At 36.2% G+C, this 71152-nt stretch overlaps 7 protein-coding genes and 3 pseudogenes across 7 annotated transcripts; 5 read left to right on the top strand and 5 right to left on the bottom strand.

Annotated features, from left to right (window-relative positions):
* The first annotated feature begins 2646 nt into the window (after positions 1–2646).
* LOC125209082 (B3 domain-containing protein REM16-like) lies at positions 2647–3938 on the top strand. Its single transcript, XM_048108682.1, has 3 exons — positions 2647–2751; positions 3080–3253; positions 3392–3938. Exons 1-3 carry the CDS (start codon positions 2731–2733, stop codon positions 3707–3709), a joined length of 513 nt encoding a protein of 170 aa, XP_047964639.1. The 5' UTR covers positions 2647–2730; the 3' UTR covers positions 3710–3938.
* A 7546-nt stretch (positions 3939–11484) lies between these two features.
* Positions 11485–18214, top strand: LOC125214603 (mechanosensitive ion channel protein 2, chloroplastic-like). The gene is made up of 13 exons (XM_048115694.1): positions 11485–11636; positions 11723–11788; positions 12140–12297; positions 12618–12741; positions 12891–12988; positions 13064–13177; positions 13859–13919; positions 15365–15514; positions 15633–15743; positions 16009–16176; positions 16276–16389; positions 16656–16712; positions 17012–18214. The coding sequence occupies exons 1-13, from the start codon at positions 11559–11561 to the stop codon at positions 17918–17920; spliced, it is 2208 nt and encodes a 735-aa protein (XP_047971651.1). The 5' UTR covers positions 11485–11558; the 3' UTR covers positions 17921–18214.
* A 10707-nt stretch (positions 18215–28921) lies between these two features.
* LOC125211120 (transcription factor bHLH30-like) lies at positions 28922–30284 on the top strand. Its single transcript, XM_048110817.1, has 2 exons — positions 28922–29122; positions 29693–30284. The coding sequence occupies exons 1-2, from the start codon at positions 28922–28924 to the stop codon at positions 30095–30097; spliced, it is 606 nt and encodes a 201-aa protein (XP_047966774.1). The 3' UTR covers positions 30098–30284.
* Positions 30285–31873: 1589 nt separating this feature from the next.
* Positions 31874–34249, bottom strand: LOC125210495. Its single transcript, XM_048110043.1, has 5 exons — positions 34043–34249; positions 33527–33966; positions 33226–33460; positions 32322–32531; positions 31874–31939 (listed from the first exon to the last, which is right to left on the bottom strand). The coding sequence occupies exons 1-5, from the start codon at positions 34247–34249 to the stop codon at positions 31874–31876; spliced, it is 1158 nt and encodes a 385-aa protein (XP_047966000.1).
* Positions 34250–35400: 1151 nt separating this feature from the next.
* Positions 35401–36191, bottom strand: LOC125209091 (glycine-rich protein DOT1-like). Its single transcript, XM_048108692.1, has 2 exons — positions 36101–36191; positions 35401–35832 (listed from the first exon to the last, which is right to left on the bottom strand). The coding sequence occupies exons 1-2, from the start codon at positions 36165–36167 to the stop codon at positions 35483–35485; spliced, it is 417 nt and encodes a 138-aa protein (XP_047964649.1). The 5' UTR covers positions 36168–36191; the 3' UTR covers positions 35401–35482.
* Positions 36192–40170: 3979 nt separating this feature from the next.
* On the bottom strand, positions 40171–40681 carry LOC125210594 (annotated as a pseudogene).
* Positions 40682–42902: 2221 nt separating this feature from the next.
* Positions 42903–49674, bottom strand: LOC125213226 (ubiquitin carboxyl-terminal hydrolase 17). The gene is made up of 12 exons (XM_048113644.1): positions 49149–49674; positions 46744–47917; positions 46560–46648; positions 46168–46253; positions 45930–46074; positions 45733–45847; positions 45425–45582; positions 44396–44480; positions 44088–44300; positions 43832–43893; positions 43387–43749; positions 42903–43328 (listed from the first exon to the last, which is right to left on the bottom strand). Exons 1-12 carry the CDS (start codon positions 49430–49432, stop codon positions 43310–43312), a joined length of 2793 nt encoding a protein of 930 aa, XP_047969601.1. The 5' UTR covers positions 49433–49674; the 3' UTR covers positions 42903–43309.
* Positions 49675–56617: 6943 nt separating this feature from the next.
* Positions 56618–57136, top strand: LOC125210493 (annotated as a pseudogene).
* A 3546-nt stretch (positions 57137–60682) lies between these two features.
* On the bottom strand, positions 60683–61777 carry LOC125212793 (annotated as a pseudogene).
* Positions 61778–68415: 6638 nt separating this feature from the next.
* On the top strand, positions 68416–69583 carry LOC125211627 (mitochondrial uncoupling protein 5-like). The gene has a single exon (XM_048111503.1). The coding sequence runs from the start codon at positions 68508–68510 to the stop codon at positions 69420–69422; it is 915 nt and encodes a 304-aa protein (XP_047967460.1). The 5' UTR covers positions 68416–68507; the 3' UTR covers positions 69423–69583.
* Positions 69584–71152: the final 1569 nt, after the last annotated feature.

The raw sequence follows: 71152 nt of genomic DNA, 5'->3' as shown, positions 1-71152 counted from the left end.
GCATCCGCAATGGTTAATAGGCCAGCCATAGGCCAACCATTCTCTCCCCTGCCACGTCAGCAACACTCAAAAAACCACCTGCCACATCATATTTAGGCCAGCCGCAATAAAAATAATTCAAAATACACTACATTTACGGAATTAAAATACGGAATTAAATTTACGACACATATACGGGAAAATTCATTAAATGCATTTAAAAAAAGTTACATAGATTAAAAAAAAAATTACAAAAATAATAAAGAAAAAAAACTATCGCCGAGTCCTCCGTGCCCACAACTCTTCAATTATATCCTTTTGGAGTTGAATATGAGCTTCAACTTGGCGCATGTTGGCAAATTCTCCCAACCACTACCACCACCACCACCACCGCTACTACCCGCGTTACTCATCGCTCGATAATGCTCTTGTACAGAAAGTTAGAGAAAGAGAAAACTCGTTAAAACAAGTGGTGCAAATGAAAATGAAACGAAAATCGCGTTTATATAGGTTTTAAAAAAAAAAAAAAAAAAACGGAAATTGCACGCTGGCCGATCGGTAACCCGATCGGGCGCATGCAATGGCGGCTAGCTTGATCGGCCAACGCATCGGCTAGCGACGAGCGATCGGCCAGCCCACGCCGATGCGCTCGCCGATTTGCCGCTGGCCGACTGCAATGTTTCGGCTAGCCGGTCGCTAGCCGACCATTGCGGATGCTCTAATGTTTTGTTTTTAGCCAAATATAAAAATGATTCTATTACGTTGGAACGTCCTGAAAAAGAATACGACTCTATTAACATGGAATAGAGGGAGTATTAACTGTATTCAGTTTTTTTTCATGGCTTATAAAATCTTTAAGAAATTTTAAAATACACGAAAATTGCAAAAAAGGACATACATTTGTACGTATATATTAATCACATTAAATAGTGAATAAATTTATATTTTTATATCAATTAATTTCCATGTCAAATTGGAATGACCTTTTTTAGCATTTCACTTATCAAAATTTATTTATTGGACATACCAACTTTGGTATATATGAGTAGTGATAAAATGCAAACTTATATATTATACAAATTCAAAACTCGTCAACACAACTTCATCACAGTTTCAATACAATATCAAAATAGTGTAAAATTTCAAGATTTTAATGTTAACACAGTATCAACACAATATCAACACAACATCAATCATTGACTACCGTTGAAATTCTGTTGATGTATTTTTGTAATCTGTTGACATTTTTTAATGGTCCAGATCATAATTTTAAGTTTGTACAATATTTATAGTTTTCATTTGATCACATCCCTAATATATACAATATAGGGAATTTTTCTTTTGTTATTTTAGTTGAGACTAAGAATAGGTTCCCTTTGAACAGGGGATGATTGATGAGATACACAAATAATGTTTCTACAATTTAGAAAGTAAATAGTACTCCTTCTGTTCCATAATAAATATTACACTTTCTTTTTTAGTTTATCTTACAAAAGATTATTTTTTAGTTTATCCACAAAAGATGTCATATTTACTTTTTTTTGGAAAAAGTTCATTCTCACATTAATAAAAACATACAACTACTCCCTCCGTTCCATAAAAGTTGAGACAAAACTTTTAGGTACGGAGGTTAAGAATTTATATTAAATAAATAGGAGAGGTGAAAAAAGTAGAAAAGATAAGAGAGATTAAAGTAAATGATGGAATAAAAAAAGAGTGATTAGATGTTTCGTTTTTTGTTAATAAAGGAAATAACTCAACTTTATTGGGACGGACTAAAAAGGAATACGACTCAACTTTTTTGGGACGAAGGGAGTACTATTTTCTCTCATTTCACTTAGCATACAAAAAAATATCTTTTAATATCTTGTATCATTTTCCAAGCATGTCATTTACTCCCTGCGTTCCATAGTAATGGAGGCAAAACTTTTCGACACGGAGATTAAGAAAAATTGTGTTAGGTGAGTTAAGTAAAGAGAGAATAAAGTGAAAAATGAAAAAGGTAGAGAGATGGAGATAGAAAAAAGTAAGAGAGAGTAAAGTAGGTGTGGAAAAATGTGTTGACTTTTACTAAAAAGGGAAATGACTCTATTACTATGGAATGGGTGAAAATGGAAAAACGCCCCTATTACTATGGAACAGAGGGAGTATTATGGGACCGAGGGAGTAATATCAAGTAACTTGTTCTATACATGGTATTTTTGGATCTTTTGCCTCTAGAAATGAATTCTTGAATTGTTTATTTCCTTTCTAATTGAAATATATGTAGTACTTCCTCCGTTTCATAGTAATAGAGACGTTACTTTTTGGAGATTAAGAAAATTTGTGTTAGGTGAGTTAAGTAAAAGGAGAATAAAGTAAGAAATGGAAAAGGTAAAGAGACGAAGAGAGAAAAAAGTACGAGAAAATAGAATAACGACCGTTGCTAAAAAGGAAAATGGTACTAAAATGGTAAAATAATTTTATCACGAATCAATTGACCAGTTCACGTCCAATCACTGTCACAACCAGCTGACGTCCATTTTCAATTGATCAGCTGACGTCTAATTGCTTTTCCATTTTCCAATCCATTTTACAATCAGCTGACGTCCAATTGTGGAAGTATGTGGGCCACCACCTATTCTAATGTGGATTTGGAAATATTTTTTTCACTGCTATGACTAACTGCTTTTACATATTCACTACGATGAGATCGAGAATTGTGACCAAATAACATTTCTCTCTTTCTTCTTGGTGTAGTAATATCACAAGATGTCTGCCCCTTCAAAGGAGGTAACACTAACACTTCCTGATGATCACATTGCAATTTCTATTTTTATTATGAAAATTCTACTCCAGATTATAGTTTTGATGGATGGATCACATGATTTTGCCGCTATACACGTCTCTCTCCTTTTATTTTCATTTTATTTCGCCAATATTCTGTCGAAAATGCGAGAAGGGTTCAACCCTATATTCACATGGTAGCAAATGCAGAGATGAAATTAAGTAGTTGTCACTCAGGAATATAAGTAGCTAAACTAAAAAAAATGGAAATTGGAATATTTTGTACTACAAAAATATTGTTCAATTGTTGTTAATTGACTTAATTCTTGTTTAGGTATGTGGAATGAATGCAGGAAAAAGAGGTGGTGATGGTGATGGTGATGGTGATGGTGATGGTGATGGTGTTGGAGTTGGAGTTGGAGTTGGAGTTGGGTGCTCTCTCACAGGGAATAAGGATTTCTTTGATATTATTATGTTAAAGACACATGTCAACCCCCCTCATCATGTGGTATATATTCTCGTGTTTTTCATTACATCCTCTGAAATTTTTGTACTATGTTGTGTGTGTAATAAATGGTGCATTTGATTTAATTTGAGTATTAGTACTATTTCACATATGAGAATTCCTTGATTTTGGTGGCAACAGCGTCTATCAAAACACATTCTTCCAAAACTCCCTGATGTAAAGGTGCCTTTAGTTCTGAGGCATGGTGATAAGCAATGGCAGATGATGTATCTTGGAGACGACAAGTGGCCGAGGTTTGGGAGTGGTGTTTGGAGAAGATTCGTGAATGATAACAATCTGAAAGAGGGAGATGCTTGTGTCTTTGAGGTGATGGAGTCGAGCGCTCAGATTCTGAGGCTCGACGTTGTCATCATCAGGAACACCATGTATCTGCCGCCTGCGCTGCTGTCCAAGATTCAATCCCGGGGAAAGACACCGGAGACAGCTATAGAGCTTTAACTCCGCTATTTTCACCATTAAGCTTTACATTTCTGTCTCTGTAGACTCTGTTGTTAACTCTGCTACTAAGTGCTGGAATGACTGTTAATTAGGTTAGTATGTCATGTGCCTTGTGGAAGGTGGATTTAATGTGGATGTGTCATCATCCTTATCGGATGTAGATTAATTAGACTAATATTTTGATTATGAATTTGTGTTTATCTGATGCAGGTTAATCTCATTGGCATTTCATATGCGGTCATGACCAAATGCCACATGATGGTTTTATTGTTTTATTTTTTTTTAATGGACATATATTAGTAGTAAAAAATAGTAGTAGTAGTAGTAGAATATTGTTTTGGAATATAAGAAGTATTCTCATATTCCATAATCCAAACTGACTACTGTTAAATAAGGTAAGAAGTATTGTCATATATTAATATTACCAATATTATCAAGTTGTGTGATAGTCTGGAATAATGGTAAAGATTTCGGGTTAGCCATATTTAGATTGTGAATTATACAAGTGCGGACTAATCGACTGAAATTCTATCTACAATCATAGCGACTGTCATTCGATGATTTTTTTATTTTCCATTTTGTGTATGTACGTAAGAAGAGACTTTTGTTTAAGAAGTACTAATATTCGAATGTCGTACAATCGATAGATAGAAAGTCATGTCAAGGGATGTTAGTTTTATCCAACTACACTCACTTTATAGAGCATCAACTACGGTGCTCTCCACATAGAGCATGATCTTCACTATTCAAATATCGTAAGAAGTAAAATATTCAAATATCGTATGATCGAGAGATAGAAAGTCACGTCAAGGAATGTTAATTTTATCTACTACATTCACTCTATAGAGCATCAGCTACGGTGCTCTCCGCATAGAGCATGTTCTTCACTATTCATGGGCCCGATTGCTCTACCGGGGCGGAGCACACTACACCATTTTGTTTTCCAGAAAAATCAGCCATAAGCGAAACTCTCCTTTAGATGTTTCATAATAAACTCCATCGTGAAGGCTGAAGCAAATATTGGTGTATGAGAATCCAAAGATCATGACTTTGGTAGCTTTCCTTGTTGCAAAATGATGAAAATGGCGACAACTTTCCTCTAGCAGCCTTATCAATGGAACTGACAGTCTTTACAAAGTCATTGTATCGCAAACAAAATAAGCACTTCAAAGCGAATAGATTCGGAGATAAGATAATGATTGAAATAGTCTTAAATACCGAAAATCCAACCTAATGGGTCATCACCGTTGAAGAGAGGTGCTTGGAGTTCAAAACGGGGGACAAATTCTCCAGTGGTGTGTGACGGCAGAGGTCTTCGAGTCCGATTTGATAAAGCTACCTTTGGCTGCGGTGGTTGGACCAGCGAGTTGCTGCTCCCGAAGGGAAGTGCGCGAAGCTGACGGCTCACATTGGGTGGCCGAGTATGCCACGTCGACAGCTGAGGCGAGCGTGCGTCAAGGCTGATCAGTGCTTCCTCGGTCAGTGAGTGCTGCCCGGATTTTGCTAAAAATTCTCCATGAGCATCGAGTAGTTGGTGTAATTCCACGAGCAACTCCTTGATATCTCGGAGTGCGTGTTGTTGTGACTTGTTATTCCTCGAGAAGCGGCATGGCTCATAGGGATATGTCAGGAAATAATTTGTGGCTTATTCCTAACTCAACAATTTGTATAGCAAAACAGAGAAATTGGAAGAAAAATTGGAAGGATAAATAAAAGTGGGGGAAGTGTGGCATTACGAATATACATCTTTTAGTCGTTGTCCATGTCTCTTATCCGTCTCTTAACCGTCTTAACTATTCATGGGTCCCACTGTACTTTTCATCTCATCTCTTAACTAAGAGACAGCACCTGCATCCCTCCATCTCTTAACCATCTCTTAACATCTCTTAACTATTCATTCAATTTCATTTTCTATTTTTAATTCCAACAAATTCATTTGATAAAAACACACTTCATTAAATAAAATAAAAATTACAAATTAAAAGCCTAAAAAATAAAAAAAAATACATAATTAAAATCCTAAAAAATAAAAATAAATAAAATACATAATTAAAATACTCTAAATTAAACTATAAAAACTACTCCGCCGACGAATCATCATTCCCTGAAGTCGGCGGTGCACCCAAGTTAGATCGATTCCCTATACCAAGTTGAGCTTTCATATACTCAATTCCGTCCATATGGGCTGAAACTTGGACATGAGTCATTTTTGAAAGGTCAGCCATCGAGGCGACCAGGTACATGAACATTAGGGTGTTCGAGCCCTTGCCCGTGCCGGATCCCGAGCCCTCACTCGCCTGGCGTGATTCGCCGCGGCCCCTCGCCCTCTCCCTCTCCCTCTCCCCCTCGCTCTCGCCACCTTCGCCGCCTTGGTCCCTTGCGGCCGACACCGTGAACCGGAAGAAGACCCCCCTGCATCATCGGTTGGTGTGCCCTCACGTGAGGTGTTGCCTTCCCCGCCATCACTAGACGAGTAGTGGCCACGCGCCGTGTGCTTCGTGCGTTTCGAGCCCGACTCGACACCGCCAGCCACCTTTCAAGGTGGTGGACTTGCGACCAAACATCGACAAACTTGAAATCTTTACCGACGTCGTCTTTGAAGACCCGCAATGCCGTTCTCAGAATGTCGGCTCCACTGGCTCCGCTTTGATAATTCACCGCCTCTGCCCTATATATCGCGCAAAATTTTTTGACATCTTTGTCGCATCGGTCCCAATGACTGCAGAGCATCTTCAAGTTGCGGGCAAAGGTGTTCTTCGGCCTTCATGCGTTGTAAACTTCGGTGACTTTTTTCCAAAAACACTTGTTGGTTTGTTGATTCCTGACGACAGGATCGTACGAGACGCTGATCCAAGCGTCGTCCAGACCCAACGTCTCTTTTAGGCTGTATGGATGACGGGTGTCGTCCCCCACAACCTCGTGGTCGCCCTCTTCCTCCTTTTCCTCCTCTTCCTCCTCAGCATTGACGCCGATCCTGAGGCCGATCCTGCCGGAGCCTCCACCTATTGGCCAGTCGGGAAAAGTGCATTCAGGCGCTAAAAAATTCTCCGAAAATTGGGATAATCCTGGCGATTGCCCGTACCTCTGGGGGGAGGGACGATAGTATGCATCCACATCAAAATGTGATGTTTGGTACGCCGGCGAGTGGTCGAGGCTTGGGTGCCCGGCGACGAACCGGGAGTACCAAAAAAGTTGTACATGCTCGCCCAATCGTCGAACGAGTTCAAGTCGAACCCGCCGGAGCGCCGCCTGCCGGAGCCGCCGCCGTCGCTGGAGTTTCCATTGCCGGACATTATTTCAACAATTTGAGAGAAAGAAATAGATGAGTGTAGTGAATGGAAGAAGAATGAGAGTAGTGTTTGTGTGTAAAATGGTGAATGGAGTATGGAGTATATTTATAGAATAATAAAAGAAAAGAAAAGAAAAAATTTAAAAAATCGACCGTTTGAATACAACGATCATTTGACCGTTTAAATTTTTTTTTTATTTAAATTCGAATTTTTCGAATTTATAAAAAAAAAAATTATTACATCATAATTCGACCCGCGAGTGGGCGTCACGCCATACTCCAGCGCACGCCATGTGGGGCGCGCGCGTCGTCTCGCCAGCTCGAGGTCGGCCTCGCCGGCACGCGTCGCGCGACGAGATGCCTCGTCTCGTCGAGACGAGACCGAGACAGCATCGCATCTGCGATGCGGATGCCCTTAATACTCCCTCCGTCCCTTAAAATTTGGCACTATTTGACCGGTCACGGGTTTTAAGAAATATAATAGAAAGTGGATTGAAAAAATTGGTGACATGTGGGTCCTACTTTTATGTATTAGTTTTAAAATAAAATATGAGTGAGGATGAGTTAGTGGAATGTGGGGTCCACTACCAAAATGATAAAAGTGAAATGTGACAAATTTTTAGGGACGAAAGAAAAAGAAAATAGTTGAAAATTTTTCAGGGACGGAGGGAGTACTAGAAGAATAGGCGAAAATGCAAGATCTTTACAAAAAAATGTATCCATTAATCTAAAATGAAAAGTAATTAAAATCAATAATCAAAAGCAAAGATAATTATTATATTTATTAAAATTAGATAAAAAGTTTATTAGTTACTACTCTCATTAGAAATGAAACGTTTTCTATTTTTTCCTCTCTCTTACTTTACTTTCTCTTTATTAACTCACAAAACAACACTGCATAAAATTTCCTGCCGGAAACCAAATGTTTCTTACTTATTGGGACGGAAGGAGTACTAATTTAAATACAAGTAAAAAATAATAAAATATGATTAAAAGATAATCAATAAACTACCACAAAATAAAAGTAATAATAAAACATGATTAAAAGACTATCAATGAATTAGAAACTCATAATTCTTATTTATAAATAAAGTTTATAAAAAGATAAAATTATTAAAAAGAAAAGTATTAATTGTATTTTTTAATTAATAAAAATCCCAAACCTAAGCCCAATAGATAAAAAGAAGAAGAAGAGAAAAGGAAATAACAATGGAAATCATCAGAAAAGTTGCCCTCCTTGAGGCCTGAGGATGAATCATGAGGCGGAGTTTCAGATGCTGTGGGGTCCGGGGCCGTAGGAGTCTTCAGGCGGTTCTTCGGGGACGGCGGTGGGGTCGGCTGACCCCACGCGACCCCACCCTCCATCCGCCGTTGGTTGATAGACCTTTGATCTATCGTGATTGAGAACGCGCGTTTGCAACAAAAAGAAGATAAACCCTAGATGAGGTGCTAGGAGGCGATTTCAGCTAGAACCGTGAATGAGAATAAATTGTTTATTAGTATTTCTCAATGAACAAAACTATAGAATTTTATTATTTACATAATTCTAATCCCTAAACCGTATCTTGGCAATAAGCAATATAATTAAATAAAAAAACTTACAAAAGATATTGAAAATGAATAAAGATAAAAAAGATAAGATATGGAAATCCCTGTCTCTAGATAAAGTCACGGTAATTTGCAGCTTGGACGAGATTTACAAATCGAGGGCCCTATCAGTGCTCAATGGGATGGGGATCCTCTGTTGTGCATTTCAGCACAACAGTCTTTGCTGCTCCACACAAAGAAATAAAATAAGTAAGGGAATTAAATGAAATACATTAAGTAAAAATATATTATTTTAATAGTTTGTATGGAGTAGCTCAGCAGGTGATACTGTGCATAAATGCACAACAGAGATCAGACCCCTGCCCAATGTGCAGTGGAACATGGGTTCGGGTCATCTAGATAGACAAACAACCACCGTGACAATGGTGAAGACGTGGGCTAGTTCTCCACCTTCCTTCTATATATCTCCAAACAAAGGAGAAGTATAGATTTAAATAATTTACAAGATTATTTATAATAACTAAAATGAAAAAAATATGAATTCTAACATGCGTTTATTCTCCTCCACTCGCTTTTATTCTAGCACGTGGAGAATATGAAGCTTCTTGGTTTATCCATATCATATTCGCCGCGTTTGAAATTTACCTAAGTTGCGTGTTCTTCCTTCCAAACGTTATCTAGTTCTTTCATTTCCATCTATTTACCAATGTTATTACTCCTTATTAATATCTTCATGAACCTGGCATCAAGACAAATGAACAATATTGAATTATTTTATCTACTATATAAAATTATAAAATATACTCCCTCCGTTCCGCTACAAGTGAGACGTTCCAAATTGGACGTTGTTTTGCAAAAATGATAATAAATAGTTAGAATTGAGATAAAATAAAGTAAGCAAGAAAATAATGTATATACGACTCTCTTCTATATTATCCTCCCTCTTATTCTATTCTCTTTGTATTTTAATTATTTATTTATCACCTTTGCAAAATAACGTCCAAAAAGAATTATATTACTTGTAGATAAAGAAAAAATATATATACGCTAACTAAAATATCAAGCTTATGGAGAATTTTCCATTCCGCCGCCGTCACCGACAAAAGTAAAAGGTATGAGACTATATGGACGACAAAAAATTAACACTTCACGTATACAGGTATTTAAGATACATTGTCAAATAAATTAAGAAAGTTATACGGACTACACTTCTTGCTAACTTTCTTAAATTGCTAATTTGCTAATTCATCAATGCAATGTACATTGAAAATATCAACATGATGATATTAAAATGTCTAACATATTATTTTGTTGAACTTCTATATAATGTGTTGATATTATGTTTTGACATTCTGATATCACCATGTTGACATTTTTAATACACTGTATTGATGAGTTAACAACTTAAATAGTTAGCAATATAACGCACCCTGACGAAGTACTATATTAAATTTAGTTCATTCTGTGATTTCCAAAAATCAAATTGTAAATCACAGAATTGTTCAATACATGAAGATGTGATATCTTTATTAGGAATGTTAACTCTATTGCATAGGATGGATTTAAGATTTTAGGATTTCAAATCACAAAATTGTAATTAAATACACGGAAATGTTATGTCTATTGGGAATATTAACTCTTTTTTAATAGAATAGGTTTTGATGTTAGGATTTAAAAGCGATTGTTACATTATCACGTAGTTTACCAAATAATGAGAATAATTTGATGATTGCAAAAATTAATTATTTAATTTTTGAAAAGTATAAAATAAATTAAAATTTGATTATCTTTCGAGATCTATTTAGTAATTTATCTTGGGGGTGTAATCCGTTGCTGGCTTTTCTTAACTTGCTAACTTGTTAACTCATCAATGCAGCGTATTAAAAATGCTAACATAAATTTTGAGTTGATATTAATATATTGTGTTAACATTGATATTTAAATATTAACACAGTTTATTAAAATATCAACAGAAATATACATTGACATGTTCATGTGATCATGTTGACATTTTTAATACATTACGTTGATGAGTTAGCAAATTAGTAATTTAATAAAAAAATTAGCATTTTAACGTACCCCATTATCTTGTATCTAAATATTACATATTTTAAAGGGATATTGACATCTAATATCATGAAATTTCAAAAAGTTGAGTTTTTCCCATGAATTTTAAAATTGACAAATAATATCACGAACTTTACCCCGGGTTTATTTTTTCCCACGAATGAAAAAATTTCCACAAATAATATTATGATACAGATTTTTTTTCGTAATTTCTCGACAACAATTTTGAGAGCTTCAAGTTTTTCAATCTTTGAATATAGTTTTTCTTGAAGCACACCCTCCAAAATTGTTCTTCAATCAATGAAAATAATATGAATTTTTTCATTCGTGCGAAAAAAATAAACCCGGAGTAAAGTTCGTGATATTATTGTCAATTTTAAAGTTTATGGAAAAAATTTAACTTTTTGAAAATTTCGTGATATTAAAATATCTATTTTAATATTTACTGTTTTCCTTGCCCTAACAAACTTGATTTATTCGCTTCTGAATTTATTACTTCCTTGACACTGAATTTTTATAATTACTTACAAATATACTCTTTTATTTAACTTTTGGAGATTAAATACTCCAACTATTTTACATTTGATCACAACACATTTAATAAGACATGTATTTACAGTTTTACACATGTACCGTATAAGTGTTGGCTACCGATTTAAAAATTCATATCATAGAATTTGTTAGGTCAAGCATAGCAAGATGGAATATATACGACAAAATGCAAAATACTTACTTATATTTTTCTTATACTGTAAAATATGGAGCAAGAAAAATACAATAATCTTCGGAATTTGGCGTCGGCCCCTCTTGTTGTCGATATTTTCAATCAACTACTATAATTATTATTCCATTTTAGACAAAGAGAGATAGATACATAGAGAGATATACGAATTGGTGGAGAGAGAGAGAGAGAGAGGGGAAACCGGGAAAGCGAGGAGAAAGAAAATGACTGTTTCTGGTTCTCTGCAACTCTCTCTGCAGCTCGGAATTTGCCGGAGCAACGGGCTTAGTAACAGATTTAGGGTATTCTATGCGAATCGTGTAGTCTCTCTCTTCAACTCAGCTATTTTTCCTATAATTGTTTTCTAATCGTAATAATCACTTTCCAGCTGCAGAATCCGAATGCCAATGGCAGATTATGTGTATCCGCCGATAATCTACCCTCAATTTCACTGGTACGCTCCGTTATTGGATTGATTTTATTTTCAGCCATATTTCTGATGTTTTTCATGGAAGGGGGGAATTCTCATTTTGTTTTTGCAGTTATATTTTCGATTGAAGTAGTTCTTTATATTCTAAGAGGATTATTTCTTTTATTGTGAATGCCTTCCCTTTGCTAGTCGTTTTTGCAGGAAATTTGTGTTTTTTTTACAATAATTCGTGTTTTTGGTAATCTGAATTTAATTGTACTAAGGATTTAATTATTGTATCTCTTCCTATTACTTTGCACTTCATTGAAGTTTTGCCTTCGTGCTGTCTCTTTGTTCTTGGCCACGCTTGACATTAATATTCAATTACATTTTCAGCAACACTATTCTTGGAGTTCGAATGTTTCGAAGAGAATAAATAGAAGAGTATGCACCATTCCTTGTAGAAATAACCGGCTTAGGTGCCATTGTTTTTTAAATCTAGGCGCGCCTTTGGACACTAACTGTGTAAAGAATGCAACCTTGACATTAGCAAGGTAATTTCTCCTTTTCAGCATCTGCTTTTTCGTCTGATTTCTCCGAGAAGATCCTTAAGCCACAATTAAACCTGTTGAAGCATTAGTTTTGCACATGAAATAGGGCAAAATTCTTAATGGGGTGCGATTATGGGCATGTATCCGACATTATTTGTACACTCTTTTGCCATAATAAACATGCTATAATGGGGGATAGATGCCCATAATCACACCCCATTAAGAATTTTTCCCATGAAATAGTCATCTGATGTGAAACTGTGTGATTCTGTTTTAATTCTCTAGCTGTCAGTTTTATTAAGTCATAAGTTTGTGTGTTGCAGATCATTTAATCGTTTGCAAGGAAGTCCCCTTGTCATTAAATTGGCTTCAGCCGTCGGTATTATCATCTTTGCTGTATGGGGTCTTGGGCCACTTGTGAGACTTAGCAGAAACATACTCTTCCACGTATTGTGTTCTTCTTCATATTTCAGTTCCTAAACCTTTTTTTTCTATTGTTTACATCCTTGTAAGAAGGGGTCTCTGAGATTTAGTTGAGTACTTGACCTTCGTAAGTCATCGACTAATCGAATACAATTAATCTGTCACATGTGCAGAAGGGTGATAATACATGGAAAAAGAGTAGTACTTATCAAATTACAACATCTTATATTCAACCATTGCTACTATGGACAGGAGCAATCCTCATTTGCAGGTTAGTATGTCTGTTAGCGGAAGATAGAAAAATCAGATCTGATAGGGTCACTAAACTATATTTAGTATCTTACAGAGCACTGGATCCAGTAACTATTCCCACAGAAGCTGGTCAGGTTGTTAAACAAAGACTCCTAAATTTTGTCAGATCCTTATCAACAGTGTTGGGCTTCTCATATTGTCTGTCAAGGTTAGTATTGTTTTCTTTTTACTGACTAATGTTGACTTCTCAAGATTTTTATCTACATTAAAGTGATACTTTCTTTTTGCTGTGACATTGACATTGATAGAGGTTGGTTTCCCATGACTGTTTTCATGTATATTGGCTACTGGACTTACTAAGGCCCTCATACATATTTATGCACATTCACCTGAGCTTCCTGCTGGTTAAATATAGCATTCTTTTATACGTTCATGCTCACAATATGCATACAGAAACTTACATCATACATTTATGCGTTTCAAGATTCTTTCGTTTCTTAGATAAGATACCTCCCTTTCTTGCTTGACTAGGATATTCACTGATCCATCACTTGTCCGATTTTTGTTGTCTTCTTTGCTCTTCTTTCTGAATCGTTATTTAAGAAAATACAACAGATAAATATAAAACAAGATGACTTGATAAAATAAGTAGGGTTTTGGACATAAGAATAGTAGCCTGGGTAAAGTACATAGAAAGCTTGCCTGGGTGCTTCCTAGGTGATTAATTGCGAGCCGTGTGTAATTCGATAACTTTGATATGTAATTTTAGTTACATTTTTAAGTGTCTATCACTTTTTGGATCTATGTATAAGTATGTATCTTATTCCAAATTTCTTCCAAACAGTTTACATCTCGGAGAACTAATGTCATTTTTTATTACTTTGTGCAGTCTGATCCTACAAGCACAAAAAATTGCAATGGAGACAAATGATTCCACAGACACTAGAAATGTATGTTCCCACGCTTTGTTTCACGCTACAGGATCTCTTCATGCGCTTATACTACTGTTACTGTGAAAAAACCTACTCCCTCCGTCCTTGAAAATTTGTCACCTATTTCCTTTTTCCTCCGTCCCTAAAAATTTGTCACCTTTCACTTTTACCATTTTTGGTAGTGGACCCCATATTCCACTAACTCATTCTCACTCACATTTTATATAAAACTAATATTATAAAAGTAGGACCCACGTGCCACCAACTTTTTAAACCCACTTTCAATTACATTTCTTAAAACCCGTGCCGGATCAAATGGTGACAAATATGGGGGATGGAGGGAGTATTTCACTTATGGTGGTGCACAGATACTTTAGTTATAACACCACTTTACTGTACTGTTTAAAAGCTTGGCCAATTACATACTTGTTTGACCTACACTTTTTCTAATATAATGGGTTCCTTCCCCCTGAAATTATTTAGCTGGAACTTTTGTCAAAATTCCATAGTGCATATCTTACCATTGTAGCATGTTTATTATGAACTCCCTGAATGTGTAGCATGGTATGCATTCGATATGCAATTATGCATAAACCCAACCCACACCATAATCATTGAAACTTATGGTTGGTATATTTATATGACAATGCTCATATTTATATACAAATATGAACTATTAAAATGCTTGCAAATTGTGTGTATCATAGTCAATGAGGATCCTACTGTATCCATACAAACATAGAACTCTCTTACCACTAAATAATTTCAGTTAATGATAAGACAACATGTATTAATTTACAACCATTGTAATGCTTATGGATTCTGTATGTATTGGTATGTTAGGGATCCTTCTTATTCAAACTAACTTCACCAGATAAAAGTTCCACATGAGTGATCAGATATTCAGTAAAGGCGTGAAAAGGGTTTCAGTGTGAGGGTCAATGAATAAATGTGTATTTTTCATTTTTCTTTTATAGTTGGTTTATTACATTATCAAAATAAATTTAAGCCCTCAGAACTTTTGACTGTTTTGCTTCTAAATCTTTATTTCATAATTTACTGTATATAGCCTGCCTTCTATGTACTCCACACCAGGAACTTTTATCATCGAACTTTTGTATCATCTAGATTTTAAATTTTAGTACTGAACATGGTTTTAAAGAAAATTTAACTGTTCTGGTACAAAATAGCATTTCAGAGCCCTTTTTTTTTTTTTTTTTGCAAAAAAGGGTTATTTATATAATTCAACCTTTTAACCTGATACCATAGATAATCCCACCCATTTTCCACAACTGTAAGTTTAAAAATTTGATTGGCTACGGCTCAATGGATTTTCATGCATAAATTGGAAGCTACCAAATGGAAGGATATATCTACGTATATGAGTAGAGAAAGCAGAATACGTGCTCCATTTGATACTGAAATTAGTTCACTCTCAACAGTTTTTTGTTGCTTCTTCACAGATGGGTTTTCAGTTTGCTGGCAAAGCTATATATACAGCTGTGTGGGTTGCGGCTGTATCATTGTTTATGGAGCTGTTAGGTTTCTCAACTCAAAAATGGCTCACAGCTGGAGGTCTGGGGACGGTCCTGCTCACACTAGCTGGACGTGAGGTGCAAATGAAATTTCTGTCCATTTTTTAGTATATCCCAATCATTTTTTGAATTCTTGCCTATTTTAAGACCCATTTATTGTAAAATCCACTCAAGAGCCCTTGGTTTCTGTATTCAGATCTTTACAAATTTCCTTTCAAGTGCAATGATTCATGCTACCCGGCCATTCGTTGTGAATGAGTGGATTCAGACCAAGATTGAAGGTTATGATGTTTCTGGGACAGTTGAGGTTCGTATGGGGTTGTTGAAAAACAGTAGCAGTGTATCATAAAAATTGTATTAGGCATGTTGCTCCTTGAGACATGAAAATTGTATATAGGTTGTTTAATTATGTTCTCACAGTCTGTATATCTGTCTGGCCTATTACTGCTGTTCAGACACTGCAATGCACATGAACTCGTGAGAGTTGCAGATGTCTACTTTCAGAGTGAATAGACAAACCTTTCTTCACCTTGTGTCATGTTCCTGTCCTCACTGATGTTGCTTGATTTCAGCATGTAGGATGGTGGTCGCCAACAATTGTAAGAGGGGAAGATCGTGAAGCTGTCCACATTCCCAACCACAAGTTCACTGTGAATGTTGTGAGAAATCTAACTCAAAAAACTCATTGGCGTATTAAAACCCACCTAGCCATCAGTCATCTGGATGTCAGCAAAATTAATGTGAGTTCTGTTATACTTTGTGTAGATAAATTCTGCTGCAAAGGAATGGATTGGTTCTCTCATTTTGATCCATCTTAAAATGTCATCCGCTCTGTGCAGAACATTGTAGCTGATATGCGCAAGGTATTGGCAAAGAATCCTCAAGTGGAACAACAGAAATTGCACAGAAGAGTATTCTTGGACAATATTAATCCTGAAAATCAGGCCCTCATGGTGAGATTTAATTCTTTGAAGTACAATTGAAGGGAAATTTTTTTGTACTGTGAAAATTAATGGTGAAAACAGTTAATACTTCCCCACCTACCTACCAAAACCCCAACCAGAGAGAGAGAGAGAGTTAACAAAATCTTCTGCATTGAGCTTGATTTAAAATATATTTGTGAGCATTTCTCATCATCACCTGGAATATGCACTCGTGATACATATATAACTCCAAATTTATGGATATGTAATTTTTTTTTTTGTATACAATTGTGCAGATAATGGTGTCATGCTTTGTGAAGACCTCACATTTTGAAGAGTATTTATGTGTTAAGGTGAGAATTTTTCTTAGTCATTGCTCTCTGACGCTCTTGACTCTCTGTCAATAAACACTGCTCTATACGACCTTAAATGATGCATCTTTGGAGGTCATGGGCTCATAGCTAAATAATGATTAGAGAATGCAGACGCTAAACTGTCTCTATGATATAGGTTGCGAAGTTGATATAAGTGGCACAATTTTTTCTCGGACTTTTCTTTTTCTCAACTTATTCGCATGACCTTGGTTTTTTCTACTAGTTCAGATGAAACGCCTTTTGATCGTTGTATTTGATTTCATTTATTTGGACAACAGGAAGCTATTCTGCTTGATCTACTCAGAGTCATCAGGCACCATCGTGCTCGACTGGCCACTCCCATCCGCACAGTTCAGAAAGTATTTACTGACGCGGACCTGGACAGTGTACCATTTTCAGAAACTATGTACAACCGAGAGGGAATGTCAAATCGGCAAGTGCTATTGATTGAACCATCCTATAAAGTCAACGGGGAGGAAAAGCCCAAAAATCAAGGTCGACCAGCAAGAGCAAATGTGGAGGATGATATCAAGGGAACATCTGCAAAGCCAGTACCAGATAGTAAGGTAGAAGCTAAGGGTGAAACAAATTTAAGCACTGATTCTAAATCCAGAACACCAACATCTGATGATAAGGCGAAAGACATGCAAAAATTAGATACCAAAGCTGATTCCGAGGCTGGAAACGCGCTTAAAGTTGAGACCAAGGAGGATCTAAAGACGGTTTCAAAATCCTCATCTGATCCTAAACTCAGTAGCAGTGCAAAAACCGTTGCGAATACCGACAGCAAGTCTATTGAAGAACCAAGTCCAACAGCTGATAGTTCTTCTAAGCAACCACAAAAGGTTGGGCAAGATGCAAGCTCAATCTCCTCACCGGAGTTGGGGGGCCGAAGATCAGACAATGCCTATTCAACTCCACATTCGAAGCAAGCTGCACAGACACCTGCAGCCAAGCCATCTATGGAAGAGAATATAGTCCTGGGGGTTGCACTGGATGGCTCGAAGAGGACCCTTCCCATTGAGGAAGAAATGGTTGCCCCACCAAATCCAGAAGACATGAAGGAGTTGGCCACGTTGCGTAGTGGCAATGGGCCAGCAGTAACTGAGGAGAAATTGAAAAACGATGGTAAGAGGCCGAACACCCCTGGCTCTCCGAGTAGCGAGCAGTCAGATCAGCAAAAGTAGAAGCATATCTGGCCTCTCCTGCAGTGCACAATTGGAACTGTACATATGCATATGCTATTTTTGAGAGAAGTGCATGATCTTAAGGTAAATCTTCAATTGTGCTTCTTTATATATGAAGTTCAATTTAACTTTGCTGATGTAAGCATTGAACTTGCCTTTTTGTAATGCATCTGATTTGTAATAGCTTGCCCCTTTTGTGCTGTGCTATAGATATTGGGGGCGTAAATCCCTTTCTCCTATATTTTTCGGGAATGAGGATTATTTGTCTTTCTATATTAAATCCATTTTGATGAATTTTCGAAACCATACAACTCTCTGTTGATGCATATGGTATTTTACTTTTCATCATAAACTGAACTGAAATTATATGCAACAAGTAGGAGAAAACAGCTAAACCCTAAAACTGCTCTCCAAAGCCTGCGATTTGATTTTTGATGCAACAAGTAGGAGAAAACGGTGATCATTTATCAAAGAATGACTCTGGTTATCAAATGATTAAAAATCTATGAGCAATTTACTTAGAGCATCACAATGGATGCCCTAGTGGAAGCCCTAGTGGTTGCCACGTCAGCATGCCCTATCTTTCTGCAATGGTGGAGCCTAGTGGATGATGCTCTATCTCTTATCCATTTTTCATTTCAATTTTAATGTTATCTTTTTATATTTTCACATATTATAAATAGAAAAATTAAATGAAAATCATGCATTACTTAATTTTTTAAAAAAATATATAAATTATATATTTAATTTTAATTAAATAAAAAATAGCAAAATATAAATACAATATTATACAACACAATAAATTTAAATAAAACACTTACATTAATCGAATAAAATGAGTAAAGTATAATAAAGGTCAAAATAAAAAAAGTATGTTGAGTTTGGGACTTGAGCACAAAATCTCTATAATTTTCCAAGATATATTTACCATTTGGCTAAACATAGATTATACATTGAAATCAAACAAACTTTTACATAAAGTAACAAAAAACTCTCTTTTAAGTGTAAAACTAATTGTCCCACATCGAAATCACAAAGAAATTTAGAGTTGAAAATATATCTATAAAATTATCATTTATCCCACATCGAAGTCACAATGAAAGTTGGAGTTGAAAACCTATCTATAAAAGGTTTACTCAAGTAATGCAATACTTGCTCATTTAGTGTGAACTATCGGTCGATCGGGCTTGGGATCGAGCGCGACCGAGGGCTGCAATGGATGCCCGACCACGCCCGAGCCTGATCTCGGCCGATCGGGCGCGCGATTGGGCATCCATTGTGGATGCTCTTACTATACTTAGTTGACATTCATAAAAAGTAGTACTCCCTCCGTCCAAAGTTCTTTTTTGGCAAAAACTTTATTACTTCTCTTTAGGCCAGCTTATTCGGCCGGTTCCGGTTCTAACCGTACCGGTTGATCGGTTAACCGGTTTCAATTTTTCATAAATCCTAGAACCGGAACTGGAACTGACCGATTAAGAATCGGTCGATTTCGGTTCCGAACCAGAATCGATGCGTAATCTTAACCCGAATTTATTTACTATAATTTTAAATAATAATCCGACATCTGGAAATATAATAAATAATACCTCAAAATTCAAATAAATATACAAAAAAATACAAACCAACAATACAATAATATTCATATATGGGTAAAGAGTGATGACAAGTGTAGTAGGTCGGACTAGTTTATGTTGACAATTCTTTTATAGAAAAAGGAGTTCTAAAATTTAGTATTTTTTCTAAAAGGAGCTTTAAAAAAATTGAATTCCATTTTCCTTTTTTTGCTAATAAATATTCAATGGAATTTCCAATACTAATTGATCTTGTTGTGACTTTTTGGTTTAATATGGAATGATATTGTATTTGTGTAGTTCTTTTGGAAATTAAAAACAAACTTATGATTTTCTACTCATAGTAGTTAGTTCATAAAAATGGATTGGGGAAATAATTATAGATTTAAAGCATCACGGTTTAAACATTTTAAATACTTCAAAAAATAGAACTCGCAAATTTAACACTGTTTGAATCTTGAATTCACTCAATGTTTCAAATTATTTATTTCCAATTCAATATTAATTCAATTAAGTTAGATTTATTAGTATATTAAATTATAAAAAAAAATTGAATTGTAATTTGGTTCCCGGTTAGGAACCGATCGGTTTCGGTTCTACCGAACCGAATTTATATAAAATGTTGGAACCAGTACCGGAAACGGAACCGGTTTTTCGGTTCCCGGATCCTCAATTAACCGGCCGGTTTCGATTCCGATTCTAGTTAAACGAGAACCGGGGAATCGTTTAAGCACCCCTACTTCTCTTATTTTACCTCTCTTCATCTCTCTTACTTTACTTTCTCCACTTTCACTTTTAACAAATCAATTTCTTAAATCTCGTGCCAAAAGAAATGCCCCAACTTCCTTGGGACGGAGGGAGTACTATTGAATTATGAGTTCTTCGATTGTTAATGCGGTATATAAGGACCGCTATCTTTCAGACATGCTAAAATTGTTATTACGATATATAAGGACCGCTATCTTTCAGGCATGAATCTATCTGATTTGGGAGGGAAGAACTTAAATCAGTATCTCAATTCAAACATGGGTCTGATTCACACTCCATATTCTGAGTTACTATATGAAATTAGAAAAAATCAGAGTCTTTGTCTAAAAAAAAATGTATAGATCCTTTCAACGAGATAGGAGTAATACATTTAGATACAATTGTATTTTTTTAAACCGTCGTAATTATATGCAGCAAAATTATAACAAAGAGATGCACGTTTCTTTTATTTGCAATTTCTCTAAAGTAAGACTCACTCTATCCTAGTGTAAAGTTCTTTTATTTGCAATTTCTCTAAAGTAAGACTCACTCACAAGAGAATTGGAAAGTTCAACGACTGGACATAAAAAAAATGAAATGCATTAATTAATTTAAGATAGTGGAAATGAGTGGCATATTACAATCATATCCTAAATGCTGGTTCAAGATAATTGTATAGTTAATCACGACCTCAAATTTTACAAATATATAACATTCCTAGGAGTAGGACGACCCCAAATGAATGAAGGGAAACCATTTATTGTCTAAGTAATGCAAGCCACAACCACACACTCTATCTGCAGCCAAAATTCATACAAGGATCGCCCGGTAAACGCGCAACCAGCAGCCTCAAGCACTGCACATACAGTCCGGAGCTGGGTACGTATAGATTGACTGTTGGGACCTCCTTAGTCGGAGTATCCCTTGCCGACTTTTATGCCCTTCCACGACCGCCTCCTGAAACTCCGGCCATGTCAGGCTCTTGTTCAAGAAAAGCGGCCCTAAAAGCGCCATGTTAGGCCTTATCGTCTTCATATTCTCGTATGTCCGATGGCCAACCTGCAAATTCGGGATTCATACGTAGAAAACCAACAAAATTAACAAATACGAACTTTGAGTTTAAAAATAAAAGTTTTTCTAATAAACACCAAAATATGATTAATAGTTCAATTAAAAACTGCCACCAAATCAAAGGAAATCTTCACTGGCAACGAAATCCTCAACAACCGAATAACTAACCAAGAATCAAGATTGCCAAAATTTCCAAAATTCCCATCAAGATCAAATCTTTTCCCTACCTACCTAACAATTCACAAATTTCCACAAAATACCATTTCATATAAAAGGCAAAAGTCCTCCAATCTCACCCCTTTTGCAACAGCCTCTCCTATAACTAAACAAAACAGCAAATTTTACTAAACACAAACACAAAAAAAAGCAAAATTATCAAACACAAAGATAACTCCAAACAAACAAGACATAGATTCATCAAACATACCGAGACAAGTGAGGGAAAGGCATGGCTGAAAGGAGTGAAAAGGCTGGGAAAGAGAAGGGGCAGCAGCAGCAAAAGGGCTCCAGCCATGGTTCCTCCTCCTCCTTTGTAGCTGTGAATGTGAGAATGACAACCCTCCCTCATACTAATAATAATGGCTGTCTTGATCTTTATTGCAAGCTAACTGCACATGTATTCTTATTTTTTTATTGTTGTAAGCAATGAAAGATGCAAGGGTAGAGAGGGACTACAACTGGAAATAAAGAGGGCCAATTTCATTCAGTCCACTCACCCCCATTTATGACGCTCACAGACAAAACACACTCCCAAATTAAAGATCCAATTTTTTTAACTAAAATATTGTCAGAAAAAAAACCCTTCAATATTTACACCCAAAATTAAGGTGGAAAGAGTTAACAAGAACCACAATTACAATAATTGAGCAATAATGCAGTAGCAAGAGAACATCAAATTACAGTGCACAAAACTTGACAGTGAGAAGACAAGAAACAGCTGCATAAATTTGGAGTCTTTGAGGTCAAGGGGGGAGTAATATAATTGGTTGTGATATCTTATCAAACAGCTGATTGTAATATTTTATCAGCCACCGCTTTCTACGCGTCGCACAATGAATTGGGTCGTCTTGTAATGCAGGTTTTTTGGGAAAATTCTTTCCAATTTTATTATGCGAAGTTTCCTTTTTTTTTTTTTTATTTAATAAAAGTAGGGAGGTTTATAAATTATTAGGTTTAATCGCGATCAAAATATTTGTGGGGAAAAGAAAATATTTTGTGGGGTGTCATTTTTTATTATTTTGTGATTGGGATATCGCGCCACCGACGGATTGCTTTCGCCCTGGTCAAATTATTGGATGATTTGGTTCTCTCTTTTTTACACTGTACTTATTATTTACTGGTTCTGTCCCTCAAAATTTGATACAATTTATCATTTCGGTCCGTTCCTGAAAATTTGATACACTTCATTTTTACCATTTTTGGTAGTGGACCCCATATTCCACTAACTCATTCCTACTCACATTTTATTATAAAACTAATACTTTAGAAGTAGGACCCACATCCCATCAACTTTTTCAACCCACTTTTTATTACATTTTTTAAAACCCGTGCCGGATCAAAGTGTATTAAATTTTTGGGGACGGAGGTAGTACAATTTTTTTGGAATGTTTGGAAATTTGGGGTAATTCATAATTTAACGGAATACATATGGAAAACGTACTTTTTACAAATGACATATTTTGGAATGTTTGGAAATTTGGGATAATTCCTAATTTAATGGAATATATATGGAAACACATTGTATTTAACAAAATAGGAAAGGTAAATAAAAGAGATATATCATGTATTTATTTTCTCAAAAAGTGAAATATGCACTTTCAAATATTAACACATTCCAGATAAAAAAATACATTGAAAAATAAATTGTTTTTATAATAAAACAATACTCCTACGAAATGCATTATACATGACGGTTTAATACATTCTCAAATATCTTTCCTCTTAAGGAACGATTTTTCATGAAAGGAATATAAATATAATAGTTATAAAATTTTACCTCCATCTCAAATATCTTTTCTCTTAAAAAATGATTTTTTTCTTTAAAAAAAGTAAATATAGTAATTATAAAATTTTCTCAATTCATTTATCTCTTTATTTGGAGATAGCTTTTGCAAAACTTAAATAACATCTCATTTTCTTGCTTTCTTAAAAGAGAGTAAAGAGAGACGCAATCACGGGTTTAATGTGAAAAGGAAGTGTCTGAAAAACATATTTTTGCTTATTTAATCTAATATTCACCCTCAACTTCAAATATGAATCTGACGGAAATTAAAAATACATATAAATATAAGAAAATACGTTGTAAAAAAGAATATCATAATATAAACAATTATTTATTTATTTCTATAAATCTCATTGAAGAAAGGGATCAAGTACTTTTACCAATTTTCTTCCATTGTAAAAACATTTTCCTTTGGATCTACAGAATGAATATTCCAATCAACAGTTGCAAGCAAAGCATTAGATAAAAGGAATTCTAATTTTCCTAAAAGTAGAGGAACATATTTATTTATTTATAACTATAAGGTTATTTTGGGGCAACAGAAATTTATTTCCAATTTTGATTAGGCTTATCTAGTTAAATGACGTACTAATTACTTAATCTAATTGTCGCATTTATGAAGTAGCCATCTAAACATGTTGTCGCATATGCTATATTTATTGCACTTGTCATTTTTTACCTAACTCGAGTCCACTTTTGATGACATTATTTTGATTCAAAACGACTCATTTACTCCTACATAGTTGTCCTCTTCAAACCCAATTGACCACTATTGTTCTAGACATTAATTCTAGTGGTTAAAGTGTTTAAAGTACTATTTATATCATGGTTAGGTATTGATTTTGAGATTCTAAATTAAATTTTGTGCTCTATCATATATATTTAGTACTATTAAGGTTGTAAATCATGCCACAAGATTCTCCAAATAAAATTATAGGTCAAGAATCATCATTAAGTATCGATGTCGAATAGTAGATGATTTGGATGATGACATAGTTGCTCTACTATCATTTTTAGTTACTCTCTCGTTTCATGGTAATAGAGTCATTTTTTTGGACGTTTCATAGTAGCAGAGTAATTTTTTTAGTAAAAAGTAACATTTTCTCTCTCTTACTTTTCCGTCCCTCTTACTTTATTATCTCTATTTTTCTCTCTCCTACTATGTTATCTTTTTATTTAATATATTACACATTTTTTTCTTAATCTTCGTGTAGGAAAAAAATGTCTCCATTACTATAGAACGGAGGGAGTACATTACAAAATACTCCCTTCATCCAAAAAAATAGACAAGTTTTACCATTTTAGACCGTCCATCAAAATTAGACTAAGTCTAAATATGAAAAGTTTTAAACTGATACTAGCCCTATATATCATTCTAAATGTGGAACTCACAATCCAATAACACTACTTCCATCATAATTTCTTTCTATCTCTTCTACTTTATCAATTATGTATTAAAATTTATGTCATTTATGATTTTGTTTATTTTTTTTCATCTTTTTTTGGATGAAGAGAGCAATTTTTAATTTGAGCTTGTTTAGAGTCCATTCAATTTAAAACCCCCTACTAAAAAGGAGAAACAAAAAAAATTGACAGCAAGTAATTAATTCATTATGGTCCAGGAATGGGCCAATCGTTGAAGAGGTCCATTAACTCCTGACGAAATAGGCCCCACTAAAATGGGCCATTCAACACTCGAAGCCCAAAATATCTTCAGCTTCCTCTCTTTCTTCTTGTAAATACTTGCTGATTTTCTACTGATCACCCTGTGATTATATTTATATTTTCCTTTTTTGAGGGGACAAAGATTTGGAGTTTGGGACAGCCAAAATATGAAAAATAAAATTTTGATTTCTAGCATGAATGCATTATAAAACACTAGATATGGTGTGTGGCATGAATCATTTAATAATGATACTATTTTATTGAGATTGCATAGGATCGGCACCGACAATAAATTAAAGTACCATTCGAGTTTACATATCAATATATCATTAGTACTGCCTCAGACTGTATTTAACTGACATGACAAGTATAGATATGGTGCGTGACATAAATAGTAATTAATTAAGTGTAAGCAAGAACGGAAAAAATATACTCCATTTATCCATAAAAATTATAGTTTCATAAGGTGCCCAAATTGGCAAAGTGATTCTCTAAATTATAGACATAGTGAACTTTATGCTTAGTTTTCTTTTCTTTCATTTTATTATCTTTTATCTTTTATATTACTTTTTTTAGCACGTTTCTATCTTTCTCTTTCTCGATGGAGAACACATCTTCGTTCTTTTCCGCAGATGATGGGCACGAAAAATGCATAAAATTAATTTCTTTCATCAATAGATCCAATCCAAATAACTGTATATATTTATAATTTTTTTTATTAATTTCTCTTTATACCGTTCCTCAATTAGAATTTACTAATAAGATGTGAATTTCTTTGAAATTCTGACATAGACATTCTCTCTTTATTAACTTAATAGGCCAATTAAATCAAGGTATGTCTATTGTATGTTTGCGAAGATAAAGTGTAAATCTGAAAGTAAGAATGACGGTTCTCAACATGTGGTGCTGGAGTCTCATGGATGAAGACACGTACGAGATCTACTACTATTAGTTATGAATTTGAGTTTAGTTAAATGGGGATAGAATAAGTTGAGTTAGCTTTAATTTAGATCGTATTTCGTTGTATTCATTTTGAATTTTCAATTATTGATCATAATAAATTATTTATTTTTATGATATTTACTTACATATAAATTATTGATTATAAAGTGATGCGAGTTGGTGCGTAATTTTAATAATTAAAATTTCAAACTTCGAATATTTTAGAATTTTCCATGAATTTTAGAGATTTTCTAATTTTCAATTTCGGCGATAGATTTTCAAAAATCATAGAATATACAATTCGAAATTTTAAGAGAATGAATTAAGTTATAATCCATAAATAAATGAAATTATAAATCATAATAAAATTTGGCTCCAATTCTTGTTGACAATATAAACCTTAATGGCAAATTCAATTTTAATTATACACCATGATGATAAAGACAAAAATTAAATACTACTTTCTTAGTAATTAATAAATAAAAATGAAAACAACCACCATCCAGATGCAATTTGATAAATAAAAATCACAAATATATCAATTCACAGTATTTCATTATCAAATCTATTATTAATTCGTTCATCACATTGACATAGTATAATGTAATTCAATACAAATTTATTTTCTAAGTAGTAGTACTAAAAAATAAAATTAAGAAAGGAATTAAACTATAAGACAATGTGCAAAATAAACTTATCGTGAATATAATTGTTCATCGAGGTAATCTCTAAATTTAGATTAAAAAACTTTGCCTTTAATTAAAAGTTTTAGTTTCAGTTAAAACTTTGCCTTCAATTTTTTTTTTATGTGAATATTTGTATCAGGTCCGAAAATAGAGAAAGAAAGAAAAAAGCTGTGGGCTGGACTGTGATAAATTGGGCCCCCAAGAAACAAAAATTGTTCTGCTGTCATATTGATTCTGCCCAGAAAATGATTGTGCTTTTGAACTTTTAAACCAAAAATTCTTTGTCACTGCAAAAGGATTTGATATCATCCAATTCCCCCATAGCTTCTTCTCCTTCTCTTTTTAGCTATTCTATTTTGTTTTATACTATGTCCATATTTCAATTTGTCTGCAACTCGTTTCTTTACTCTCTCTTTCATATGTTTAGAAATTACTAGTGTAGAACGGCATTATAATGTTGTTGTGTTAGATTCTTATGATATAAAAGAGTAATTAAGGAAAATGATACGTTGCTAAATGCTAATAAGGATTTGGAAAGTTGCATAGGATAATATTTATAGAATCAGGAACGTGAACTCTAAATATTTTACAAACTTCAAACTATGATTTGGATCATTAAAAAATATCAACAGATGATAAAATAATAGTAACAAAAAATGTCAACACAATAGTAATAAACAGATGCAATCAATTAGTATTAATTACATCTTAATAAGAAGAACATCACAATAGTGAACTTTGTGTTCTTGTTTGGAATGGTATATAATATATACTTGCCTACTTTGTGTTCTTTTTTGGAATGGTATATAATACTTCCCTCCGTCCCACTTAAAATGCAACATTTGAGAATCGGCACGAGATTTTATGTAGTGTTGTTCTATGAGTTAATGAAGAGAGAGTAAAGTAAGAGAGATGAAAAAGTAGAGATAGAGTTATTTCCATTTAAGGAAACGTTTCATTTTTAATGGGACAACCAAAAAAGGAAAACGTTGCATTTTTAATGGGACAGAGGGAGTATATACTTGCCTAATATTCCACTATAGTTCAATCATTTTTCTATTTTTGGAAGTTCCTTCATAGTTAAATCATTTTTCTATATGAAATAATTAATTTAATTTTTCTTTCCTACTTCATTCATGTCTTACTTTATTTTGTTTACATTATTCATTATTCTACTTTATTTACTTTTCTATTATTTACTCTTTTTTACTTTTCTCTAGGGATGTCTATCTAGCCCGAAACCCACAGGTCGGCCCGAGCTACCCGGTAAAATCATAGGGTTTGGGCCGGAAAATCGCAACCCATATTCAAAAGCGGGCTACACGGGCTAACCTGTTCGGGTGGGCAGGTTATGTGGGCTGGCCAGGGTGGGTTGCAGGTTAGCCCACGGGTTGAGCATTTAATATAAAAATATAATTAAAATTTTGGATTATATACTTATATGAAGTATATTTGGTAATATCAATATTAAATACAACATTTATATTAAGAATATATAGTAATTATGTCTTCTCTATCAAATTGAAAGTTAAGGTAATATGATATGCATGATTTCCATTTAATTGTAGTCAGATTCATGTGTGCTATTAATTAAATGATATGTTTATCTGTTTTGTTTAAATTTTCAATTGCTATTATTTTCTTTCTCTTGACCACTTTGATAATACTTTACTATTTGCGTCAATATGCTTTTTAATAATTTAGAATATTGGATTTGATAGAAAGTAACATATAAGATTATTATCGACCCGAATAGCCCGTGGGTTAGCTCGAAACTCGAAGATTTAGGGTTGGGCCAAAAATTTATAACCCGAATAACCCGTACCCAAATAACCCGACAACCCGAGTGGATTAGCCCGAACCCGAGCGAGTCAGCCCAATTGACATCCCTACTTTTCTCTATAAATATATTTTTCTTTATTTTTGGAATTGGGATTAGGGAATAACCGTAAAAAGCTAAGCTGGTAGTCCTAAAATATTAGCTATAAATGGAGATGCGAGTGAAGATGTGATTTACTAATCTAGCCTATCCATAGAAACAATTCCTCAATCATTTTCTTGAAAACCCAACCGAATTCCTTAGCCCCACAATCGAATTTGCTGATCGCACACACATCAGATTCCTCCCACCAATATCAATCTATCTCCCTAACTTCAATCATTCTCTCTCTCTCTCTCACACACACAAAATGAACTTCACTGCAGTTTTTCACAATTGAATGTGATTTTATGAATTGAATACGTGTGTTGTATAGTCATTTTGTATTTTTCTTTGAAAACTGATTTTTCGCAGTAAAAAAAAAGTATGGAAGATATGTTTTCTATTCCGAGTTTGTATGAGCTTGGGAGTTGTTCGGATACATACGATGTTGTGGGCATGTTGAATCCAAGATCCATGGCAGAAGCCAAAGCAGTCGCCGCCGGCATTACCCACAAGGAAGCCGAACGCCACCGCCGCAAGCGAATCAACGCCCACATCGCCACCCTCAAATCCATCCTCCCAAACACCATCAAGGTACGTTAGTACTATTTCTTACTCCCTCCGGTCCCTGAATAAGAGTCATGTCCCTGAGTAAAAATTCTATTTCACTTTTACTAAAAATAAATGCCAAAGTAGGCATCATGTTTAACCAACTTATTCTACTAACATTTTACGATAAAATTAATATATAAATTGGACTCATATTCCACTAATTTATCTTTATATTTCTTAAAACTTATGTCATAATCAAATAAGACTACTGTTTGGAGACATAGGGAGGATATTAATTTGTTAGGAGTTCATAGATAATTTAAAAAATATACTACTTCATCCGTCCATCAATATAAGGGGACATGAGTTTTAAGAAATATAGTAGAAAGTTGGTTGAAAAGGCTAATGGAAGATGAGTCCTAATTTTATAATAATATGTTAATAAGATAAAGTTAATGAAACGTGGAGTTCATTATCAAAAGTAGTAAAAAGCAAACGAGAAGTTTATTGGTGAACAAACGAAAATGGCAAAACGAGAAATTTATCAGTGGACAGAGAGAGTAGTAGAATAGATTGAATTCAAACTTCAATTACTAATTCCGTTGTTTGCAGAAGGATAAGGCCTCCCTTCTGGGAGAAGCGGTCCGCCGCGTGAAGGAGCTGAAGAAGACGGCGGCGGAGCACAACGAGGGCGAAGTTAATGACTACCCAAGCGAAGCCGACGAGCTAAAGGTATCACAATGCCAAATCACGGGCCTGATAAAGGCGGCATTATCATGCGACGACAGGCCCGAGATAATCCTTGACATGATAGAGGCCCTGAAAGCGGCCGAGGCGAAGGTGGTGAGGGCGGAGATGGCCACGGTTGGCGGCCGGACCAAGACCCTGCTATGGGTAAGGCTGGCCCCCCAAAACGACGCCGGATTGGGAGGGCTGAGGCGGGCCCTGAAAATGGTCATGGACAAGTCCACTAGTTCGGGCCAGGCCTGCAAAAGGGCCCGTTACTATCATTTGTGATAGAGACTTTAGCTAGGGATTTTTTTGGGATTATGTAATTGGTTAATTTATAAATATGGATGATCTATTTGTGGAATGGGATTCTGTGATAGTGAGATTCCATGGTTTATTGTTGGGGATTATTTGGGTACAGTATTGTTTTTGGAGGGAAAGGATCTTTCAAGTATTGCTATGATGTTTTAATACACTTTGTCATGCATATGTCGATGCTACCATGTTTCTATGTACATTGCATGTTTTGGTGAAAAAATGGGCCATGGAACTTTATGTGCCTTTTGTATTTTTGTTGATACTATTAATAAGCTATAGAAATATGATGAATTCGGTGTCATGTTATTTTCTATGAAAATTATGTAATGTAAGGAAATGAACAATTGATCGTATTATGATTTTGGTCAAAAACACGCGATTCCAAACTTTACTGCCATTGATGTTTCATCAATACCATATATTCGTGTGAATAAAAGTAGTATCATTTTTAATTTATTATTACTATTATACAATTTCTTCAATTTTTAAAGTCCTCCTACTTTAATGGAGTAGTAGGTAGTATTTGATTCCACTCAGTCCTAATATGATATTGTTACTTCTTTTATATTTTGAAATGAGATTAAACAGTTATCCTTCGTCCATAAAAAATAATCATATTTATGGATATGGGTTTTATTGAAAAACTGGTAAATAAGAGGGAGATAAGAAAAAGTAAATAAAGTAGGAGAAAGAAAAAAAAAATAAGAAAAAAGGAGAGAAAACAATTAGAGAATTAGGAAAGTTGGACAAAGTAAGGAGATAAAGTTCTCATTTTCAAACTACTATCACTTTTGTGGGCATTCAAAATGGTAAAATGATACTATTTTTTGGTGGACTGAAGTATTAAAGATTGAGAAACTTTTTTGGAAAATACTTGTACAATGATTTATTAAAACAAATTTTGATTAGTCATGTATACGTAAGTATGCATTAAATTCTTGATTTAGATGTTAACAAAATATATTATTTTATTAACACCACGTGTGACCAGAATCTAGAAGAAGCTGCGCCACTATTAAAACGTGTGACCAGAATCTAGAAGAAGCTGCGCCACTATTAAAAGATTGACTACTGACTCATATTTGCCTCATCTTTTGTAAAATTGGATGCATGGCTGATGGCTCTTATATTTGTTTTACATTTTTATAGTCGTATATTTAATTAGGTAGTCAATAATAAGCAAACACAATAAATATTAGTATATGATAATTGACGGCAGTGCAAGCTCAGAATTTCACTACACTCACCTAACTAAAATCTTTATCTTAATATAATCTTGTCTTATCTGATAGAGGAAACATGTTATTTTTAAGGATAGAGCGTTGTAATAATAAGTCAAAATATTTTAAATTTGTAAGCAATTGATCAAGTATGGCTATGAACAAGAACATAGAGTTTGCTAAGGAAAAAAAAGGAGCTATATTGAAATTGAAGAACTTGGTGTACAATCTAGATTCTCACGTAGAGACTGAGCTAAAGAAACTAATTGGAAAACCCTTAAATAACTAACTTGACTAATAACCCTTTTAAACTCGCAGCCAAGCACAATGGCTAGTTTAATGAACGGTCGTGATCAGCGATCACCAACTAACTCTTCATCCAACGGTTCCTGTGCAATCACAGCTCGGATGATCAACACTTCATCCTTTCACTCTACCCCTTTAGCTCCAGTTGAATCACTTCCTGTCAATTCTTTTAATCAGTAGGCATATCAACATTCCTCCACCTTTGACTACTTGGTTAATCCTACATATCCCTTTTACACATGCCAACAAGCTTAAGGCATAGCTCAAGCTTCTCCTTGGATAAAGCCTTTGTGAGCATATCAATTTATCTGATTCAGAAGGGAAGAACTTGCATCAGTATCTCAATTCAAACATGGGTTTAATTCACACTCCATGGTCTGAGTTACCATTCAAAAAGAGGAAAAAATCGAGTCTTTGCTAAAGAAATGCGTTGAGATAATGCTTTTTCAATTCTCTCAAAATGGAATCCATTCCATACGTATATGCCATGATTCCTTATACTTTGACAGAGTACACATATCTAAATTTGATATTTTTAGATACTTTTTCAGACCTATTGCAGGATTCACACAAGTATCAACTTTGAACACTTTCACTCTTCCCTTTTCTACTTCTTCTCTCAAAAAATGAAGCCGCACATCGATGTGCTTACTTCTTTCATGAAATACTTGGTTCTCGGCAAGATAAATTGCACCGTTGTTATCACATCCTAAGGCCACAACTTCCTGCTTCACACCAAAGTCAGCTGACACTCCCTGCAACCAGAAGCTCTTCCTAGTCGCAGCTGTTAGTGCCATATACTCGGCCTTAGTGGTGGATAAAACCACTATATTCTGCAAGCTAGATTTCCAACTGACAGTTGCACCATAAATAAATACCTGAATTGTGATCTCCAAAAACCCATCAAGGCTTCCTCATTATGCTCACTGGCAGATTCAAGAGGGCAGGAGTGGGCGGCCGCCTCCTCTGGGCCATCCGGAGAACCTAAATATCCCTTAGGGTCGAGCCGAAAATAGCAAAATCACCCCCTCCATGCATAGAAATATATGACTTTTCAATAAATATCATGTTAAACTTAGTGGTTGTATTGTTGGTCATTTAACTAACTAAGAAGTCTGCCTAATGCTCCTTCCAAAATCTATCATAAACCCACAGATGAGAAATTAAACGACGTTGTCTATTTCATAAAGAAAACAAAATTGTTTGCCAGACTACCAACTTAATTGACTATGAGATAATTATAACACAAATCTAAACTAGTACATACTCCCTCCATCCGCTATTAGAGCATCCACAATGGATGCCCTAGTGCATACCCCAATGAGAGCCCTAGTGGTTGCCACGTCAGCATGCCCTATCTTTTTGCAATGGTGGAGCCCTAGTGCATGCCCTATCTATTATCCATTTCTCATTTCAATTTTAATTTTAATTTTTTTTATGTTTACCAATTATAAATAGCAAAATTAGACTTCCAAATTAAAGAACTAGAAAAAAACATACATTATTTAATTTTTTTTCTAAAAAAAGTTACAATAAAGAGATATAATTTCAACGACCACTACGTGTCCAAACTTCTTCAATCATGTCGTTCATGAGATCAAGATGAGCTTGTTGGTTGCGCATGCTCTTCTGAGCTTGTAATCTCTCGCTAAGTCCATAGGGTAAACCTCGAACGACCGGCGGGGCTGCATGACCTGCGCTCGGAGCGGCTTCATCGTCGGACCACTGGCTAGCTGCACGACCTTCATCGTGAATAATCATGTTGTGCAAGATGATGCACACGTACATGACATTGGCGATATGATGCCTGTACCAGGAACGAGCTGAGCCTTTCACTATTCCCCAACGCGCTTGAAGCACACCGAATCCTCACTCCACGTCCTTCCGTGCAGCCTCCTGCTTTGCCGCAAAAAACTCTCTCCTCGCACCCGTTGGGCAGGAGATCGTCTTCAAGAAAACTGGCCATCTTGGGTAAATGCCGTCGGCTAAGTAGTACCCCATATGATGCTGTCGTCCGTTGGCAGTGAAGCTGATAATCGGACCGTTGCCATTGCATTGCTCGGTGAAGAGACTGGACGAGTTCAGCACATTGATGTCATTGTTGGACCCCGCCACGCCAAAGTGAGCATGCCAAATCCAAAGACTGTAGTCAACGATTGCTTCAAGGATCATCGTCGGGTGGGTACCCTTATACCCATTGGTGAATTGGCCTCTCCACGCTGCAGGACAATTCTTCCACTCCCAGTGCATACAATCAATACTCCCTAACATTTCAGGAAAGCCGTGCACCGTATCGTGCATCCACAGCAGGTCCTGGCAATCTTGGGCATTCGGCTTGCGCAAATATGTGGCGCCGAAGGCGTCAATAATGCCTCGCACAAAAATTTACCAGACACTCCCGACCAGTTGTATCCCCGACGTGAAGATACTCGTCGAACATGTCCGCCGTAGTGCCGTATGCCAACTGACGAAGCACAACCGTGCACTTCGTCAGCGGGGATGGACCCTTTCTGTGGGCCGCATCTTCCCGCCACTGGAAGTACTCGTCGCGCGTCTCCAACGCGTGAACAATCTGGAGAAACAACTCTCGCCGCATCCTAAACCGTCGGCAAAAAACCGGCGCGCCCCACCGGGGATGTTCGGCGAAGTAGTCCTCGAACAGACGTTGATGAGCTAGGACATGCTCTCGACGGATGGATAGGCCTCGGGACCTGCTCTTGGGCCTGCTGTTCGGCTTGCTCTTGCTCATGTATTGCACGAATACCGGCGAAAATCTGGTTCCCGAAAGCAAACATTGTGCGTTCCATAGACCGTCTAATATCTTCCCCGGGAAACATTTTGGAAAAGTGAGTGGAAGAGATATTGCAATGGAGAGAAAGTTGAGAGAGATGTGTGAGAGTTGTGTGAAAAATTAGTGAAATTAAGGTATATTTATAGAATTGAAAAAGAAAATAAAAAAATTCAAAAACGCGTTGATCGAGCCAACGCGTGATCGGGCGCGCCTCTGCAACGGGCGCCCGATCTCACGCCCGATCGATCGAGCGGGCGATCGGTCGCGCTCGGGCGTGACCGAGGCCTGCAATGGATGCCCGACCACGCCCGAGCCCGATCTCGGTAGATCGGGCGCGCGATCGGGCATCCATTGTGGATGCTCTTAGGAGTCCATTTTCTTGGGGGCACGGGTTTTATGAAATGTTAAGAAAAGTGGGTGGAAAAAAGTTAGTGGAACAGAGGTCCCACTTGCATATATTAATTTTAAATGAAATGTGAGTGGAATGAGATAGTGGAAGGTGGGACCCTATTACCATTTATGGTAAAAGTGAATCGGGACTCCTATTTACGGACGGACTAAAATAGAAAAACGGGACTGCTATTCGCGGACGGAGGGAGTAGTTTTTACTGTTGATTTTTAAGTTATTTGGACTAACTAAAATATGATCTAACGTTATGATTTTCGCGGTAATTTTCCTTGTTTAATGAGAGATTTAAGTTACTATTTAATTTATTTTATTTTTCTTAGAAGATCATAAGAAAATATTGGTTGGATATTCAAACAATTTTTAAAAGAAAAATCAATAAAGCTACTCATTTATTTTCGTAATCATGATTGAAATCTCCCGATGCATTAGTCGAGGGGAAAGAATATTAATTAAATTACGTCTTCATAATTCCTTTAACTAGTTTACATATGCCCGTATAATAGAAAATTAAAATATAAAAATGTGATTCCGAGTTTTCAAATAAAAGTAGTCAAAAAGATGCAGATTTATTGAATTATAGTAATTGTGACAATTGATACAACCGCACCAGAATTAAATAAATCTAATTCTTAATTTGGGTTGGGTTTATTTCCCCGATGGCGATAGGCTTTGGCCTGAGCAAAAGAAGCGCAGCAAGTGCAACTATAATAAACGCCTCCTGCATGGCTATAACTAAATGATTTCCCACAACAACCCCATTTGCATAACTTTCCTCCTCCGTAATGACTACCTGCTCCGCCACTTCCTCCACCGCTACCCGCATTTCCACCCTTTCCTCGGCCCCCGATTCCGCCGTGGCCAAACCCTCCTATTCCGCCGTGGCCGAAGCCTCCAATTCCGCCGCTTCCTGCACCGCCGACGCCAGCGCCACCACTTCCACCGTGGCCGATAAAATTGTTGGTGTGCAATGGCTCATCACCTATCATTACAACAATAAAAAATCAGATAGACTTTTTAATGCTATTAAAGACACTAATTTGTGTATCTAATTATACCACCAACGCTTCATAAAGTGTCTTTATTAACAGTGTTCCAACTAAAATTAAGTCACACAAATAGAAGCGTCCTAAAAAAGTAAAACATTAAGATAATTTGCCATCAACTTAGGGACGCTTTATTTTGCCCTCAAATTTTTGTGTTACTAATTAAAAGATAAGATTAAAAATAAATTAATGGTCGACACTAACCTTTTATTTGGGCAAAAACAGGAAGAAGTAGAACGAGGGAGACCAAGATCAATGCTTCCGACTTCATTTTATTTCTTCTTCTAGTAATTTGTTTTAGTGACAATGTAACTTGAAATTGTGAGGATTCTAATTTATAGGCGTTTGAAGGATGTTGAGCCACGGCTTTCACGGCGGAATCTCGGCCTCTTCGTCGCTGCCTACGTAAGAATGCTGGTGAGCTTTTGAAGCGTTTCTGCATTTCCTTCTTTCACGCCACCAACACCTATAAATGCACCTCTTAAATTAACTACTATTGATTTTGTTTTCTTGACCTGAAACTTGGTATGGTTCCTAATTTATGATCTAATCTACTATAAATGCACCTCTTAAGTATATTGTTAATTTTCGAGCAAGGTACTTAGTTTTATCATAAAATAATTACTTCAATTTAATTTAAGGCGATTCTTGGGTTTATTGAGATGGTGATGAACCAAATTTGACTTTACAATAAATAGTTGGCAGAATCAATTGCAATGAAGAGGATAGTTGGAGAGTGTGTAGTAGGCCTTTATGTATCGATAATATTTATGCAGTCGCGGATTCTGAACTTTTAAATTGGGAATGCCGAGTTTTGTACTCCCATCGTCTCATAGTAGATATCACACTTTCCATTTTTAGTTTGTCTCATAAAAGATGTCACATTTTTTCTTTTGGAAAAAATTCCTTCTTACATCAATTATAAAATTATATTTTGTTTCATCGCTTAACACATAAAATAATATTTCCTAAAATCCCGTGTCATTTCTCAAATGTGACATCTACTATGAGACGGAGGGAGTACTAACTAAAGTACATTAAAATTAAAAATATTTAAATTGTACATATAATCAATCTCAAAGTCACGTATATATATTAAAATGATAATTAAAATAACAAAATAAAATGCAAACTACTTATTATCTAAAATGAAAAATAGAAAAAAAAAAACAAAATTCATACAATTCCATATAAGATACTATCAGTCCAAAAAAAATAAAAAAGTTTTACCATTTTGGACCGTGCATCAAAGATTAGACTAATTTTAAAAATGGAAAGTTTTAAACCAATACTACTAACCATACACATCATTCTTAATTAAATGTGGACCCCATAATCCACTAACACTACTTCTACCACATTTTCTCTCCCCCTCTCTTACTTTTATCAATTATGCAATAAATCTGTGTTATTTACAACTTTGTCTATATTTTTTGGACGGAGAGAGTATACACAATAAAGTAAATAAACTACTCCCTCCGTCCCACAAAAGATGTCACACTTGTAGGATGGCACGAGATTTTAGAATGTTTATTTTGTGTGTTAAATGGAGAGACAAAATATAATTTTATATTCATAAGAGAGAGAACTTTTTCTAAAAATAGATATGTGACATCTTTTGTGAGACAAACTAAAAAGGAAAGTATGACATCTTTTATAGGATGGAGGGAGTACTAAAAGAAACACTTCCTCCATCCCATTAAAATAGACCATTTTTCCTTTTCTGTATCCATTCATGGCAATCTTTTTCTCCTTCTCTTTTACTACTTTATTATTTATGAGCCTCAACATCTACTACACGATTTCAACTACTGTTTCTCCTTCTTTCTTACTTTACCAATTACTACACGTTAAAACTCGTGAATTTTAAATGACATATTTCTGTGGGACAGAGGGAATAGAATAATAAAAAAATATACCAGCCTAACACATAAAAGAAATAGAAATTTAAAAATGCATTTTAAACAAAATGTAATGAAAAAAAAAAAAAAGAAGACTCGCGAGAATCTTACACGGGACTAAGCACTTGAAGTGAGTGCTAGTTACCAGTAGACCACTAATCTCATTTTAAGATCACATCTCATTTTCACACTAATATGGTGATTTATTTGGGGTACAGTTGTGTGTATTGAGCTATATCCAATAGTGGTTTTAACCAAGATGATCAATTACTGAAAAAATAAAAACACTTTTATCTTTACTTTATTCATTCTCTCTTATTTTATTTTTTATATTTAATTTATAAAATAAAATTTTTCTTTCTCTCTTATTTTACTTTTTATATTTAATTTATAAAATAAAGTTTTATAAAATTTCGTGCCGGCAGAGGGTAGGGTGTATTTACAAACATATTGTAGCAAAAACATATGAATGTTTCTTCATTAATCATTAGTGGGTCTTCTTGTTTCTCACTGCGCCAAGTAGGCCGGCCCTAAATATTTGGGCATATAAAAACATGGCCTATATTCAATTAATTCAGGAGTAAAACTATATTCACAGCGAGACTTACTTATTTCATTGTCCATTTACGAAAATTACTGCATAGAGTACGAACAATGGCGGAAAGTGTATTTGGTTAAATAAAATTTAAAGGATTGTTGTATACTCCCACTTTCTTAATTACGACTTCAACAAAAATGCTTTTTCGATTATATTTTTTTCTTTTTCTTTTAATAAAATTTTGAAAGTAAAGATATGAGTATGTACCTTGTTAAAATTTGTATTCCTATTTCTGAAAGTAATGACATTCTCCTGTCATTTATAATTATTTCGATATATGATCGAATTATTGCTATACTTATATAATTACCATATTAAACTATCAATTTCTGCTATATATTTTGCCCTAATTTTGCTGAAGCTTTCAAAATCTAAAAAAACTCAATCATGGCCAATATTAAAACCCTCCAGTTTATTTTATTTGTAGTTTTCGTGGTTTCAGCAGGTTTGCATCTTCATTCAATATTTCGAATAAACAATTCCATTATATTGCATCCAATTTTGTTAATTAATTATTTTTTTGGTAATGTTGTTAATTTATTTTTAGTGATTTATATTAAAAAGTAATAGTGTATTTATTTTGTTCGGAACAAGAGTAAAATATGTAATTTATTGTTTTAAAATGGTAATTTATATTTCAGATAATGTTTTGCAGTGATACAATCCTCTAATATGGTTGAAGCTAGAGATTTTCAGCGAGGTGTGAATATAAAAGGATACCCTTCCAACTGCACCAGTAATAGAGTAAAAATTTGGTGGCCATGAGTCATGACATGGTATGATGACTTGGTATATCCCACTATTAATTATGTGACATGTGGATATAGTAGAATTCTAGATATTTAAACTATATATGGTATTTATTTTTTAAGAATGGAATAAAGTTTTATAGTTTGAAAACTTCCCAAATTGTTAAATGGACGGTAAATACACCCACAGATACTAACATCATTTATTTTCAATATCTATTCACAATAAAAGAAATTTTCAATATCTATTCATAATTGATTTAAGATTTAATGGGATTATTCTATTATTATTTTTATTTTATGGAGTATATATTAAATAACCATAAGATAATTAATTAAAATTTTGTATATTTATCTTTTTTATTTATATATATAAAACAACAAATAAAACAAAAACAATACTGTATAAATTTTTAAAATTTTGTGCATATAGTGCTAGCAAGATTAATTTTAAAAGTTTTAATTTTGTCGTTGTACAGTTTAATAATAGTGCTAGCAATATTAATTTATGATTTAATTTATCACTACATTTTTTATTTGTAATTTTTACAAATATAAATAAAAAAAATTAAAATTTAAGTTATCATCATCTTGTGATTTTTCGTTATATTTAGTGTAATGACCTAAATTGGTCTTAAACATATGGTCATTTCACCTTTCTGGTCCTAAACTTTATCTTTTGGATTTTTTGGTCCTGCATATATGAAAATTTGATCATTTTGGTCCTCCGTCAATAGTTCGTTAAAAACTAACGGTGAACGTATATGGAAATTTGATCATTTTGGTCCTCCGTCAATAGTTCCGTTAAAAACTAACGGTGAACGGCGATTTTGACCAAATTAAACTCTAAATTCTAATTTTTAAGTCACTAATTATTCTCCTAATTAATCTCCAAATTATATGGAGTTGGATGCAATAATGACGACAGAAAATCCAATATGAATTAGTTCATCGTAAATCCAATAATTCATGAATCGCAATTAGCTTCACAAATTAAGAAGAATTAGTTCGTCATAGCCACAATCTAGAATGCCACATCGGTTTCCCTCAATTTAAAAAAATTAAGATGAGTAAACCCTAGGAGGAGGAAGACGATTCAGGCTCGGCGAGAAATTCGACTGCAGAGTTGGCCATAATGGTGGCGAATTCGTGCAAGTTGAGGACGCCGTCGCCGTTGGTGTCGGCCTCCTGCATCATGTCGCTGAGCTCGCGGTAGGTGAGGGCGTGCCCCATCTTAGCCGCTGCCGTCGCGGTCGAAGGAGCGGAAGAGCTCAATGATCTAGTCCTGGTTGAGAAGCACCTCCTCGTTGATGTCGGGGAGGATTGCGCCGACGAGCTTGTCGAATTCGATGGAGCCGTTGCGGCTGGCGTCCATGTTGGCGAGAAGGGAGTGGATCTGGTCGCCGGAGGGCTTGAGGCCGAGCGAGCGGAGGAGGGCGGCCATCTCCAGCTGCGTGAGGCTGCCGTCGTGGTCCATGTCGAACCGGGCGAAGATGTCCCTCAGCTGGTTTAGCTGATTGGATTCCATCTTAGCCATTGTCAGGCTGCGGATTGCTGCCATATACCATTGTCGAATTGGAAGAAGACCTAATTTCTGTGTGCGGCTCTGCTTTGGTTTAGGAGATTAATTAGTGATTTAAAAATCAGAATTAAGAATTTAATTAGGTCAAAATTGTCGCTGACCGTTAGTTTTTAACGGAATTATTGACGGGGGACCAAAATGATTAAATTTCCATATGTGCAGGACCAAAAATCCGAAAGATAAAGTTTAGGACCAAAAAAGTAAAATGGTTATATGTTTAGGACCAATTTTGCCCTTTAATCTTATATTCATATAATAGTCCATACAGGGTTACATATATTCATGTATATATACTCCAGAAAAAAAAAGAGAATGGTTCCATCATATCTTAAATTTAATCACCTTTAAATATATACTTATACATATATACATTCCTTTTTCGTCCATTTAACAATTTTGAAAGTTTTCAAATTATAAAACTTTATTCTATTCTTAAAAACTAAATACCATATATAAAATATCTAGAATCCTACTATATCCACATGTCACATAGTTATTACCTAGTCACCATGGCACTAGGTATGCCATGACCACCAAATTTTTACTCATAAATATTGAGGTAAAGTCATATAACTACCATATTTACCTTTTTTCTAAGAAAAATAATTCTCCAAGGAGATAGGTATTTGAGAAGGTATTATACATTTACCCATTTTGAAGAGGTATCTTTATCTCTTCATCAATAGAGAGATGAAATCTTATAACTATCATATTTGTCTTCTTTTCATGAAAAAACCATTTTCCAAGAGAGAAGGTATTACACTTTATGTTTTTTAATGCATTTTGTACTATTATTTTATTTTTAAAAAAATGATTTACCTTTATCTATACCTTTTTCCTTTGAAATGTGTTACTTTTTGAAAGAGTATATTTCACTTTTTAAGAAGATAAATACATGATATACCTCTTTCATTTACCTCTCCTTGTTGGACATGCTCTAAGGAGGGAAAGTATAGAAAAGGTATATCATCTATTTACCTTCTCAAAAAGGAAAATACATCCTTCCAAAAAGTAACAAACTCCAAAGAAAAAAAGGTATATTGAAAAGTAAATTATTTTTTAAAATAAAAAAATAATACAAGATGCATTCAAATATATAAATGTATAATACATTCTCAAATACCTTCTCTTTTGGAGAATGATTTTTCATATAAAGTAAATTAGTTCCCTTGCAGCCAACATTGTTAATCCAGCGGCAGTTCCTCCGTTTAGGAACAGAAATATTCTACTTTCTCGTCTTCATTTCCATTTCAGTGTTTGTTCTTGTTCTTGTTCTAGTTTAGTTTTCCAGATTTATGTAGTTAATATTTGAAATTAAACTTGTTTGTTGGTTGAATCGTGTTTCTACTTTGTTTTCTCACCTTGCTCCGTGGATCTTGTTTAGTTTAAGCAATGAAGTTTGCTTCGTTTCTTTTTATGTTGATCCTAAGTAGATCTGAATGTTCTTAAATGTTTTTCTGTGTTTGATCAATGTAGCTACAAGTTATGCATGCTTTTGTACTGTTCTATTTTCGTCACCCTTGTCTCTTAACCAGTTTACGTAGATCTGAGTTTTTTTTTCTTGATTGTGTTTTCCGAGTTAGATCTTGCATTTGTGTTTCCGAGCTTTAATATTCATTCATGGAAGTTGGTTTCTATTAGTTTAGCTTGTTGAAAAAGAAAACCCAGATCCAAGACTGGACTAAAAATATGCTTTATACTTTTAGCTTGTTTTGTTTCAGGTGCACTAATAGTTGAGTTTCCTTTTTATTCCACACTCTTTTCACCCCCAACCTCTCGGTCAGTTTAGGTGCATTCCTATAATCCTGTTTTCATTTCAGCATACTTTAGTTAGTCGCAACTCCCATAAAACGTGAGTTAGTCGCAACTCCCATAAAACGTGGTAGCAAACCAACTCTTTCAAAATATCATCGCAAATATGTACGTTCTCTCCATTTAAATCGATCCTTACGGGAATACTAGCTAGTGAAAGTAGGTTGAGGTTTTGATTGCGCAGTTTAGGTACAACGACACGACTAGGTCTAGGTATCCTCGTGACCAGTTTAAGTTGACACACACACATGCATATAATGAAGTAAAATGCCCTATGCTTGTTCATGAAAATATGATCCCCTATGCTTGTTCATGAATAAGAGCACAAATTCACCAAGAAAAGAAGAGAAAAGACAAATAATACTTCAAAGGGCAAAATGGCTTTATATATATTTGGAATTATGAGAAGTTGCTGAGATACAAATCGGCCGTGAGGATTTACAACTTGTAGGCTTATCCACGCCAAAAAAAAAGGAACAAAGAAAAATGTTTAAGCAGCTCTTCTCCTTTATAGTCGGCATAATTATTTCCGGCGTTGGTTAATTCTGCTGTGATTTTATTTACCTCTACAACTATTGGACTGCCTATTTATCTACTATTAATTCCACAGTTATAGTATACAAAAGGGAACTGGGAAGCTACCTTCTCCTTCTCAATATCTTCGTTCCCCCAAGTCCCGTCGCCTGCACCACCGGCTTATTACAATGCCAGAGAAACCCAGGCTTGATCCTGCAATCAATGCAGGAGCTTCCACGTACGAGACATTGGCTGCTAAAGGTCCCTGTCTTGCCTGTTAATGAATACAAGGTGAAAGAGACTTCTTTAACTAAAGCCATCACGGGTGGTACCAGTTAGGGCCGAAAAGGTAGCCAGAGAGGTCTTCTGCACTAGAGTCCTTGGTGCTGTCTGTACTATACGAGCCAGCATCGGATGTGCTGAAGATGGAAGAACTATCACTCGATGAGTCCCCTACGTGTTTTTTATGCTGCTTCACTTGAAATTCCCAATCCTCGGGATCTACTATGGGAGAACCACCGAAATCATTTGGAGACATCCAGTGGGCTGTACTCCGACCAGAAGAGCTTAATTTTGATTTCGGATTTTTTTTCTTTGAATTGATGATGGGAGGGATGGCCTCCATGTTTTTCTTGGCTTTCGGATCCGAATACAAACTGCTATTCCTAGCAAAAGATGCACCTCTTGGGGCATGCCTAGAGGGATAAGCATTTCCTTTAGCCCATTTCCAGATTCAAGAAACATGTATATGCAGCTATAGTTACTAATCAAAATTACCTTGCGTAAAAGAGAATGTATGCTTCTGCAGATAAGACTGCCTCCAAGTCCACACGGCTCACCTGCAGGATAACAGGAAGGTCGGCAATCATATACACGTTATTCTAGCTACTCCCTTGCTATAATCATGTCAACAATTTGATAAATCAGAACTCAAAATTCTTTCATTAGAAGTTTGAAACCTTATATATTCCTAGAGAACATAAAAATATCATGAAACCAAGTTACGGTAGAAGCCAGTATCAAGGTAACTTACCCTGCTGTCATCAATTCTAAACCAATATCCTTTGGAATTCTTCACGTAACTGACATAGTGACCACTGTAAGCACCATTCATTACACCCAAGTGAACAACCACTGCGTAGAGATGATATATTGGGTATTTGTCCCCTGTCACACTCATATAAGGAGAAAGGTCCAAAACCTCAGGAAAGCGAATATGTTTAGTCAGCTTCTCAAAATTGCCTGACTGGAGAGAGAGAGAGAGAGAGAGAGAGAGAATCAGTAATGTACAGAAATTCTGAACATGCTAGTTAAATGTGCCTAAGATTTTAGTTAAATTACCCGGAAACGCTTCAGCACAACAGTGAGAATATTAGGAGCCTCAAGTATAGTCAGTTTCTTCTTTGCTTTCTCATAAGACTTGCATCTGCCAAGGTAGCACGCAACAAGCATCAAGCTATGTAAAAGAAATGTGTTGATCAATGTGTTTCTGAGTGTTTAAATATTCAGTCACTGATTACTAACTTCTGTATCAAGGAATGAAAATCATCTACATTAATTTAGTAATATTGAAATTTCAAGATATGTAAAAGATAAAGATTTAATGATTTTCAAGTTTCAAACTTGGCATGATGCCGCCAGATCAAACCAAAAAGGTGAGCAAAATATAGTTGGTTTTCAAACACTTCCTTGGGTCATAACACATAAGGGAAGGCAAAGGATTACCAAAACAATGTGATAGAGGAAATGATTCTCTCTCATAGCAGTTCTAAAAGGATCATACATAATATATCCATCACAAAAGTAGCGACCACAGGTGTGATTCTTTTGATTTATTTTTAGGCCAGCTGTGGAAACAAGGCTACAGTAAATGATACTCCCTCCGTCCCCCATTATGTGTCCCAGTTTTCTTTTTTTGGATGTCTCTTATTAATTGTCCAACTACAACTATTGTTGATAATGGACCACATATTATACTAACTCTAAGGTGGTGCCCGGTTTCCTAGACAAAATAGTAGACCAAGATATAATCTAGGACTGAGTTGTGAGACTATTTTAGTTGGAGGGGGTTGGCTATGACTAATTATCCCATGATTATACATCTAGGATTGAGTTATGAGATTCAATCTCATGAACCAAACACACTATATATTTAATCTCGAGATACAATCTTGCAAACCGATCAGCCCCTAATAGTACTATATAAAAAGAGGACTCACATTCCACTAACTTTTTCCACCCACTTTCCTCTACATTTCTTAAAACCCATATCGGGTCAAAGTGGGACACATAAGCGGCAAACGGAGGGAATAAAATTTTTGGGAGCTTTCGTGATTGTTAATTTGTAGTATAACAGATGATTTGAGGTACCTGTTGCACTTATACTTATCATCTCCACCAAGTGTTTCAGACGACGTGAACTGTGCAAGAGCCTGTTCAAGTGTGTATATCTCCCCATCAATCTCCACAGTAAGATCCAGCATCCGATCATGCCGCTCAGATCTCCCTAAACACTTCGTGCATTTAATCTGGCAAGTCAAAGTATCAATGGACAATGATTAAGAGAAATAATTACGGTATATATTGTTACAATGAAACTGATTAACTTGCAAGAAAGTTTATAATTGAGGGTATGAAACTAGGATTATCATCCTAGATCTATCAACATGGAGACAGACCTTTGATCGAAGGTAACCACCAAAAGTCAGACCCATAAGGGTTGAATCCTCAGCGAATGAACTAGAAACCCCAGCTTCTTCAAGGCATGTGGACTGCATTTTGTCAACGACATTTCTGGTATAACATAAACACGGTCATTATGAGCATATCCATTACAGATATTCCAAACAAAACGAAACTTGCATCAGATACTAGCCTTAAAAACTCATGTGCATCTTCTTCTCTTCCAATTGGCTGTATATGGGACAGTAGTCCAACTGGGGATAAAGGAGAGTTTGTTTCTTGTCCCGTTTGAATCAGACGTTCAAACTTACAAATAAAGCACCAGTCTCTCTTCCGACCTGAATCATGGTAACATAAGCTCACATAAATCACAAGAACTTTAAAGATCCCCACAAACTAAGCATCCAAAGTTATTTATAAATGGTACTTGCATGATTTTGAATGTAACCCTTGAAGAAGATAAGAAGTAATCGGCCGAGTAAAAATCAGACACTGCAGCACAGCATTCGCATAACAACTGCAAGAAGAAGAATTAAGATAAGTTGTATTACATAGAAGAAGAAATGAGGACTTTTATAGACGCTGTCCAAATTTCAGAAATTGTAGATTTAGACACAAGCAACACCAAATCAGTCGGTAAGGAATAAAATATGATCATTTGAATTCTTCCCTGCCCTAAAAATAATGTATTGCCATCAGGGCATGTCCCCACAAGTGTAAATATTGTATGTATGCCATGAATGGATGCACCGCAGAAGCAGAAACATAGAAAATATTACATATTACATAATATTAAACCTTTAAACCAACCTTTGACACCCACCTATTTCCACAATTAGCAAGGCCAAACGGATGAAGTCCCACATTTTCAGAAGAGTATAATTGCATGAAAAGCTTAATGGAAAATATGACCTGTCAGAACATGAGCAACGCAATTATCAGGGCTATTAGATCTCAGCAATGCCAAAACCTAAGGATTTGTTACTTAAGAGATTTCTGAAGGCAACCTTATTGTTATGACTGTCACTAGAATCCTTGACAACATCCAGTGTATAGGACTTTGATTGCTTGGGCACTCGAAAATGTTGTGCAAGTTTCCGAACTGATGATTTCAGACCTTTGCCAGTAGATTGCGACAAAATTCGAACACCTTCAGTTTCTAATGAAATAGCTTCAGGGGTACCAGCATCGGTATGCATCTTCTGACACTTGCCTGAACTCATAGACATTGCCACAGATTTTGTTTCCTTACCAGTGCAAACTTCATTTTTCTTGTAGTCATGGGACTGTGATAACTTAGAAGATTTTGAGTATTCTGAACTCCGGACTATATTTTGTATTTCATTATTGCCCGCAGTCTTAGCAGATTTTGACCTCATTACTCTAATCATGGATGTCTGCACTGGGTTTCCCCAATCGCCGGTTGACGATGTCCTGGCAGAACTAGTTGGTTGACTTCCCAACTCAGACTCAGCAGATAAAAATTCTTCTCTCACAGCAACTCCACCCCCTTTTCTTTTCTCTTTTAAGTCTGTTGACTTGAGGCTTTCATCAATCTTGTTAACCGAACAAGCAGGATGAGATGTACTTAGTACATTTGCATCATCAATGTAGGAAACCATATCTGGGATGTACGAATCAGTTCCAACTGAAGGTGCTTTATCTGGCCTGCTATGAGTTTCTAACTCGATAACCCCATTAGTATAAGCATCAGGAGATGTTTCACTTTGTTCGGTAGAAGACAAGAAGCAAGACACTGAACTACCTGAAGATCTTGAATCATCACATTCTTCCCTGGGATCTGAAATCTTAGTTTCAACTTTCAAATGCATATCAATTTCTGGAGCTGTTTCCGCAACAGATTCACTTTCCATTCTAGCAGGTAATGCAATAGTTGGTTGGCACTCGACGTCCTCATTTGTAGAAGTAGAAGCTGACGATTCACTTTGATTGGTGGAAGAAAAGAAGGAAGAAATTGAGCTTCCTGAGGATGCTGAATCATCACATTCCTCGCTGGGATCTGAACAAATTTTACTTTCATTTTTTAAATGCATGCTAAACTGATTTTCTGGAGCTGTGTCCACAACATATTCACTTTTCTTTGTAGCATACAACGCAACTGGTGGTTGGCACTCATCTTTATGGCCTTGTCTCCAATGAATTATTTGGCACTTACCAGAACTAGGAAGAAAAGAAACCAAAAATCAAATGACTGAGGAGGAGAAATAACATATCTACTTTGAATTCAAATACAATTTTTAACAAAAGAAAAAAGTACATGACTTCGATAAACAAAAGGATGGTGCAAGTTATCTTTCATCCCATATGAGAGTATAATTTGATAAAACTCCTGTTTGAGTAAAAAAAAAATGATCTCATGAATATTTTATTCAAAAACGGATTTTACATGTATGCATTAAGAGGAAATGAAATTCAACTTATGAACAGACTTCATAAGATTAAAAAACTAAAGAGTTCATAAGCTCACATCCAGATGCTTTACATTTTAAGATTATATTGATGGATTGATGTGGTGGCTGACTGGCTGTTAGGCTAAGCTGGTATCTTGGTTCATCATTATTTATTGGGGTTGAAATTACCCCTAAATAAAATAATAGATCTTGAATATTGAAAGCAGTTTAGTGATAATCAATTCTCAGATTAATAGGAATTTTTGTGACTTCATACAATTAAAGATATTCACATATGATAACTAACTCCGATTATTAGTATTGCTAGCTCAAGACAAAATTCTCCACTTGACATTGAATAAATCCCTGAATGGATAATTTCCATCACACGAACACCACATTCTAGTAAGTTCTTAATATTCTATCAGCAGAGAAAGAAATAAATTTTATTGAATTTCTATTTTCTAGATGTTTTCACATTTTCCAGATTACTAATCAGATTACAGTCAAGTAAGTCCATAAGAAAAAAAAAATTAATACGCATCTGACGACAATAAATTGTTGCATCTCCAAGATCTACTTCCCATCTTTGAAAACTACAACTCCACAACCCGAAATCCTAAGAGATTCTAACCCCCATATTGATCCCAACTTCTAAACCGTATGCCACATACCCGCCAAAACAAAACCAAACTTTTTGCCTTTTTCTAGTGCTATTATTCTGGTAAAAGAATGCAACTCAGTAATCTCCAGTTACAATCGTTCATTCCAACCCAGTTCCTGCTATGTGCAACATCCCAATCAAATTATGTCTCTAGATCTTCATTACCATTTTACTAGTATATCAACACCGTTATTTTTTTAAAAATCCATTTAAAATCAGAATAAACAGAAAGGATCTAACAGTCCATGGCCCAAAAATTTAAAATCAGACATCAAATTGTTCATAAAGACAGGCGAATATGAATTCAAATTAAAAAAATACACACGAAATCACTCACCAGTATCTAGCAGCTTTACACCTAGAACACCTAGTGGTGGTGGGGCAGCGACAAACGGCGCAAAAATGCTGCGATTCGAGCTGCGGCGTATTACTGGGCTGCGGTGTGTACTCTACGCTCTGCGAATTGTACTGTTCAATAGCTTGGAGCTTAGCAATTTGTGCTTCTTCTTCCGAGGTGACGGCCACCAGCCTCAGAATCGCCTCCTTCTTCGCAGCGCCATTCCGCCACTTGTGGCGAACTACGAGACCGAAAAGCAGTAATATACCGACAATTACTAGCATTGATTCCTTCTGATTTCAATCCAATTAACCCGCTGCAAGGATCAACAAGGAGCTGAATATAAACCCTAAAAACCGGATTTTTCTGAAATACATAGAGGTCTGGAGGAGCAATTGAGGTGGAGGTGGAAGTGGAGGTTGCGGTGGTGGTGGTGGTAGCGGTAACGCCGGCCGTGGACGGTGGTGGATGAGGAAGGTAAAATTGAAATCGGAAGAAAGGGAATTTTGGTGAGTGGATTTGTGAAAAATCCCCAAATAGATAAAAAGACAGAATATAAGATAGTAACGTAGAGATAGAGATTAGAATTAGCACCCTGTTTGGTTGGGTGGAATTTCTACTCCTCTCTCTCCTTTTCCAACTTTTTCCATTTATTAAATTTTGGTATTAACTTATAATGATGCATATAATGTTGGATTTTGGTAACTATTAAAAATGAATTGAGGGTTGTTATAATTGTATCTTTTCTATTTTTAGCTAAAGTTTATTAAAAAATTATTATCAAGAACTTATTAATAATAATACTACTTTTATGTTGTATTATGCGAAATAAAATGTTTTTTAGTTTTAGTGCCAGGGTTTTGCTTTTAAAATGGTCAAGTGTGCATGCATTAATTCTTATTCTTTTCTTCGTAAAAAGGAAATGTTATTCTTATTGTCTCGTGTGAAGTTATGATATGTAAATTGGACCCTTCTTTTTGCATTGATGCATTTCCTAAATCCCAATTAGGATTTCACTCCTTGGAATTTAATTGGACCACTCTATTTGGTGATTTATAATTATTATTATTATACGACGTATATGAATAGTGTTTAATAGAGAATCTTTATTTAATTATTTGATCTAAATAATTCATGGTATAATTTATGTTAAATTTACCTCAACCACTTCGCCATTTAAATATTGATTTTATTTTAGGTATAGAAAATAGAAATGCTACTTTCTCATTTGATGATGTTTTATTAAAGAATGATATGGAATTGACCGAAATCTATATTTGACTTTTGAATATTAATGACCACCATTTTGTATGTGGAGATTGCAATAATACCACATTTAACATTTGTACATTAGACTTCTGATTATTACCATCTGGAGATTTAAAGAAATCATAAATTGAGTTGTTAGCACCATCTTATTCCTATCAGAACTTAGTCGGCGAACTTCATTTTAGATTTTTATCTAAACTTTTAATAAAGCATAACTACTCTTGATCGTTAATGACTTCTAACTTGTGAGCATCATCATATTGTCAGAATTTTAAAAAGGCCAAAATTAAATATATTATGAATCTACGACCTATGTGCTATTTTTCTCAAAATTTATTTATAATATTTCTTATTTATTAAAATATACTTCAAAAGGTAAAATTAAATCTCAAAACTATTAGTCATAGAGTACGAGAAATGTCAGAATTTTAAAAAGGACAAAATTAAATATATTATGAGTCTACGACCTATGTGCTATTTTTCTCAAAATTTATTAATAATATTTCTTATTTATTAAAATATACTTCAAAAGGTAAAATTAAATCTCAAAACTATTAGTCATAGAGTACGAGAAATGATTATGTACGTAGTTGGATAGTAGGAGCTAGGGAAAGTAAATTAATAATTTTATAAGAATGTGTGATTTACAAGATTATATATTGAGATTAAATATATATTATGGTTGATTTATGAGATTAAATCTTATAATTCAATTTTAAATGAATAGTTATGTGATAATTAATCATAGAAATCCTCCTCCAATTAAAGTAATTTCACAAGTCAATCATAAACTACATCTCATAATTATATTATCTAACAAACAATCACTATAGATATCGAATAAATGTATAGGTACTAGATATATAATATAATAATTTATTATGCGCGCAGTACAAAATGCGAGATAAAAAAATATCAAGTTAATACTCAATATATAAATAACAATAAAAAATATTGAAGCAAGTTTTCTATCTCAAACCATTACATAAATAAAAAATCCAAAGCAAATGAGTAGTATCTCAATTAAACTTTAAATAGTAGAACTCCCTTCATCCTACTGGTACATTTTTTTTGTTTGAGATGTCACCTTCTAAATAATATATTTCTTAAAATATAAATATTATTCTCTCTATTTATTTTCACTCTTACTTTTTCCTTTTTCTATTTAACCCATAAAATAATACTGGATAAATATTGAAAAATAAATGGAATAGGAGTGTAATATAAAAAGTTTCAATATTAAAGTTGAGGGTTTACAGTGCGTATTTATAGTACGCCACGTCGTTGCCTATCCAAAAATAAACGAGCATCGAATGACTCTAGATAAAAAGAAACAAAATATAAAAAAATTAAGAATAAGATAACACACAAAAAAAATTATATTAAATAAAGTATCTTGTTTAGTTTTCTAAATATTAACTACTTAAATTTTTTAATACAAAGTACATTGACAACTTTAAATTAATAAAACTCCTAATGCATCACCGTCCTCTTTGAAAAACCACAGCCACTTATAATTTTGTAAACTCTAAAATTTATTAAGATTATGGTTAAGTTATTGTATAGAAATTTATGAGCCTAATGTCCTAATAATATCAAGCTACCCTTCATCAAAATAAATAAAATCAAGCTACTAAATGTCAAAAGATTTGCCATTATTAAACTCAGGTCTTATCTCCATAAACAAAAGTTGAATTAATATTAATCAAGAATGTGTATGACTCATCTCCAATCATATACACGTACAAAGCTTAGCTACACTTGGAACCAAAACTCAAATGCAATTTTTCATTGTGCACACAAAATTTAACAAAAGTAGTATATAAACGAAATGAGCCAAACGAATCTTTATCTTTTAGAAAAGAGTACAAAAACAAAAAAATGTGGGGAAATTGACTTGCAATCTTTTTCAAATATATAGAAAGAGTATCAAAGAATTCCACCACATCAACCTTTTTGGCCCACACGCATTTTTATTAGTGGTATTCATTTTTCAACAATATTGTGTGGTTTGAGCCAGTTTCATAATTCAAACTTCAAAGTATATGAATTTGAATTTGAATTTGAATATGCTACGTGAAAGTAGGGCCTTTTTAGAGGTTACTTTTACATTGTCAAAATAGGTTTTATTGCCTCATAGATAAATACTAGATGTGTATTTGTAAAAGATGGTTCATTTGTTACCTCATGTGATTTGGATGGCATCAAAAATATTTTTGCAAATTAAAACGGGGCTACTAACAGGTCTCTATAAAATCATAAATTTTGGTCAAAGTTTGATACAATATCCCATAAATTAAAATTTTGATCGCAAAAATCATAGACTTGTACAGTATAGTGACTTTTCCATGATTTAGAATACCAATGAAATTCATGAGAGATCTTACACTCCAAACAATGTCATTTACACTCGTCAAGTTAGAAAAAAAAAAATCAAACTCATGGGAAATTTGCTACAAGACATAAGTTTATTACTATATTTTAGACCAAATTTTAAGTTTCTAAAAATTACCAAATTTCGGTTAAAAAAAAAATTATTCCTGTAGGGTAAGATATTAGAACAGAAACAATGAGTATATCAATAATTTACATAGCAAAAATTATTGTGTGGAAATGTTAGGGGTCAATGCGTTGCAAGATTACGGGCACGAGGCCCATGAATAGTATATCCATTTCGAAAAAATTGGCATTCAATGTAAATTTTTCTTTTGGTTTAAGGCCCATCAAAGGCCCATACAAACGAGGTGGCTCGACAAGCATCTTTCTCATTTGAAATTTATTCCCTCCGTCAGCGAATAGGAATTCCGTTTTCTATTTTAGTTCGTCCGCGAATAAGAGTATTGGTTCACTTTTACCATAAATGATAATAAGTTTCCACATTGCACCAACTCATTTCACTCACATTTCATTTAAAACTAATATATACAAGTAGGACTCATTTTCAATAACTTTTACCCACTCACTTTTCTTAACATTTATTAGACTTGATTTTGCAGCGGACCGTCTCACCGTCGACCCGGTCGAGAACGCGGTTCAGCGCGATGACCTTGGCTCATTGCATGATATGGGGATCGATCTCGGGGATCCGGATACTCCCGTTCCGAGGCGGGCCGCGCCGAAGAAGAAGACGAGGGGGAAGGCCAAGGGCGGTCCGAGTCATTCGCAGCCCGGCTGTTGACGAGGCACACCTGCTGGCCGGAGGAAGCGGGGACGGAGGATGAGGTACGCGCCGGAGGTGGCCAGGAGGTGGTTGGAGGTGTGCGGCACGATCCGTTGGTTGCGAGGCAACCGGCGGATCGTCAACATGTGGGCCGAAGAATCGGAAGGCTGCTATAGGAGGCGTTGCGCCGCAGGGGAAGGACTTTGCGGGGAGGAGGTCGGAAGGGGTGGGGAGCGCACCGGGGCCGCGGTGGTGGGCCGTTTTGCCACAGAATTTGTACGCCAAGCGCCCTCCGTCCCGGCTCGGTAGTGGGCGGAAGTGAAGACTGACGCCCCGGAGGATCGCCGAGGGAGTCGAGTTCCCCTTGGCGGGGAAGTATAAGGAGTTCACCTTAAGAGTCTTCTTGTTGGCTGAAGGACTCTCACGAGAAGTTCGGGCGGAGTGCGGCCCGGTTGGGTGGCAGAAGACGGCGAGCGGCCTACTGCGCGACTGTAAGCGACGGCTACGGCGCGACGGCCGCGGATCCACGACCTCCCCGGATCACGGGAGTTTCCATCCCCTCCTTCATTGACTGGTCGCCCCCGCCCGGTTGGACAGAAGCGGGCGCAATAGGGCTGCGAGGGGCGAATCCCCCCTATCGCCCCACGAGGTCCAGTCCTCCGCCCTCCCATCCGCCCCACTCGAGTACACTCTCCATTCGCGTAACCATACGCGGGATCAGATGTACAAGGTTTTGCAAGAGTGGAGGACCGCCACTGACCCCACGGAGAAGATGTTTCTTCACGAGATGCTCGAGAGCATGCGGGTTGATTTGGAAATCACGCGGGCACGGTTAGCGGGTTCCGACGTGGGCTCAGATACCACAGCATGAGTGTAAGCGGCGCGCGGGGGGCGACGGCGACGGCGACGAGGAGTAGAGAGTGGCGGGGCTCGTGTGTTGAAGCCCTTTTTTTTAAAAAAAAATCATGTACCTTTTTTTAAAAATCTTTGTACTTTTTTTCAATGGAATGGATTATTTTTCCCGTATATGTCTCGTAAATTTAATTCCGGGAGTATTTAATCGTAATTTTAATTCCGTAAATGTAGTATATTTTGAATTATTTTGTATTGCGGCTAGCCTATGGGCTGACCTATGGTTGGCCCTAAATACGATGTGGCGGAGTGGATTTTTAGTGTTGCGACGTGGCGGGAAGAGAATGGCTGGCCTATTGTTTGGCCTATCTTACCATTGGAGAATGCTTTTTAGAGCATCCACAATAAGAATAGGCCGGCCATGAGCCCGACCAACTCTCTCTCTGCCACGTGTCACGGCGTAAAAATCCACACGCCTGTCCATCCCCATTTTACTCAAATAGGTAACCTTAGACGAGCCATAGGCCGAGCCACAATAAAAATAATTCCAAAAACTAACTACATTTAAGGAATTAAACACAAAATACGGAATTAAATTTACGACACATATACGGGAAAAAATTAATTAATTTTATTTAAATAAAAAAAAGTACATTAACTAAAAATAAAAAAAAATTACATTAAACCTAAAAAAAAATCAGGACTTCCACACACGAGCCACCGTCCCACTCTACTCCTCATTAATTTATTAAAAAAATACATAAAAAAATGTTAGTATGCATATGACATGTTCCTGTTTTAGGTCTTAATTTTGTATTAGGCCTAGCTCGTCTTCTGTGTGCCTATTTTAAAATTACATAAATTAAAAAATTCATAAAAAAATTCCATCAATAAATTAAACTCCTAATGACAAACAGAGGGAATACAACAAAATTCAAGTGACATGGTCTTCTAATAATTGGAATCAGGCCATCATATTTTTTTCGAGCAACTTTTTAGAATCTAATTAATTTTTATAAGTCCAAGTTGAGTTCAATGTCTCCACTCTCCAGTCCTTCCCTCACGCGTGGAATTTTCATAAAATTGGAACTTCGGACTTTTACATTTTGAATAAATATTGCGATCTCAATCTAAAACAAAATTTTCATTTATTTAACTTCTAAACTAATAATTAAATTTTTTGTGTCGTGATAAAACTATCTTTCGATTTCCGATCCTAATTAAATATAGCGAAGTAGTAAAATTCCATAAAGATTCGCCTCTTGCCTTATAAAAAAAATAGAGAAATATTCCCCTCTTTTGTGGTAATAGAGTAATTTGATTATTTTAATATATTTTATAATAGTGAAGCCATTATTCTTTAGATTGAAAGTCAACACAATTCCATTTACTTATTTTAATCTTGCTTACTTTATTCTTTCTTCATTTCTTTACCTTTTTCATAATTTGTTTTATTCTTTTTTTATAATTTTTTTAAGTCAGTGCTAAAAAATTGTATCATATCACGGAATAAAGGAGTATTAATTTTCCTTTTATTACTCTCTCAATTATACTTATCAATTTATGACCACTCTTATCTCATTATTTTAATCCCTTTTTTTTTCCGATCAGTTTTTCAAAGCCTTTTTGTTGATAGCAGTATTTATAAAAATACACTTTCCCTTTTTCTTAGTCAATCCTTTGCATCCCCTTTTAATTTGAAAGTTTTTTTATTAGTAGTGAACTCATCCCCAAACAATACTTTTAATTCTTTTCTTTTCCCTTCATATTTTTACTAATTTTACATTAAAACCCGTACTAACCCAAAGTCAGATATTTTTTGGGAGGAGAGTATAACTTATACATATTCCGTACGCAATTCATTATGGCAACTCTTACCAGTAACTGCGCTGTCCAACCCTGAGGGCATAGATTTAGTAATTCATAAAGATTGGTGTGAAGGGATGTGTTGAAGGCGGCGTTGCATCGCTCTTTTGCCGGCTGCGCCACCCACCCCTTGGACTTAATCATGGTCCGAATGCAGCTTCAGGGTGAGGCTGCGCCCGTAAATGCATGCGGCTACGGCGCAGCCACCTTATGCCTCTGTATCATCCAGCAAGTCGGCGTGATGGCACTCTTCTCCGGTGTCTCCACCACCCGAATCGGCCTCTACGAAATCCTCTAAAACTGATCCCAAACCAACCGCCTACCCCTCTCCACCAAATTTCCACCGGCCTCATCGCCGGCTGCGACGTCGGCAACCCCGCTGACTTCGCGATGGTCTGGATGCAGGCTGACAGCCGCCTCCCTCCGTCCCATCCCAACAACTACCAGAGCGTGGTAGATGCCAGTTCACATATGTCGAGGAATGGGCTGGGATTGGTAGCCTGTGGCGACTCATCGCTCACGGAAAAACCGCACTATGGTGGCCACCCCGTCGCAGCTGGCGTCGTACGACCAGTTCAAGGAGGTGTTTTTGGGAAATGGATTGGATGAGGGACGGGCTCTGAACACATGTCGCGGCGAGCTTCGTGGTCGGGGTAGCGTCCAGCCCGATGGACGTGGTCAAGACGCGGTGATGCACATGAAGGTTGAGGCGGAAGGCACCCTTACAGCGAGGCCGGGACTGCGTGGTGAAGACCGTTAAGGCGGAGGGGCTCAGATGCTTTATAAAGGATTTATTCCCACCTTTTCCCGGGCAGGAGCCTTTCACCTGTTGAAAATGTAATTTGAGTCATGAACTTCAATAAAGAGGCAATATCGTTAGTGAAGAGTCATGTATATATCTATAAATACCATTGTAATCTCCACCATTTTATTCATTCAAAAAGAATAATTCAATAAAATAACATATTCACTATTTAGTGAAATATATCAATATCCATATTCTCCAAATATCAATGTGCTGCAGCACATTATTGATTCCCATACCCAAACAAAAATGGTATCTAGAGCATTGTTATTTAACATGGCATCAAGCATTTCCATGTTTACTTATACTCCAAATCAAGTTCATATCTTCGAAGGAGAGCACTTCGATTTTTGGAGTAATCAAATAGAGACTATATTGTGCGTAAAGAACCGCCGCCTTCCCCAATAATTTTGAAATTTTTTTTTTTTATTTTTCTTCATAAAATACTCCCCCATTTCATTTTTCACATCCATTCATCTTACTCTCACCCGAAAATTTTCACTCTTCCACACTAAAATTTTCACATTACTCTCTAAATGGGGCGCGAGTCCTAGATAGACCGGAAATGGAGCGACTCGTTCAAGAACGATGCAACCGGTGGTTCCCCGATCGGGTCCAAGATCGCTACAATCGACACGTGACACATCGCTGCCACGAGCGGTTTTTTGTTGACTACTTCACCGAGGACCCGGTGGGGCCAACGGTTTTCCATCGGCATTTTTAGAATAAACAAGAACTTTTCCAACACATTATGTCCGCATTGGAAGGGCGTTTCAAGTATTTCCGATGCGATGGGATGCCTCCGAGTTAAGTGCATGGTCGCTGTTTGACTTGGCATGGAGGACAAATGACATGTTCGACGAGTACCTTCATATCGGAGACATGATTGTCCACGAATGTTCAAATATTTGTTTCGGGGGTCATCCAATATTCGGGCCCATATATTTCGAAAGCCAACCCCTCTCGACCGCAAGGCCCGATGAATTTGCAAAGGAGGGTGCCGACTTCCCTTTGGGAAATTTTTGGGGGCATTGATTGCATGAATTGGGAAAGGAAGAACCGTCCAACCCCTTTTGGGAAAGGATGTACACGTCTAGTTCAAAAGTAAGAATCTCACGATAATCCTCGAAGCTTGCGACACGCTATGGATTTGGCAGCCTATTTCGGGTTCGGTTGCGAACGACATCAACGTCTGGTCGCGCTTTTTCAATGACCAATGCCTTGGTGAGGGTCCAGGGGGTCAGTTGAGCCCAACAACCAAGATGATATGAGTATCTGCCCAACGAGTATACCCCAGTTGCTCGTATTTGTGAAGATGATTAGATGCCCAACATATCCAAAGAAAGTTTACTTTGTGCAACAAAAGAGGTTACATGTAAGGATGTGGAGCGAGCGTTGGTGTGCTCCAAGCATGATGGGCAACGTAAAGGGTCGGGCATGACTATTACATGACGATTGTATCGGCTGATGTCATGTATGCATGTAAAATCATGCATAAAATGATGGTCGATGATGAGGTACAAAACTCACCAATTGGGGCAATGAAGATGCGGTGGACCACGTCTCAGACAAGTTTTAAGAAATTATTTGAGTTTGGAAGGAAAAAAAAAAAATAATTAGTGGAATGTGGATCTCCCTCCGTCCCATTGAAGATGACCCACTTTCCTTTTAGTTTGTCCCAATCAAGATGACCTATTGCTTAAAATGAAAATCCCTTTATCTTTACTTTATTCTCTCACTCTTACTTTACTCTCTCCACTTAACACATAAAATAAAGGGCGCATAAATCTTCGTGGCGTCCAAGCGAAGGCATCTTCATTGGGACGGAGGAGTATAACAAATAGGAGTACATATAAAAGTATGATATTCACATTCCACTAATTTTTCTACCACTTTCTATTACTCCTACTGTCCAACTAAGTTGATACAAAACTTTCAGACGAAGATTAAGAAATTATGTTAAATAGATTAAATGAAAGTAAAATAAAGTAGGAAAGAGTAAAAAGTAGGAGAGTTAAAGAAAGAGTAAAGTAGATGAAATAAAGTAGATGATTGGATTTTTTGTTTTTTTTAAAAACGAAAACGACTAACTTTGTGAAGGCCCCAAAAAATACGACTCAATTTATTTAGGACAAATGAAGTACTACTATATTATATTTTTCAATATTCTTGCCGGATGAAACAGTGACAACAACCACTTCTAGTTCCATTCCATAAAAAAAACAAAGTCTACAAGACTAATTAAAGTCTAAAACCTATAATTAAACTATCATCATTTCCAAGTTTTAAGATTTATTACACTTCATTTCCAGCAGTCGAAGGCGTTCATCGGCTGACATTAAGCCAAGGTTTTGTAGTTCCTTCACCACTGCAAGTGTGGCAAAATTGAGATATCGAAATAAGTATTCGAAAAATGAAAATCTAATAATAATAATATTAAAGAACTCACAATCATCGTTAACATTTATCGATATTATAGCGGTTTATGGGTCACCTTCTTCATCTTTGAGAGAACATTACTAGACCGATCCCTCTCATTCTTCTCTATCTTTCATGGTCAAAACCGATCGGAGAAGCTCGGTCAGCCCCATCTGGCCCTCCTCGCCCTGTTCCATGTGTGAATTCGGCGGCCCGAGGTCTCCGCCGAACCTCAGCTCACCAGAAGGTAAGCCCTTCTCTGTCTTTTTAAAACATTTGCAAATCAAAGTTCTAAAGTTGGAATTTCGATTAAAAAGTTGTAGAGAAGGATAGATCGCGAAGAGGCCGTCGAAAAGATTCAAACTTGGCGTCGGACATTGGACCGCCGCAGCCGTCACCACTGAGCAGAAACTCTGGCTCGAGGTGAGCATCCTCCTCCTCTAGTTATTTTTTAAAAGAAGATTTTCCCTATGTATGGATGAACGAGTTGAAAGTTTGAAGACATGTTTAGTTATGGAAAAATTTTGGCAGAACATATCTTTGTACCTTTTCAATATATACCAACATGATAAATACATATTTCGAACTAATGATTTTTGTAGAAAACTTGCTTCAAATAGGAAAGTGCCAAAAGTGAGTTGGATTGATGGCTTTTGCAAAGAAAACTCCTTCTTCCTCAATGCTTTGAAAGTTCAAGATTACGAGTGCGTACGAGAGGTGCATTTTGGTGTGTTAGTGAGGAAAGCCAAATACCCTTTTTATACTAGTACTTTTGGACATGAAATCTCTGGTAACATTATGAAGATTTTGAAAACTACTATTTACATTGTTGCAGTGAACTTTGAAAACGAGAATTATCTGCAAAATTGAATAATCTTTAAAAATGTATTTGTGTTTGTGCTATGATACATCTGAAACAAGAGTGGAGTGAGTGGCCGGTCGTAGAGAAGAAGACACCTCTATTACTATTCCACACACAACTAATAATTAATATGGATCTCACAATCCAATAACACTTCTTATACCTTTTTTTTCTCCATTTCATTTACAAGTTAGTCTATTTTTTAGGATGGAGGGAGTATATGCTAGTGTAATATTTTTTTCTCCTTCCTCGTATACACTACATTAGATAATACGGTACGAGATCAAAATAAAATGTGTACGTTTGAAAATAAATTTACAATTTGAATATTTTATAGTACTAAATTTTAGTATCATTCAAATTGAAAGATGGTAGTATAAAAGAATAATTAAATGATTATGGCTTTCGTAGTCGTCATAATCGATCACTAACTAACTAATTTCACATATCCTTGAATAATTTGCGAACTTGTTCCAAGGTGACGAAAAGAACAACGGTGAAAGGGCCCGCCTCGAAATGGTGGGAATAAATCCTTTGTAAAGCGCCAAAGGCCCCTCTGCCTTGACCATCTTCACCGCGCAGTCCATCGCGCCGCTGTATGGGGCCGCCTTCCCGGCCTCCACCTTCATGTTCATCACCCGCGTCTTCACCACATCCACGGGGTTGGACGCCACCGCTGCCACGAACCCTGCCGCGAAGCTGGCCGTGACGTGCGTCCCGAGGCCATCCCGCATCAAATTCCTCTCCAAAATCATCTCCTTGAACTGGTCGTACGACGCCAGCTGGGACGCGGTCACCACCATGGCGCGGTTCACCGTGAGGGAAGACCGCGCCACAGGCTACCAATCCCCTCGTTTTTCGACATCTGCGAAATGGCGTCTACCACGCTCTTGTAGTTGCGCCGCTGCGACAGAGGGAGGCGGCCGTCGGCCTGCATCCGGACCATGGCCACGTCGGCGGGGTTCCCGACGGCGGCGCCGACGCCGCCGGCGATGAGTCCGGCGGCGATTTTTCTGGCGAGGGGAGGGTGTTGGTGTCGGGATCGGTCCATTTGGTCTTGAGGATTTCGTAGAGGCCCATTCGGGTGGTGGAGTAAAGGGTCTGGCGGAGGACGGTGGCGGAGACGCCGGAGAAGAGACCCTTGGCGCCGTCGTGCTTGATGATACTAAGACCGACGGAGATGGGGCCCACACGAGGTGGTTGGAGGGCGGATAGGGATTGATGAATTGGGGCGGCGGTGGCGATGGCCTCTCCCTGAAGCTGCATCCTCACTTTTATCAGATCAAGTGGGTGAGTGCTGCATCCGGCTACGATCGAAGCCACTCCTCCTTCTGCAAATCCCTTCAATCCCATGTTTCAAACTTTTGGTAATTAAAGAAAAATTGAATCTTTTTTGGATTTGAAACTTTGTAGAATGGTTAAGGAAATGAGTGAGTGATGAAGTGAGTTGTGATCGGGAACGATATATATAGGCTGGAGAAAAGAGGAGGAAAATTGAAGGAAGGAAGGCTGTTAATAGTAATAGCCAGTTTGTGTTGACTATAAAGTCTTACGCGGCCAATTTGCTGAACTTTTCGTTTCGGAGAAGGGTGGTGGCAAATATAATTGACTTTTTAGTTACAGGGTCCATTATTAAATTTCTTTAATTATTATCTTCTCGTGGTTAGTCTATGATGTGTTGAGTTGTTATTTAGAATTATATTTCAAGATTTCCTGTGGAAAATTATCCTTATGATCAGAAGATTCGGTCTTCACTGTAACTTTCCTATATCTTTAAGTTTTATCCTATTTTAGGTAAGAGTTCTAATCAAATGTAAACTATAAATATTGTATTATATTTAAAAATTATCAACATATAATCATATATTATCAGTGAAAAATGTTAACAGAATTCAATGATTGATGTTGTTTGACATTTTTGTTGTTATTTGGTAATTTGTTGACATTTTCTAACCATTCATATCATAGTTTGAAGTTTGTACAATTTTTAGAACTGCGATTTTATCACTACCCTCATGTATTATTATACAAACAGGATAATTATACACTTCATTCCTCTAATATGTGTCCACTTTGACTGACATAAGTTTTTTAACAAATGTAATAGAAAGTGAGTTGAAAAAGTTAATGGAACGTAGATCCTAGTTTTATATATTAGTTTTATAATAAAATGTAATTGGAATGTAGGATTCATCTAAATATGAAGTGGAATAACTAATATAGGACGGACTAAAATGGAAAATTAGGACACGTAACGGGTGATGCAGAGAGTATTTCATTGGAATAGCAATGGATAATTGATCATTTAACAAATAGCAAGTTATATATCCAGAGAAAGTATGATCGATGCAATGAAATGTCAAATATTTGTTAATTAATCATTCAACATTTTTCACTATTCCTCACGCCTCACTTGCTTGACCCATATTCCTTTTCATATTGTAGCTTGACCCATATTCCTTTTCATATTGTACTACTCCTCCGTCTCAGGTATTAGACCAACTTTCCTTTTTGGGATGTCACAACATATTAGACTCATTTTCTTTTTTGCAAAAGTATTTATCTTATTTTATTCTCCACCTACTTTTTTCTCTCTTCTCTTCTCTACTTTTTCCCTCTCTCATACTTTACTCTCTCCACTTTAACTATTTAAATATCAATTCCTTAAATCAGTGCTACAAAAGAAGTGAGTTAATCTCGTGACGGAGGAGTATTTAAATTGTCTTGTTTCATTTTTTTGACATTTTACGTTACATGGGTGATGCATATTGCGTCTTAGGATTTGTTTGATAACGTTGCTAAGATAAAATCAAGATAAGCTAGAAAGATCAAGATAATAAATTATTTTGTCATTTCGTAGATAAGAATCTAAGATAAAATGTAATAATGTATTTGATAACCTAGATTACTTGTCGATTAAGCTGGAAAATTACTTTATTGCTTTCACGAAAAGAGATCAAGAAATGGAATTAGAAAGTACAAAATTCCTTCATGTACTCCCTCCGTTCAATGAAGTCATTTTTTCGTTTTGGTACGTTCATAGTGTAGAGTCATTTCACTTTTAGTAAAAGTCAACACATTTCCTTCGCTTACTTTACTCTCTCTTATTTTATTCTCTTTATCTTTTTCAATTTCTATGCTTCTTTTACTTTACTCACTTAACACGATTTTTCTTAAATCGCGTGCCAAAAAAATGTATTCATTCTGTGGAAGGAAGGGGTACAAATTTTATTTATATATAATTCAACTGACTTCGTGTCATTTTATTCACCAGCATCGTTTTTGTTGTTGTATCTCGATTGAGTTCTTATATACAAGTACCAGGTGCAAAATCATGATCTTGCCCCTGTTTTTCATATAGCACACCAACAAGACTCAGTTATGAAAAATACACCAAATTCTTAAATAATCAAACTTTTGAGCCCCAAACTAGTCAGTACTCAGTAGTCACCAACACAATAGTCACAATTTCGGCCAATGGTGACTTGACCGAGCCAAAAGGCCAATTACCAGTCAACTTAAACAAAGCGTTAATCTTAAAGTCGAGTGTTGTACAAATATTGGCCCATCTTATTAAATAAATAATGGAAGATGACGGTTGAGGTTCTTTACTTGTGGTCCTCACCAATTTGCAATTCCAAATTGTATGGAGTCAAGCTATAAAAAGGCCTAAATACCCAAATATATACTCCATGTGTCTCTCTTCTCTAAAGAGCTTTTGTGCGCGGCCAATGCGCCACGCCCACACATGATTCTGTGAATTAACCGAGTTGCCGCTTTTTTTATTGAATCGAGAATTTCATCATCTTCGTTTTTCTTATAAAATACTTCCTCCGATCTATAAAATTTATCGTTATTTAATCCGGCATGCACATGTTTCAAAATTTTCCATTTTTTTATTTTCCTTTCCCTCCTTTATAACTACTGTAGGACACTATTTGATTTATTCAATGGAATTAATAAATTACTCCATCAATCCCATTTTAATAATTAATGAAATATGGAGTCCACTTACTAAAAGTACTAAAAGGATAAATGAGATTACTTTTGGAAAATGAATGAAGAAAGGAAATAAAGAGATAATTTTTCGCAGACGGAATAACAACATATAAAATAACTAAACATTTACGCGACGTCTTAAATCAATGCCTCTCACAGCCTTGCCAATTGAATCACATGTAAGATGTCAAATACTAATAAAATACCTATTTTCATCGTTAACTAACAAATTGCGGTTTAATCGGTGTGGCTAATCGTCGTAGTTTTACCAAAGTAAAAATTTCCAACCCTAATCATAAAAATTTTGGGCCCATTCGGGCATGCCCCACGGATTGGGGTTGCTGACATTCCTAAGTAACAAACATATTAATTAACACTCCATCCATCCCATTCTAAGTGGAGCATTTTTTTTTCGGACAAAATTTTATATAGTGTTGTTTTAGGAGTTAAGTGGAGAGAATAATAGAGAGCAAAATGAAAGTGATATTTCAATTTTAAAATGTGTCATTTAGAGTTGGATATCCAAATAAAAAAATGTGTCATTTACGGGGACGAGGAGTATATGTGTATGGGTTGAAGACATAATATTATATAGTGTTGTTGTGAGTTAAATGGAAAATAAAGTAAAAGGAAAAAATTTAGAGAGAATGATGTTTCTAATTTAGAAATGTATTATTTAGAGTTTACATCCTAAAAAATAAAATGTAAGTATCAGTTAAAATGAGATGGAGGAGTATATATGTATAGATTGTAGACATAATGAATATAGTGATAGACATGACATGAAAAATACTAAAGAAAGTGCAAAGTTTGTAATAGTATAAATAATTTCAAAGTTCATGAAAAATCTAGTAAGTTTTAGGCAAAATTTATGATTTAAGGGGTCAATATCTCAATAATTTGTAGTCATTCAAGTTTTAAAGTCTAAAATGACATAATTAACTTGGTACAATTTAAAAAGAAATATATTGGGTGAAGTAAGTAGTTCAAAACTTTTGATCAACATATCATTATGCATTAAGACCAACAAAGGAATAGAAGTCACAAATGCTTGCCACAACTATATACGAGTAGGAGTAATATACAATCATCGGTTTTGAATTTAATGAGCATTAACTTAACGACAAGATGAAACCAACTAATGATAATTATTAATTTCATGAACAGTGCAAACTTGTGCTATTCAATCAATCTCCTTATCAAATCACACTATAAGTCGTTTGATTTATTTTTACTTGTAATTAAAGGTCAAGACTAATTATATTTTTATGTTTGGTTGTGCTTTTTTTAAAAGATTAATATGTGGCAACGATTTTGGTTCGCCTACGTAATACCAAGATTAGATTAATGTCTCTCATAATTAACAATCTCAACATCACTCCTACCGAGTAATTTAATTATAGACAATTCTCATTATGACTTATCATCCCATATTGTATTTTATTACTAATTGAACCCCACCTACATACATTAATTATTGGTAGATATAAAATATTAAACTTTGAAGTTGAATCAGGAGACAATAGGCGAAGCTTGAAAGTGGTAACCAACATTAAATCTATATTCAGCCTCAAAAATATTATTATGCCATACGTCTCCAGATTGAAGGAGAACAATTCTGTGAATGTATTTTATTATGCTTAATTACTATTTCAAGAGTCGTCTATACATATTATTTGTGTCCCCTCATATATAGGATCGTATAATTCCATGACATAATTGAATGAAAAAAAAATCTTTAGTATAAAATTTAAAATCTTGAAAAAAGTAAAATTGTTAGAAATCATATTTCTAGAATTCACTTTTCGATGAATCATTTTCCTTGCCAAGTTTACTTTTCTAATCGAACATGGCTTCTGGGGTTTTCTTCGTGGATTCTTTCCTAGGTCTTATTAAGTCAACCACATATGATTGGAGTTCTATAAATAAATATGACCCCCTAGAGGTCTAATATTGAGAAATAAAATAACTTATTATCTCATTCACGCTCTTCACCCCAACATCTCAATTAGGGATTAATTCTTTTCTATTTTCGTTTGAACAGAGGGTCAAGAACCTATCACATCCCCACATTCCATTAACTATTTTTACCACTTTCAGTTTATAAAGACGTGCCAATAAAAAAATGATACTTCTAATGGGAATTGGATGGATTATTAGCCAATATTGGTGTCTTATCCTATTGTTTGCTAGCCTGAATAAATAAGCACCGATACTAATGATTAAAATTAGACCAGTTGTAACCCTCATGAAAATGAAAGTGAGGCGATGTGGTAGTGGTGGCGCTTAAAGCTTGGTAATCATTCTCCTTGCTTATTCTTTCCTCCTCTAGTTCCTCATTCCCCTTCCTCAGTTATCTACTTATCTTTATAGCTAGCTTATCTCGATTTTATCTTACAATATCAAACAAAGCCTAAGACTAAATGTATCACCACGTAGCGTAAAATGTCAAAAAATGAAACTAGACGATAAAAGAAGTTATAATATGAAAAAGAATATGGGTCAAGCAAGTGAGGCGGAAGGAATAGTAAAAATTGTTGAATGATTAATTGACTAATATTTGACATTTCATCCATCATACTTTCTGGAGATATAACTTGCTAATTGTTAAATATGATCAACGATCCATTTGCTATCCCTATGACATTTAATTATATGTTGTAAACTAAATACACTTTCCTCCGTCCTTAAAAAGTAATCATTTTCAATCTATCTTGTCCATACAATGGTCTATATTTATTCATAACAATTGTTTTCTCCTTCTCTTTTATTTATTTTATCATTTATGAACTCCACTATCCACTATACTCCCTCCGTCCCAAGATAAGCAAGCACTTCTTTTCGGACACTGATCTAAAGATTTAATATTTAAAGAGTTAAAATAGAGAGAGTAAAGATGAGAGAATAAAAGTAGAGAGAGTAAAATGAGAATAAAGTAGGTGGATAATAAAGTAAGACATAGGATTTTTTACTAAAAAAAGGAAATGACTCACTTATAGTGGGATATCCCAAAATTTAATACGACTTCGCTTATCTTGGAACGGAGGAAGTACATATTAACTACTCCCGTCCTGTAGATGTCACACTTTCCTTTTTAGTTGTCCTACAAAAGATGTCCATTTCTTTTTGAAAAAAGTTCCTTCTCACATAATATAAATATAATATTTTCTCTTTCCACTTAACACACAAAACAACATCTCCTAAAATCTTGTGTCATTACCCAAATGTGTCATCTATTATGGGACGGAGGGAGTACTTTTTCTCCTTCTCTTACTTTACTAATTATATATTAAAACTTGTGCTAGCCCCAAATGACTATTTTTATGGAACAAAGAGAGTATTAGGCCATCCGCATCCATGCTCTTATCGGCCTCTTAATTGTCTCATTGTACTTTTCACTATTTATGAGTCTCATTGCACTTTTCACCCCATCTCTTAACAGAGACAAACATGCATCCCTCTATCTCTTAACCATCTCATCCCTTAACTATTCATTCATTTCATTTTTTATTTTTTTCCACTCTCTATTTTATTCCATCTAACAACATTTTCTAAAATCTCGTGCCACTCAAGAATGTGACCATCTGGAGTAGGACGGAGAGAGTACTATAATAATTGACCAGACGAGATGGGGACGAGAAGCCATCGCTGTCTCGATGCCGTCTCATCTCGAGAGACGAGATAAAGACAGCATTGAGACGCGATGCAAATGGCTTAACGTATAGGAAAGTTACAGTAATGACTGAACTTTTTGAATTTCTGATCATAAGGATAACTTTTATTATAATTCTAAATGACAACTCAACTCAATATATCGAAGACTAATTATGTGGAGATTAATAATTAAAGAAATACTATAGTAATTGACCGAGTGATTATGTTTGCCTCCACCCTTCTCCGAAACGAAAAGTTCAGCAAATTGGCCGCGTAAGACTTTATAGTCAACACAAACTGGCTATTACTATTAACAGCCTTCCTTCCTTCAATTTTCCTCCTCTTTTCTCCAGCCTATATATATCGTTCCCGATCACAACTCACTTCATCACTCACTCATTTCCTTAACCATTCTACAAAGTTTCAAATCCAAAAAAGATTCAATTTTTTCTTTAATTACCAAAAGTTTGAAACATGGGATTGAAGGGATTTGCAGAAGGAGGAGTGGCTTCGATCGTAGCCGGATGCAGCACTCACCCACTTGATCTGATAAAAGTGAGGATGCAGCTTCAGGGAGAGGCCATCGCCACCGCCGCCCCAATTCATCAATCCCTATCCGCCCTCCAACCACCTCGTGTGGGCCCCATCTCCGTCGGTCTTAGTATCATCAAGCACGACGGCGCCAAGGGTCTCTTCTCCGGCGTCTCCGCCACCGTCCTCCGCCAGACCCTTTACTCCACCACCCGAATGGGCCTCTACGAAATCCTCAAGACCAAATGGACCGATCCCGACACCAACACCCTCCCCCTCGCCAGAAAAATCGCCGCCGGACTCATCGCCGGCGGAGTCGGCGCCGCCGTCGGGAACCCCGCCGACGTGGCCATGGTCCGGATGCAGGCCGACGGCCGCCTCCCTCTGTCGCAGCGGCGCAACTACAAGAGCGTGGTAGACGCCATTTCGCAGATGTCGAAAAACGAGGGGATTGGTAGCCTGTGGCGCGGGTCTTCCCTCACGGTGAACCGCGCCATGGTGGTGACCGCGTCCCAGCTGGCGTCGTACGACCAGTTCAAGGAGATGATTTTGGAGAGGAATTTGATGCGGGATGGCCTCGGGACGCACGTCACGGCCAGCTTCGCGGCAGGGTTCGTGGCAGCGGTGGCGTCCAACCCCGTGGATGTGGTGAAGACGCGGGTGATGAACATGAAGGTGGAGGCCGGGAAGGCGGCCCCATACAGCAGCGCAATGGACTGCGCGGTGAAGATGGTCAAGGCAGAGGGGCCTTTGGCGCTTTACAAAGGATTTATTCCCACCATTTCGAGGCAGGGCCCTTTCACCGTTGTTCTTTTCGTCACCTTGGAACAAGTTCGCAAATTATTCAAGGATATGTGAAATTAGTTAGTTAGTGATCGTCTGATCGATGATGACGACTACGAAAGCCATAATCATTTAATTATTCTTTTATACTACCATCTTTCAATGTGAATGATACTAAAATTTAGTACTATAAAATATTCAAACGTGTACATTCCATTTTTTGATCTTGAACTCAACGAATGTGTTTTAAATCGGTTTTTCGAGCTATTTTTTTACACACATACTATAAATATATATGCTAAAACATGTTAACAATAACTACCCTAAATTCCTCCCTCCCACTTCATTTCTTGCCCTCAAGTTTGCTTAATGAAGTGGAAAACAGGGTAGTTAGTACTAAATCACAGAAAACATAAAAAAAATCATAAAGGATAAACACAAACTTCTCACACTTAGACCTTGCAATGAGTTAAGTGGGAGAATACCCAACAAACAATTACTAACATATAGAAAAACAAACATATTATATACTCAAAAACTTCTCAAACTTGGCTTCAAGGGCTAATGGAGGATTCCTAAGAAAGAGCAAACCAGACGCTATGGCAGTTATTGAGGAGTTCGTGGCCAATAGCAGAAGATGGTGAAAAGAGAGGCACAATTCGAGAAGGGTGGCAGCCACTGAAGAAGCCGAGGAGAGCTCATTTGTTGAAGAATTGGCAGAGCTCAGAGTCAGAGTGGACAAGATGAACACATATAAGAGCATTTCCAATGGTCGGCTAGCGACCGGCTAGCCGATTCTTCGCGCTGGCCGATCGGCTAGCCGAACCATTGGAGGCGGCCAGCGCGAAATCGGCGAGCGGACCGGCGTGGGCTGGCCGATCGGCTAGCCACCATTGTGGCGGCCCGATCGGCCAGCGACCGACAGCGCCGATTTTTGTTTTTGTTTTTGTTTTTTTTTAAAAACCTATATAAACGCGATTTTAGTTTCATTTTCATTTGCACCACTTGTTTTAACGAGTTTTCTCTCTCTCTAACTTTCTGTACAAGAGCATCATCGAGCCATGAGTAACGCGGGTGGTAGTGGTGGGGATGCTGAGGAGTACGAACGGAGGATGAACGAGGCTATGAATGCCTACATGAACCGCGAGATGGAGCGGTACATGCGTAGGGTGGAACAGCAGGCGATACCTCGCCCTCCACGGGTTATCCACCGCCGAGCAGTGATTGATCGGGATCACGTCGCTGCACATCAGCGGCTGTACGACGACTACGTTTCAGAGAACCCGCGGTTTCCCGCCAACATGTTCCGGCGGCGTTTTAGAATGCGCAGGGAGTTGTTTATGCGCATCGTTGGCACATTAGAGCGTCAATATCCGTGTTTCCGCTTCAGGCACGATGCGGTTGGCAGACCCGACCACACCCCTATTCAAAAGTGCACGACGGCAATCAGGCAGTTGGCCTACGGAGGCGCGGCAGACATGTGGGATGAGTACCTCCACATCGGTGAGTCGACAGCCCTGGAATGTCTGAAGAATTTCTGTGGGGGTGTGATAAACATTTTCGGTGAGCGGTACCTTCGAAGCCCTACTCCCGAAGATTGTCGAATTTGATGCAGATGCACGGGGAGAAGCATGGGTTCCCCGGGATGTTAGGCAGCATAGATTGTATGCATTGGGAGTGGAAGAACTGTCCGACTGCCTGGAAGGGGGCCTACACGACCGGCTACAAGTCAAAGAATCCCACGTTGATCCTCGAGGCCGTAGCTGATTACCGGCTGTGGATCCGGCATGCGTATTTTGGGGTAG

Source organism: Salvia hispanica, chromosome 3 (genome assembly GCF_023119035.1).
Source record: "Salvia hispanica cultivar TCC Black 2014 chromosome 3, UniMelb_Shisp_WGS_1.0, whole genome shotgun sequence".
Classification (NCBI taxonomy): domain Eukaryota; kingdom Viridiplantae; phylum Streptophyta; class Magnoliopsida; order Lamiales; family Lamiaceae; genus Salvia; species Salvia hispanica.
The sequence above is the reverse complement of the archived record's forward strand: the minus strand, read 5'-3'. Positions and strand labels throughout refer to the sequence as shown.

What these genes read in the sequence shown, in the direction of transcription:
- LOC125214603 (XM_048115694.1), top strand. Translation starts at nt 11,559, where the DNA reads ATGACTGTTTCTGGTTCTCTGCAACTCTCTCTGCAGCTCGGAATTTGC. An exon ending in GGCTTAGTAACAGATTTAGG is followed by an intron (nt 11,637 to 11,722) that starts GTATTCTATGCG and finishes ATCACTTTCCAG; the next exon opens with CTGCAGAATCCGAATGCCAA. An exon ending in TGGATGTCAGCAAAATTAAT is followed by an intron (nt 16,177 to 16,275) that starts GTGAGTTCTGTT and finishes CGCTCTGTGCAG; the next exon opens with AACATTGTAGCTGATATGCG.
- LOC125209082 (XM_048108682.1), top strand. Translation starts at nt 2,731, where the DNA reads ATGTCTGCCCCTTCAAAGGAG. An exon ending in TGTCTGCCCCTTCAAAGGAG is followed by an intron (nt 2,752 to 3,079) that starts GTAACACTAACA and finishes ATTCTTGTTTAG; the next exon opens with GTATGTGGAATGAATGCAGG. An exon ending in TCAACCCCCCTCATCATGTG is followed by an intron (nt 3,254 to 3,391) that starts GTATATATTCTC and finishes TGGTGGCAACAG; the next exon opens with CGTCTATCAAAACACATTCT.
- LOC125211627 (XM_048111503.1), top strand. Translation starts at nt 68,508, where the DNA reads ATGGGATTGAAGGGATTTGCAGAAGGAGGAGTGGCTTCGATCGTAGCC.
- LOC125213226 (XM_048113644.1), bottom strand. Translation starts at nt 49,432, where the DNA reads ATGCTAGTAATTGTCGGTATATTACTGCTTTTCGGTCTCGTAGTTCGC. An exon ending in GTGACAGTCATAACAATAAG is followed by an intron (nt 46,649 to 46,743) that starts GTTGCCTTCAGA and finishes ATGTTCTGACAG; the next exon opens with GTCATATTTTCCATTAAGCT. An exon ending in AGGGTTACATTCAAAATCAT is followed by an intron (nt 46,075 to 46,167) that starts GCAAGTACCATT and finishes ACCATGATTCAG; the next exon opens with GTCGGAAGAGAGACTGGTGC.
- LOC125211120 (XM_048110817.1), top strand. Translation starts at nt 28,922, where the DNA reads ATGTTTTCTATTCCGAGTTTGTATGAGCTTGGGAGTTGTTCGGATACA. An exon ending in TCCTCCCAAACACCATCAAG is followed by an intron (nt 29,123 to 29,692) that starts GTACGTTAGTAC and finishes CGTTGTTTGCAG; the next exon opens with AAGGATAAGGCCTCCCTTCT.
- LOC125210495 (XM_048110043.1), bottom strand. Translation starts at nt 34,249, where the DNA reads ATGCGGCGAGAGTTGTTTCTCCAGATTGTTCACGCGTTGGAGACGCGC. An exon ending in GCTGCACGGAAGGACGTGGA is followed by an intron (nt 33,461 to 33,526) that starts GTGAGGATTCGG and finishes TTCCTGGTACAG; the next exon opens with GCATCATATCGCCAATGTCA. An exon ending in TGAACGACATGATTGAAGAA is followed by an intron (nt 32,532 to 33,225) that starts GTTTGGACACGT and finishes ATCACAATTCAG; the next exon opens with GTATTTATTTATGGTGCAAC.
- LOC125209091 (XM_048108692.1), bottom strand. Translation starts at nt 36,167, where the DNA reads ATGAAGTCGGAAGCATTGATCTTGGTCTCCCTCGTTCTACTTCTTCCT. An exon ending in TGTTTTTGCCCAAATAAAAG is followed by an intron (nt 35,833 to 36,100) that starts GTTAGTGTCGAC and finishes TTGTAATGATAG; the next exon opens with GTGATGAGCCATTGCACACC.